Raw genomic sequence first — 72,089 nt, 5'->3', positions numbered from 1 at the left:
TACCCCAGAACTTAAAGTACAATAATAACAATAAAGAAGTGGAGTGTTTAAAAAAGAAAAGAAAAGAAACCTCCCTCATCTCAGCCCAAAAACTTCTTAAGCTAATAAGCAGCTTCAGCAAAGTCTTGGTATACAAAACTGATGTGCAAAAATTGCTATCCTTCCTATACACCAACAACAGGCAAACAGAGAGCTAAACCTCGAATGAACTTTCATTCACAACTCACAGAAAGAATGAATACCTAGGAATTCTAACAAGGGAATGAAGGACCTCTTCAAGGAAAACTACAAACCACTGCTCAAAGAAATCCAAGAAAGACACAAACAAATAGAAACACATTCCATGCTCATGGATAGGAGGAATCAATAGCATGCATATGACCATATGGTCATATGGTCATATGGTCATATGGTCATATGCCCAAAAGCAATTTATAGATTCAGTGCTATTCCCACTAAACTACCATTGACATTCTTCACAGAATTAGAGAACACTATTTTAAAATGCATATGGAATCAAAAAGAGCCCAGAAAGCCAAGACAATCCTAAGCAAAAAGAACGAAGCTGGAGGCATCACACTACCCGACTTCAAACTATACTACAAGGATACAGAAACCAAAACAGCATGGTATTGGTACAAGAACAGACACATACACCAACGGTACAGAAGAAAGAGCCCAAAAATAGGACCACACACCTACAACCATCTGATCTTCAACAAACTTGACAAAAACAAGCAAGGGGAAAAGGATTCCTTATTTAATAAATAGTGCTGGGAGAACTGGCTAGCCATATGCAGAAAATTGAAACTGAACCCCTTCCTTACACCATATATAAAATCAACTCAAGATGAATTAAAGACTTAAATGTAAATCCCCAAACTATAAAAACCCTGTAAGAAAACCTAGGCATTACCATTTATGACATAAACATGGTCAAAGATCTGATGACGAAAATGCCAATAGCAATTGCAACAGAAACAAAATTTGACAAATGGAATCTAATTAAAGAGCTTCTGCCTAGCAAAATAAACTAACCACAGAGTAACCAGACAACCTATGGAATGGGAGAAGATTTTTGGCAATTGGTGGATCTGACAAAGGTCTAATATCCAGCATCTATAAGGAACTTAAATTTAGAAAAAAATAAACAACCACATTAAAAAGTAGGCAAAGGACATGAACAGACACTTCTTGAAAGAAGACATAAATGTGGCCAGCACACATATAAAAAAAACTCAACATCACTGATCATTAGAGAAATGCATATCAAAACCACAATGAGATACCATCTCACACCAGTTAGAATGGTTACTATTATAAAGTCAAAAAACAACAGATGCTGGCAAGGTTGTGGAGAAAAAGGAATACTTTTATACTGTTGATGGGAGTTTAAATTAGTTCAACCAATGTGGCAATTTCTCAAAGACCTAGAGGCAGAAATACCATTTGACCCAGCAGTCCCATTACTGGGCATATACCCAAAGGAATGTAAATGGCTCTATTATAAAGACATATGCATACATATATTAAATATATATTTAGCCAACTTGTCATCCCCACAGGACCTCCAAGTACAATTGACAGTGGGGAAAGGGCATAATAATTAAGACTAAATGCTGTGTATACATCCCAGATAATTTGGGAAATGTCTTGATGGCCCTGCAAGACATGTACCAACAAATCAAAGCTATGTCTGACCCCACATTGTTGCTAGATCAATGGTTAATATCCTGGCTTGGTTTATTCTTGAAGAATGACAGCAGATTGTTATACTTGAACCAAGTAGTGACTCTAATTTCAGCTACTGTACCAGATGTGGTTTTATTGCTTGAGCAAATTAACACATCTCTTGGGAGTTGTATGCAGCTATTAATCTGGCAAATGCCTTTTTCTTCACACCTGTCCATAAAACCAACCATAAACAGTTTGCTTTCTGCTGGTAAGGCCAGCAATACACCTTCACTGTCCTACTTCAGGGTATATCAACCCTCCAGCACTGTGTCACAAATTGTTTCACAAGGGTCTTGATTGCCTTTCCCTTTCACAAGGTATCACACTGTTCCATTTCATTTATAACGTTATGCTGATTGGATCCAATGAGGAAGAAGTAGCAGCTACTCTAGACTTATTAAGAGATGTACATGTGAGAGGGTAGGAAATAAAATCAAGTAAAATTCTGGGTCCTTCTACCTCACTGAAATTTCCAGGGGTCCAGTGGTGTGGGGAATAGTAAGATATTACTTCTAAGGTAAAATATATATTCTTGCTTCTGGCCCCTCCTATAACCAAGAAGGAGGCACAATGCCTAGTGGACCTAGTTGGATTTTGGAGGCAACATATTACTCATTTGGGTGTGTTACTCTGTCTCATGTACAAAGTGACCCAAAAAGCTACTAGTTTTGAGTAGGGTGCAGAATAGGAGAAGGCTCTCCAACAGGTCTAGGTTGTTGTACAGGCTGCTCTGCCATTTGGGCTATATGATCCAGCAGATCCAATGGTGTTTGAGGTCTCAGTGGAAAACAAGGATGCGGTTTGGAGTCTTTGGAAGTACCCTATATGTGAATTGAAGCTCAAGCCTTTATGATTTTACTGCAAGGCCCTACATTATGCATAGATGGCTCTCCTTTTGAGAAACAGCTCTTCATGTTCTACTGGGCCTTAGTAGAAACTGAACCCTTGACCATGAGCCACAAAGTTACCATGAAAACTAAGCTGTCTGTCATGAACTGCATGTTATCTGACCCACTGAACTGTAAAAATTGGGCATGAACAGCAGCACTCCTTCATCAAATGGAAGTGGTATATAAGTGATCAGCCCTGAGCAGGTTCTGAAGGCATAAGTATGTTACATGAAGAGGTGGCCCAAATGCCCATGGTTCCTACTCCTGTTACATTGTCTTCTTTCTCCCAGCCTGCATCTATGGCCTCACAGGGGAGTACTCTACAATCAGTTGACAAAGGAAGAGAAACTCAGGCATGGTTTACAGATAATTCTGTAATATGCAGTCAGAGATCGAGGATATGCATAGGCTCAACAACATGGACCTCCATTCACCAAAGCCTTCCTGGCTATGACCACTGCTAAGTGCCCAATATGCCAGCAGCAGAGACCAGCACTGAGTCCTCAATATGGCACCATCCTCAGGGGTTATCAATCAGCTACCTGGTGGCAGGTTAATTACATTGGATCATTTCCATCATGGAAGAGGCAGCATTTTGTCCTTGGTGGAATAGACACTTAGTTTGGAAATGGATTTGTCTTTCCTACATATAATGCTTCTGCCAAAACCACCAACTACTGACTTGTAGAATGCCTTATCCACAGTCATGGTATTCCACAAAGCACTGCTACTGACCAAGAAAATCATTTCACAAGCCAAAGAAGTATGTCAGTGGGCTAATGTTCATAGAATTCACTGGTCTTACTATGTTCTTCAACATCCTGAAGCAACTGGCTTGATAGAATGGTGAGATGGTCATTTGAAGATACAGTTACAGTGATAGCTAAGTGACAGTATCTTGCAGGGCTGGGGAAGGTTCTCAAGAAGGGTATAGATGTTCTGAATCAGTGATAGTTTCTCTTATTGGCAAAATGTATAGGTCTAGGAATCAAAGGGTAGAAATGGGAATGGCACCAATCCACATTACCCTTAGTGACCCACTAGCAAAATTTTTACTTTCTGTTCCTGTGACTTTATGCTCTGTTGACTTAGAGGTCTTAGTTCCAGAGGGAAGGATACTTCCACCAGGAGATACAACAATGATTTCGTTGACCTGAAAGTTAAGATTGCAATCCAGCTACTTTGGGCTCCTCATGCCTCTGAGTCAACAGACCAAGAAGGAAGTTATGGTATTGCCTAGGTTGACTGATCCAGACTGCCAAGGAGAAATTGGACTACTACTCCAAAATGGAGGTAGGAAACAGTACCTCTGGAATACAGAAGATCCTTTAGGGTGTCTCTTAGTACTACAATGCTGATATGGTTTTGTTGTGTGCCCACCCAAATCTCATCTTGAATTCCCACATGTTATGGGAGGGACCCAGTGGGAGGTAAGTGAATCATGGGGGCAAGTCTTTTCCATGCTTTTCTCATGATAGTGAATAAGTTTCATGAGATCTGATGATTTTGAAAAGAATTCCACTGCATAAGCTCTCTCTCTTTGCCTGCTGCCATCCATGTAAGATGTGACTTGCTCCTCCTTGCCTTCTGCCATGATTGTGAGGCTTCCCCAGCCACATGGAACTGTAAGTCCAATTAAACCTCTTTCTTTTGTAAATTGCCCGGTCTCAGGCATGTCTTTATCAGCAGCATGAAAACAGAGTAATACAGTAAATTAGTACCCATAGAGTGGGGCATTGCCGAAAAGATACCAAAAATGTGGAAGCTACTTTAGAACTGGGTAACAAGCAGAGGTTGGAACAGTTTGGAGGACTCAGAAGAAGACAGGAAAATGTGGGAAAGCTTGGGACTCCCTAGAGACTTGTTGAATAGCTTTGACCAAAATTCTGATAATGATATGGACAATGAAATCCAGGCTGAGGTGGTCTCACATGGAGATGAACTTGTTGAGAACTGGAGCAAAGGTGACTCTTGTTATGTTTTAGCAAAAAGACTGGTGGCATTTTGCCCCTGTCCTAGAGACTGGTGGAACTTTGAACTTGAGAGAGATGATTTAGGGTATCTGATGGAAGAAATTTCTAAGCAGCAAAGCATTCAAGAGGTGACTTGGGTACTATTAAACGCATTCAATTTTAAAAGGGAAACAGAGCATAAAAGTTCTAAAAATGTGCAGCCTAACAATGCGATAGAAAAGAAAATCTCATTTTCTGAGCAGAAATTCAAGCCAGCTGCAGAGATTTGCATAATTAATGAGGAGCCAAATGTTTATCCCCAAGATAATCGGGAAAATGTCTCCAGAGAGTGTTAGAGGTCTTCATGACAGCCCCTTCCATCCCAGGCCCAGAGGCCTAGGAGGAAAAACCAGGGTTCCCATGCTGTGTGCAGCCTAGGGACTTGGTGCCCTGCATTCCAGCCACTCCAGCCATGGCAGAAAGTGGCCGATGTAGAGCTCAGGATGTGACTTCAGAGGTTGTAAGCCCCAAACCTTGGCACAGCTACCCAAATAATGCAAATTGGGGGAAACCCTTTTCTTTCCCACCTATTCCTACTTTATAAGATTGTTTGAAGAATTACGTTTGTTGAAGTACAGTATTAATTGGAGGGGAAATCTATAGAAGAGGCATCAGGTTTCCTTAGTAGAATAAAATGAGTTGTAAATTCAAGTCAAACAAAAATGGAATAGACTATAGGGGAGCAGACCAAACTAATGGAGAGGATAATTATACAAGTTATGCATTCTTGGAGCACAAAAATGAAGTCAAGAACACATCAGGAGCCTGACCAAGTGTATTTAGTCTCAGTAAAGCATGCCCTGCACTTTAAACCCCTTCTGGTCATGCTACCAATGGTTCCTATCTAACGGTATTGCTATTACAATAACAAAACCCTTATGCAGATACAGAGGACAAATAATAGAAATAGAGCTACACAAGGTTTATGAAACTTCTTGGAGAAAATTCTGGAATGGTTTTCTGAAAAGGATTTGTGAGGTACACACAAATGAATTCATGAAGGAAAGAATTTAAGTTATTTATAAATGGTGAAATTGAGCCTGCTTACTGGAGCAAACTGGGTGCAATAAAGCATCTTGGTCTTTCACTGGTAAGCTCTGGGCTGTCAGGGTAAGGAATCATACCTTTGCAACCTCATGACTTCTTACCTATTTTGCTCATTATCAGGAATGAGTGAATGAAGCCATAGCAAAAAAGGACAGGTGCCCACTCCCCTTGTTTGGGATCAGAGCCTTCACAGCAGCCCCGCCTCACACACAAAGTAGGGGCTCAGGAAATCAATCACCTTTGTCATCCCTTGATCTCCTTCCACAAATAAAGCACTCATTCCCCTCAAATCCCCAGAGATTTTTGTACCATAATGGCACAAATACCACCACTAGTGGGATAACAAGATAACATTGGATCTACATTTCTACCCTTCCTCTCCCCTTGCTCCTGAATGCCAACATGTGTTTCCAATCTCTTCCAGAATCGGTCCCCATTAAACTCAGCTGCCTACTCGCTATGTTTCATCATCTCTATTCAGCCAGTTTTAAACTTTGAAGCATCCTTTACTTATCTTCTCCAACATGGAGTCATCAAACTTGTAGCCACTTTCTTCAAAATAATGCACATATTTGTCTGTCTACATTTTCATAGCTACCACCATTACTGAAGCCCTGTCAGCATTTTACTTCTTGATTTTCTATTAGGAGCTTAACTGATTCCTCTACTCCAATGCTGCCATCACTCCAAATAGTCTACAACAGCATTGACAGGTAGTTCTTCCTAAAAAATTGCTTGACACATTCCACCTGCCCACCTCATACTATTTTTTTTTTTTTTTTTTTTAAGTTGTAAACATCAGAATCCTTGCCCTAATCACCGAGGTCCTCCTCGCTCTGATCCCAGTCTTCCTATCCACACTCCATAACAGACCTCTAATGTCTTGCATAAATCCTCTCTATATTAGTTTTCTATTGCTGTTGTAACAAGTTATAGCAAACCCAATGACTTAAAACAACACAAGTTTATCATCTTACAGTTCTGTAGGTCAAATGTCCAACACAGTTCTTGTTGGGCTAAAATCAAGGTATCAGCAAGACTCTGCTCTTTTCTGAATTCTCTAGAAAAGAATCCGTTTTCTTGCCTTTTCCAGCTTGTGGAAACCACTCACATTCCTTGGCTTGTGCCTCCCTTCCTCCATCTTCATAGCCAGCAACTTTACATCTCTCTGAGCATTCTTCCGTGGTCACATCTCCCTCCAGCTCTAACTCAGCTTCTCTGATTTTATGCCCCACTCATGTGATTAGATTAGGCCCACCTGGATAATGCAAGCTCATTTTCCAGACTCATCTCAAGGTCCTTAATCTGCAAAGGCCCTTTTGCCAAACACATAACATATTCACAGGCAGACATAGGAGGGTGAGTGGTGGGTAGCATTATTTTGTCTACAACACTCCCCTTCCTTCAAACCGCTCTATGAATTTTCTAACCATGCCATTCTACTACCACCTTTGCTATGACTTCTTTCCATTTGACCACCTCCTACCACTTTATTTTTTCACCACACCAGGTTTTTCTGATCACATCCTTCTCTCAGTGGAATATATATCCAAGATCTAATGTCTTATTATTATTCTCATTGTATACATGCACACACACTGACATGCACACATCCCCTGTGTGTTCAGTTCTTTATTTCCCTGGGATATTCCAGAGCAATTAATTCTGCGATGATGAAGATGATGATAATGACACAGGCCTTTGATGGACTTTAAGGGAGAATCATTGCAAAGCTTCCATAGAAATAGGCTTAAAGGCAAATGACTGCTATAGTATTTAATGGAATCAACTAATAATCATTTTTTGTTTTAATATCTTTGTATTTAAATTTTTAACATAAATTTTCTTTAACCACTAATCAAGATTCTACTTTAGGACAAAATCTGAGAGCATTTCTGTTTTCTAACAAATTGTCTACTAGCTTTTAAACACATGATGCTTTAATAAAGATTAGTGCTGTGCTGCAAATAAACAGGATTCGTATAATCTCACCAGGTGTAATAAATGTGGAAAGACTAAGGAAGAAAAACACAAAGTCAAATTCATAACTGTCCTGGAGCCTTAAATTGCTCACAGGGGAAACCATTACCCAGGGTGAGTGTCACAGTGGCATAATGCCTGAGTGGGATGGGAAAGTTGATTTCCCTACTCATGTAGTTATGCTGCTAACTTGTTAGATGCTAAAACAATTTCTGTATTGTATTTGTCCCTAATAAATATGAAACAATTTAGGTCCTACAGAAAGCAGACTACACATATTCCCATGCTGCCAGATCACTAAGCTGAATTTCTTCCCTAAGAAGGACATAATTAAACTCCATGAAAATAATCTTCCTGAGAATAATAAGATAGAGGGCCTGTGTATATTCAGTAGGTCCGAGCTGATGTACTACTGCACTGCTGGCCAAAGATATCAATATCTTTAATGATGTGACATTCCTCCAAGAGTTCAAGGATGAAGAAGGATGTGAACAATGAATAGATTAAGATGCAGCTGCATTTATTACCATCACAAGTCAATTAGAGTATGTTTGGATATTTGGAAAATAATAATCCCATTATTCTTTGAAAGTACATTAGTGTCAATAGAAATAACAAAGACTGAGAGATCTTGGAGACATCAAACAATAGAATAAACAATTGTAAATCTCTTGGATGCCTTGACAATATGCAGGAAATGAGCTACATGTCTTCCGCAGGTGTCTCAATACAGGGCTAACTCCTGCAAAGTATAAAACTAGTTTTTCAAGCAGACAGAGGGAACACACCAAGATTGCTGATCTTGAAAAGTTTACTGTGTGGCAGAAAAGATCAGACATGTACATATAACCAAATGTGAATATATGAAATAAAAATGTTATGAAGTGTGAAGAGAGCACAGAGAAGGTACAAATCTCTTTCACCAGGGATCTGGAGCACATTTTTTGAAAAATATAGCTTTCAAGTTGTATCTTAAGAAATGAGTGGAATTTAGGGAGAATAAGATGTAAGAAAGGGAATTTAAAAACTGATTCTGGCCTGGTATGGTGGCTCACACCTGTAATTTCAGCACTTTAGGAGGCTGAAGCAGGTGGACTGCTTGAGTTCAATACCAGCCTGGACAAGATGGCGAAATGCTATCTCTACAAAATACAAGAAAAAAATTAGGTAGGTATGGTGGCATGTGCCTGCAGTCTCAGCAACCCAGGAGGCCGAGGTGGGAGGATGGCTTGAGCCCAGGAGGTTGAGGCTGCAGTGAGCCATGATTGTGTCACTGCACTCCAGCCTGGGTGACAGAGTGAGACCCTGTCTCAGAAAACAAATAAACAAATAAAAATAAAAATAAAAAATTGATTCTAAAATTCATATGGAAATGCAAAGGATGCCAAATAGTCAAAACAACAATAAACAGGAAGAACAACATTAGAAGACTTGGCCAGGTGTGGTGGCTTGTGCCTGTAATCCCAGCACTTTGGGAGGCCAAGGCAAGTGAATCACTTGGGACCAGGAGTTTGAGATCAGCCTGGCCAGCATGGCAAAACCCCATCCCTACTAAAAATATAAAAATTTGGTAGGCATGGGGGCATGCGCCTGTAATCTCAGCTACTCAGAAGGCTGAAGCATGAGAATCACTTGAACACGGGAGGTGGAAGTTGCAAGGAGCCAAGATCCCACCACTGTACTCCAGCCTAGGCAACAGAGCAAGAACCTGTCTCAAAAAAACAAAAAAACAAAAAAACAAAAAAAAAAAAAAAGAGAAGAAGAAGACATACACTGTCTGTATTAATCCATCTGCATTAGTACAAAGGAATACCTGAGAGTAGGTAATTTATAAAGAAAAGAGGTTTATTTGGCTCACAGTTATTCAAGCTGCACAAGTGTGGCACCAGCATCTGCTCAGCTTCTGGTGAGGCTTCAGGGAGCTTTCACTCGTGGGGAAAGCACAGGGGGAGCAGGTGCATCACATGGTGAGAGAGGGAGCAAGAAGGAGAGGAAGTGCCAGGCTCCTTTAAATAACCAACTCTTGTGTGGACTCTTAGAGAACTTACTCATTACCGTGAAGACAGCCATTCATGAGGAATCTGCCCTGATGACCCAAACACCTTCCACTAGGCCCACCTCCAACATTGGAGGTTACATTTCAACATGAGATTTGGAGGGGGCAAATATCCAAACTATATTACTACCTGATTTCAAGACTTCTAAAGCTATAATAATCAAGAAGTGTGGAATGAGTGTCAAATAGGTAAATAGAATGTCCAGAATTGTAAAAAGAAAAACAAAAAAACCAACACATATATAGACAACTGATTTTCAGTAAAGTTGCAGAGGCAATACACTGGAGAAAGGATCCTTTCACCAAACTGTGCTGGAACGTTTAGATATCCATAAGCAAAAGAAAAAAAAGAAAAAAATGAATCATAAACCTTAATGAAAATCTGAAACTATGAAACTTCTAGAAAAAAAAGCATAGGATTATACCTTTATGACCTTGGATTTGGCAAAGATTTCTTTCATATGACACCAAAAGCATGGTATCTTTAAAAAAAATTATGGATTAGGTTCACCAAAATGAAGAATTTCTGTCCTTTGAAGACACTGTTAAGGATATGAAAAGACAACCCACAAACTGAGAGAAACTATTTGCAGATCCTATATCTGATAAACAACTTACATTTCCAGAATATAAAGAACTCTCAAAACAATAATAAAACAAATTCCCTAATAAAACAATGGGACAAAGACTTGAAAAGGCACTTCACTAAAGATATACTGATGAAAAATAAGCATATGAAAAAATGCTGAATACCATTAGAGAAATGCAATTGAAAAATGAGATACTACTACAAGTGCATATTAACATGGATAAAATTTAAAAGACTGATATTACAATATTTTGGATAGGAAGCAGAGCAACCAGAATTCACATACACTGTGAGAAAGTTAAAATTGTACAACCATTTTGGAAAACTGTTTAGCAGTTTCTTAAAAAGACAAACGCCTATCTACTATATGACCCAGACATTCCTCTTCTAGGAACTTAAACAAACAGAAGCACATGTTCATACAAAGACTTATAAGTGAATATTTACAGCAAATATTCATAGAAAATATTTATTTGCAATAGCCAAAATTATAAGTAACCCAAACGTCCATCAACAAATATATAGATAAACAAATTATGGTATGAATAACCACACAATGAAACACTACTCAGCAATAAAAATGAATGAACTATTGACACACACAACAACATGGATGAATCTCAAAATAATTGTGCCGAATGAAAGAAGCCAGGCAAAACAGAGTATATACTGCATGATTTCACTTATATAAATACCATGAAAATATGGACTGATATATCGTAATGGATAGCAGATCTGTAGTTTCAGAGAAAGGGATAGGAGGGAGGGATTATAAAAAGGCATCATAATTTTTATGGATGATGGACATGTTTATTATCTTGATTGTGGTGATGATTTCTTGAATGTATACTGTGTCAAAATGTATTAAATTGTGCACTTCAAATATGTAAAAGTTATTTTGTCAGTTATACCTCAAAGATATTTTAAAAATGCAATCCAGTCCTGACCCACTTCAATGCCTGATTCAAGTGAGATAATCAGCCTCTTGCCCTATCTGCTTAACAGAGGAAAGAGGAATACATCTCTCATGTAAGATAACTTCCCATGTTGTATCAATGGATTTTTCATATACAATGTCTGCCAAATAATAAAAAATATCTAGACATGCAAAATGTCAAGACCATATGATTAACAGCACGAGAATAAGAAACACTAAACAATAGATGCAAATCCACAGATTACTTAGGCATTAGAGTTAGTAGAGTCTTTTTATAAAAACTATAATTAATTGCAATATTTTAAGAGCATAGAGGAAATGATGGACAAAATAGATGAAAAGACAAAGATTTTCACCTGAGAAATAGACTAAATATATTTTTAAGGAGAATCAAACAGGTATTCTAAAACTGAATAAATAACATGTTTCCAGTTCTGGAAACACAGTGAACTGAGCTAATTTGAATCCCTCTTAAATAAAACTTTTAGTAATGTTGTATAAAATACAACAAAAGTAATATAGAGCTAAGCATGAAAGAAGGTGAAGTTCCCAGGTGACAAAAATAAAGAGTAAACTTAAAGTCACGATCGTAAGCTTGTGAGCTGACAACGCAGTGCCCTGAAGGGAGTAGGCTCAGATCTATGCAGGAAAAGGGCTCATCCCAGATGTAACGACTCTTGGCTTACTAAGACCACCTGCCCTACCCCGCCACACACACACACATAAAAGTTATTGGAAGGGCTGCTTCTGTGATGGGCAGGGGAGGGGAACATAGATCACGTAGAGCTTTCAGGTTATCATAAGGACTGTGGCTTCCTCACTGCATAAAATAGGAAGCCATTGAAGGATTTTGAACAGAGAAGTAACTTGACATGATATTTAAAGGATCACTTAGACCTCTCTGTTGAGAGTCCTCATAGTAGGCTTACAAAAATTAACTCAGGACAGGGGCAGCTTAGTGCCTAATAAATGTCACCTGTTATTGTTTGTAATGCATGCTGCTAGTGCCCACACAGGGTCCTTTACTAGCCAGTGCCTGTTCTCAGCTGCTAGAGATGTTAACCAGCACCCTCTTCTCTCAAAAATTACCCTTGATCAAAGCAGAAGCCATCTTACCCTGACTAGCTTGGGGCAACAAAAGATCATGCCTCTGCTTCAGGGTGGGACTGATTCTGTAGTACAATTTGTGCCCCAGAACTTCCTGTGAGATCAGAATGTGGCCAGTCTGCAGCTGAGATGACATTCTTGGTGGCTTTTCCCCTGCTCTAACTGCTTCAATCATTCCCCTTCTTATAGCTCACCTACAATAAATCTTTTCGGGCTTTTATGGAACACAGCCTATGACACTGTTGTTATCATAATTACCTCTGAATTTATTATTTCTTTAATGCAAATTGTTCGCATACATTTCACTTGAAGCCAAAGGCTGGTGCTTTCAAACTCACACTGGCAGCTCATAGGGTCCGTGGGTACTATACGGAGCTACTCGTGTGTACAAACTCTCCTACACTTACACTTGACACTATTCTGCTCTCTAATGAGGCGTTTTTGGAATGAAGTCTAACACCATTTGTGTTAAATTTTTAACATTTGTTTTTATTAATTTTATCATAAATGTATACCCCAGGTTATCCAGGTCAGTTCGAATTCTCATTATTCATTTTAAAAGCCATCCATAAGCACATGGTCCCTCACATCCCAATTCTACCCCTGAAGTAACACTGCAAACTAGGTTAAAATTTCCTATACATACAACATCTGTATCCTAGATGAGGGATGGAGAAAAAAAGAATTCCTCTGTTTATATACAGGAGAAAGAGGCAAAACATGAGGAAGAAAAAACTTTGCTCCACAGAGAACAGATGGAAAGGATCCTAGAAATGTATATACATCTCTCTCCAGTATCTCTGGATTTTATGAAGTATTTTTCCTTAAAATGTACACACATTCTTCCCAAGGCAAGCGTATTTCTCTGGAGACCTCTCACTAGCTATACAGTAAACGAACTTCCCAAGGGTTGTTCTTAGCTGAGGATCCCAAGTTTTCTGCAAAATTTATTCAAAAACTCCAACTCCATAGAAAAACAAGAATATTTTCTCTGTGCCACTCATACACATCTGTCTCAAGAATCAGCACAAGCTACCAACTCACCACCTCTGATCATAGGCTGCCTGAAGTCACCTCTTTCAATATGTCTAAAAGCCTGGCCTAGACATACAGACTTTCTATTTCTACTATACATCATTTCTGGGTGACAGGATGGATTATTGTTCTACCAATAATAGACAATTTTTCAGTTGGTAATAAATAGCTCACATATACTATATATATTTTGGCAAAGTCTTGGCAGTTTTCAGAAGGGAAAAAAATTCATTGAATTTAACCTGAGGTGGTTGTATATCTCTAAAAGAGAAATTCAGGCATTTAAAAGTCACCTTCATTCTTTTCACAATTTCTTCAAAGTTGTTTCTTTCTTAAAATCCCCAGTGACTTATACAATATACTCTTTGATCATTTTTGGTTTGGGAGGCAGTTTCCAAAGGCCTGTCAAGTTTCTGCATGTATAGTGAGCAGGGGCACTGACAGCTTTTGTTTCAGCTGTCTATTCAACAATGTTTGCAAAGTGAACAGCCTTCAAAGATGGAGATAGAGTCTCCCTCTGGAGCACAGAGCAGGTTTATTGACTATCCAGCATAATGAAGATAGTATCTCCTTCTAAGGTAAAGGGCAGGCAGGTTTGCTTGCAACCCATTGTCAAAACACAGAGTTCCCCTAAGCTCAGGGTTCCACAGCCGTGACGCCAACCCACTGTGTGCACAGCATCTCCCTGAGTCCTTGCATCTCCACACTGTGAGACCTAAAGACAAGAGGAACTATATTAATTTCTGTTGCTGTTGTAAAAAAACAAAACACAACTAAAAATGTGGAGTTGGCAATAGGCAGTGGCTGGTAGAATATTGAAGAACATGATATAAACTGACTAGATTGCCTTGAGTAGACTGTTAGTAGAAATATGGATGTGAACAACTGTAAGTGAGGACTCAGAGGGAAGTGCTGAGCATGACAGAAAAAAAAATTATCTGGCTGGGCACAGTGGCTCACACCTGTAATCCCAGCTCTTTGGGAGGCCGAGGTGGGCGGATCACAAGGTCAAGAGATTGAGACCATCCTGGCCAACAGATGAAATCCCATCTCTACTAAAAATACAAAAATTATCCGGGCATGGTGGCGCACACCTGTAGTCCCAGCTACTCAGGAGGCTGGGGCAGGAGAATCGTTTGAACCCGGGAGGCGGAGGTTGCAGTGAGCCGAGATCGTGCCACTGCACTCTAGCCTGGCAACAGAGAGAGACTCCATCTCAAACAAACAAACAAAAATCTTATGAACTACCTAAATCATCATGAACAGACTATTGGTGGAAATATGGACATTAAAGGTACTGCAGATGGAAGTTAAAATGGAAATGAGGAACATGTTATTGGAAAGTGGAGAAAAGGAGATCCTTGTTACACAGCAGCAGAAAGCTTAGGTGAATTGTGCCCTGCAATTATGTAGAAAGCAAAATCTGTAAATAATAAAGTTGAATATTTAGCTGAGAGGATTTCCAAGCAAAATGTTAAAGATGAGGCCTGGTTTCTTCTTGCTGCTGATAGTAAAATGCAAGAGGAAAGATAAATTGAGGGAAGAACTTTAAGTGAAGAGGAATCAGGATTGATGATTTGGAAAATTCTCAGCCAATTACATTGCAAAAACACTAAAGTTAGGAGATTCACCATCAGGAAAGCATGCTCTGGAGAGAAAGCCAAGGACATGACTAGGCAACCTTTGCTATTGTCTCAAAAGAAACAAAAAGAGTATTAAATCACACAGGGGGGCTCTCTTTGAAAAAATTAGGAGTGTGACTCATGGATCATGTTATCCATTTAAGTACAAGCTAGGAATAGAGATAGGGTTATTCAGGAGTGATCCACACAAGAACCTCTTGCCTAATGTAGTAAGTTTCTGTGGTATATCCAGGAGACACCCTAGTTCTTGAAAATGTTATACCAGCAGAAACACTGCCAACTTTCAGACAGGCAGGCTGGTTGGTTTCCTGTTTTGGAGTGGTTTAGAGAAAAAGAACAAAAGCTCCTTACTCAAGTTGTAGCTTACCTAACTTCCAGCCAATCAGCAATAAAAGATCCAAAAAGCTGTTAACCACAAGTTCTTGCTTTAGGGGATTAGGGGCTTCCCTGAGGCTCCATATGCATACTTAGATTTAAACTTCAACTCATAGTTACCCTTCCTCTGGACTGATGATTCATTTTTCCTTCCATTCTCTCCTTTTATAGGGTTGAACTGCACGTGTCCACTTGTATGCAGATGTTTTTCACCAAATGGGGATTGAAAATCCAGTATTCTTGGGATGTAAAACCCACATATATGGAGGGCTAACTTTTCATATACACAGGTTCTGCAGGACCTACTGCGGGACTTAAGTATGCTAGGATTTTGGTGTACACAGGGGGCCTGGAACCAGTCCCTTGCATATACTGAAAGACAACTATATTTGTAACTAGTATCTTAACGTTGGTCACATCATTGTATTTTGGGAGAAAATAACTTATTTTCTAGTTTTATAGGTCCACAGATGGAGAATCTTTCCCCAGTGACATACCCAGGATGTCACTAACACTGAACTCAGATGGTTAAGATAAGATTTGGGACTTTTAAGCTGCTAAGATTTAGGTAATATATCTGACTTTGAATTGATTCTATAGTGAATTGAGACTGTGGAGCATATTGGGATAGGGTGTATGTATTGTGCATATAGAATGGATATAATAAACCTTTGGGGCCAAAGGGAAGACTAGTAGGCTAATGGCTCCCGAAACATGTCCACATCCTAATCCCTGAAACCTGTCAATATGTTGCCTTATGTGGCAAAAGGGACTTTACAGATGTGATTAAGTGAAGGATCTCAAGATGAGAATGTATCTTAGGTAACCCAGTGTCATCACAAAGGTCCTTATAAGAGAGAAGAGGACGGTTAAAGACAGAGATGTAAAGTGGAAGAAGAGGAGCCAGAGAGTGGGAGCAACCCCGGAAGACCGAAAAGGCAAGAAAACTAATTAATCCTGAGAGCCTCCAGATGGAATGCTGCTGTGCTGACAACTTGATTTTAGCCCACTGAAACTGATTTTAGACTTCTCTACTCTACAACTGTAAGAGAATAAATTTGTGTTGCTCTAAGTCACTAAATTTGTGGTAATTCGTTACAACAGCAATAGGAAACAAACTCAGGAATCAACATGAGTATGAAGCATATGTGGTCTGCTGTGCTGTAATGAAGTTTTTGTCTCTGACCTAAGACTCTTGTGTCTTCTGGCAGCATCCACGAGACTATAGCAAGCTAACTTGCAGGAGGGGCAAAATCTTAGATTATTCACAGTTCTTAATATTTTGTTCATAAAAATGATAATATAGTCATGGGTATTTGTCTAACTTTTAAATATCTTTCAATCTTCTGATCAATAAATCCACTTCTAAATAAGATACCACTAAGTAGCTGTGAACTTTAATAATAGCCCATGATTTATATCTCATTAAATAAATTACAAATATTCATACTCATATTAGAAGTTAAACTCTGGCCAGGCGTGGTGGCTCACACCTGTAATCCCAGCACTTTGGGAGGCAAGGCAGGTAGACCACTTGAGATCAGGAGTTCGAGACCAGCCTGGCCAACATATAGTGACACCTCGTCGTTACTAAAAAATACAAAAATTAGCTAGGTGTGGTGGCACGTGCCTGTAGTCCCAGCTACTTGGGAAGCTGAGGCAGGAGAATCACTTGAACCCAGGAGGTGGAGGTTGCAGTGAGCCATCCAGCCTGAGTGACAGAGCAAGACTCCATCTCTCAAAAAAAAAAAAAGTTAACAAACTCAGCATTCTTTAATACTCTTGCTCTCTTGCATAAAAAATTCATGAAAAAGCATCTATTTGTAAAATATGTTAGTCACTTTAATTACAAAAAAAAAAATTCCATGCTTTGTTTTACTGTTTAGTGTTATAGTCTTAAAGAATGATATTTTCTTTAAAATACATCACAGAAAAAGGATTTGTTTTAGCGAAATAATCCCTAAATGAAATCTCATGCATGACTCAGATCACCAGAATCCCAGAGATTAAGGAAGAGTCAGCACTGCCTACTCCAAGAGACATTATAAACATGGTACAACTTTTTGGGAAATAAAAAATTGGATGTGTGAAAATAAAGAACCAGAGAAAATTTCTGTAGTCAAATGCATTTATTTTATAGCTTAAGCAAGACAGGTGGTGAACAAATTCATAATGAAAATGCCACCCAGAGATTAACAGCTTGCCATGCATGCAACTGTGTGCACAAAACCAAGTTGTTTTAACACCAGTCTGCAGCTTTGATTCCTCCATAAATTAACTCTGTGTTGCTCACAAGTTTACATACTCAGGCCACCCTGAATATCTGCTAGTGGGGAATTTACAACCCACTGACCATCTCAACTCAAATACAGATGACTATCACCCACACATCTGCCAAAGTAATAGCATGGCAAATAGTATTTTTCTTGTTCTGTAGCCAATGGCACAGATACACCAACACAGAGATACCCAGAAGGCACCTCCCCTCACTCAGCTGACAACCTTCCTAACTTTTCTTGGGGACAAGAGTACCATGCATGACCTATGAATTGGTACTTATTCTGAGGCACGGGATGGCTGTCCCCAGGTTAGAGCATAGGTGGTTGGAAGTTCTCAGAAGGGAGCTGTTTCAGCACAACCCACCAGAAACACTGGCCACCGTGACTGTGCAAGATGAGTCTCCTGACATTCTGGCAGACACTCAGACCCCCTGACTAAAGCTTGGTTCAATTAAGGGTTGAGTGGAAGGTACAGAGATTTGGGAGAGCCTACAAGAGGTATGAGGCAGTACCCTAGTTTATACTGTTTTGTGTATAGCTTAGCCTCATCTGAAGGCAAAGTCATAAATTCACAAAATATTAGAGGTGGGATGGATCACTTCAGACACGTCAACCTACAGTTAAAAATGGGGCAGCCCAGAGAGGTAAAGCAACTTGCTAAAGGTAGAGCATGGTAGTGGCAGGGCCAGATTAGAACGTGGTAGGCTAATCCTCACCCAAGAATGCTGACAATAAGTATGTGGCCAAATTTTTCAACAAGGAAGATGAGCTAGTGTAAATCAGAGGTGTCCAACCTTTTGGCTTCCCTGGGCCACATTGGAAGAAGAGTTGTCTTGGACCACACAGAAAATACACTAATACTAATGATAGCTGATGAGCTTTAAAAAAATAGAAAAAAAAAAAAAAATGTTAATCTCATAGTGTTTTAAGAAAGTTTAAAATTTGTGTTGGGCCACATTCAAAGCTGCCCTGGGACACATGCCATGGGTTGGACAAGCTTGTTGTAAATACTTTAATACCGCCAAAGCTCCGAATGTATTAAAAAGCAAAAACAAAGCAAAACAAAAAACCACTCAGCTTAATCATCTCAGCTCTCTTCTAAAGGGGTCTCTTCTCTGTCTCTCTGTCTCTATCTCTGTGTCTCTCTCTCCCCCAAACACACACAATTTTGGTGGGTGTAGATTTCTTGCCACATAAAGATAGAATCCACATCTTCAGGAAGACCCTTTACAGAGCATGTTTCTCAATCCAGGTCTTTATGTGAGGTCTGGGAAAGTGGCTTAGTTTCCAGAACAATAGGTGGTTCAGAAATCAGAAGATCATCCTCCCCAAAGGAGTTCTGGTCTGTGTTCACAAAGTTGGGGATGTCAAACTTCATGAGCCTGTTCAGCTCCTCCTCTGGCTGCCCACTGCTTCTGATGGCTTCCTGGAGTTGAACATCACTGTCAAGGGCTGTGGTCTGGTGACAAGTTTTGGCTCTGTCCAAGCGTTCCACCTCATTGATGTAGCAGTGAAAGAGAGACCTGGACTCCTCGTTGCCTTGGCGAGAAAATACCTTATCTGGCTCCAGAGGTCTTCCAAAGTCTGACACAAAACTGTTCATTCTGAATCTCTTCTCCGAGGACTCTGCATTGCTATTTCAAAAAAAGAAAACAAAAGATTGCTTACACTCCAGCCCATTCACCTGCAGAATCATGGTTTTCTGCATGTAGGGCAGGCTAGCACATTTCCACTAAGCACCTATTGATTGTAAGCCCCTTGCATGGCATGCAGACAAACATGAGAAATAAGAGAAATCCCTTCTGAGCATGTACAAATAAACCCAAGGAAAAGGGTTCAAGATGAGGGCCCCCAGATCATCCTGAAAACAGACACCTTGCTGAGGAATTCCCCAATATTCTGCAGACACACTAGTATTTTTCAGTGGAATTATTGGACCATTCGCATCATACTTACTTGAAGTGCTTTTTAAAATGCAGTTTCCTTGGTCACAGACCCTCAGAAACTGTGAATGTAGGTTCAGTAATATGCATTTTCATATATTCTCTAAGGATCATTACTCATACCAAAGTTTAGAACTACTGGCCTAAAAATAATAATATTATCTCATAGGGGTACATTAAATATTTGTCAAAATGCTATAATATCAATTTTTCTCACTTGATTCTCTAAAGTAACCAAAACAGTCACTTAGGGCAAGAATTATGATATGCATTTTACAAACGTATGAACTAAGGTAAGGAACAGTCAAATTGCCCACTTAGTCACACAATCAGTTTGTGATATGAGTGGGAATAAATCCAAGATTCCTAATTCCTTGTTTCCTTTAATGTGGAACAAATAAGCAGTTCAAGGAGAATAAATGAGTCAATGAGTGAATAAAACAACTCTCAGTTAGTCCCACAAGTGCATGAAAGAACCCAGGTAAGCTGAGAACCTGATACTTCATCTACTTTCATCACCATCCTTTCCAGGCAATTCTTAAATAAGAATTGCCCGTGCACAGGTAGTGACTCCTTAAGGGCACAAATCATTACTGAACGTGCTTTCAAGTCCAGAACAGAACCTGACAAAAATCAGGCTCTGGAGTTTGTGCTCAACAGATGTGTAATCCTCTCAGTGTTTCCAGTTCTTAAATCTCTTCCTTCCCATCCTATCACTCAGGGAAAAAGCACTTATGACTAAATTCTATAAGAATTTGGGCAGAGGAGGAAAAAAAAACAAAACCACAAGTCTGGAAAACCTGATCATATATCACTAAACTCCAAATTATCAAAATCACCTGGATTTCAGAGGTCAGCAACCCTAGAAGGTTTGTAATCCAGCTAGCTGAAGGAATTTTAATATCAGATCTATCTCCTAGCATGGTTACCTGGGTGACATCAGGCAAGAACTCCTCTCAGAAACCTGCATTTTTCCTTTTAGTAATAAGCCTGGTTAACAATTTTCATTGCCCACTACACAAACATGTTGTGAAGATCAAGGGTTTATGCAAGAATCCAATATTCTACTATGTCAGGTATTCAGAATTCAGAGAAAATCATTTTAGAGAGACTGAAGATTTATGCTTTAGTACAAATGTACATGGTCTTCTTTGTCTTTCTGTAAATGAGTTTCCCTCAATTGTCATTTCACTCAGGTTTAAAAGATATTTGAGAAAAGGGATGAGTGTGCCAGCAACCTGTAACCTGATAAACTAAAATGTCACCTAGGAAAAAGAGTGGCTTAAAGCTGTGAAAGGAAAGTATCTTAGACCCCCTGAAATCACTAAGCTAAAGAGAAAAGGCAAGCTGGGAGCTGCTTAGGGAAAACCTGCCTCCTATTCTATTCAGTCACCCCTCTGCTTACTGAGATAAATGAATATCTGACTGCCTCCTTTGGAGAGGCCAATGAGAAGCTCAAAAGAATGCAACCATTTGTCTCTTATCTCTACTTATGACCTGGACGCCCCCTCCCTGCTTCAAGTTGTCCCGCCTTTCCAGACTGAACCTGTTGCAGGAAGTCAGGGACCCCAAATGGAGGGACTGGCTGAAGCCATGGCAGAAGAACATAAATTGTGAAGATTTCATGGACATTTATTAGTTCCTCAAATTAATACTTTTATACTTTTATAATTTCTTACACCTGTCTTTACTGTAATCTCTGAACATAAATTGTGAAGATTTCATGGACATTTATCACTGCCCCAATCAATACTCTTATAATTTCCTGTGCCAGTCTTTAATCTTGTTATGTTACATTAATCCTGTCATCTTCATAAGCTGAGGATGTATGTCGTCTCAGGACCCTGTGATGATTGCATTATCTGCACAAATTGTCTGTAAAGCATGTGTGTTTGAACAATATGAAATCTGGCCACCCTGAAAAAGAACAGGGTAACAGCGATGTTCAGGGAACAAGGGAGATAACCATAAGGTCTGACTGCCTGAGGGACTGGGCAGAATAGAGTCATATTTCTCTTCTTGCAGAGAGCGAATAGGAGAAATATCGCTGAATTCTTTTCTCAGCAAGGAATAGCCCTGGGAAAAGGATGCATTCCCTGGGGGGGTCTCTAAAATGGCCACTCTGGGAGTGTTTGTCTTATGTGGTTGAAGATAAGGGATGAAATACACCCTAGTCTCCTGTAGAGCTCTCAGGCTTGCTAGGATTAGGAAATTCCAGCCTAGCAAATTCTAGTCAGACTGGTTTTTTGCTGTTGAACCCTGTTTCCTGTTAAGATACTTATCAATGACAATGTGTGCCCAGTGGGATGGAACCTCATCAGTAATTCTAATTTCACCCTGGCCTTGTGATCTTGCTCTGTCATTTGCCTTATGATATTTTATTGCTCCTTGAAGCTTGTGATCTTTGTGATTTACTCCCTGTTTGTACCCCCCTCCCCTTTTGAAATCCCTAATAAAAACTTGCTGGTTCTAAGGTTCAGTGGGCATCACAGAACCTGCTGACATGTGATGACACTCCCGGAGGCCCAGCTGTAAAATTTCTCTCTTTTGTACTCTTTCTCTTTATTTCTCAGACTGGCCAACACTTAGGGAAAATAGAAAAGAACCTACGTTGAAATAGTGGGGGCTGGTTCCCCCGACATGAACCAATGTTCATCTTACATATGTTGATTGATGTCTCATGTCTCCCTAAAATGGATAAAACCAAACTGCTCTAACCAACTTGGGTGCATGTCTTCAGGACCTCCTGAGGCTGAGTCATGGGTGCGTGTCCTCAACCTTGGCAAAATAAACTTTCTAAATTAACTGAGACCTGTCTCAGATTTTGGGAGTTCACAAAGCATTTGGAGAAAGCATAATTAAGATTGCTGGGGCCCACACCATTCCTAAATTCCAAGGCTAAGAAGCTCTGAGAAATAGCTTTTCTGCCTACCTGTGGCACTAGCTGAGTGTGACAGCAGACCCAGAAGCCCAACTGTGTGTGGCTGCTCTTCCATAACACAGCTATGTTTCCTGGAATTAAAGTCCATTAATTACCTTTGTTGGAGAACTAAGGCACAAGAGACCAAGAGAATTTTGTCCCTCCCCAGGACAGTGCCAAGGTAGTGTACATTAAAGCCCCTCTGAGGTGCCTTTCCTGCCCCCTGAGGCTACCCTGTGCTCCATGGCTACCCCCTCCCCTCTAGCTTCCTCCTGATGATCCCTTGGTATGGCAACAGTACAATGTGTCTGATTTTCCCTTCCTGAGAAGAGCAAAAAGTTCATCTTTGTACTCTTAGAGTCCAGTAAATATTAAACACTCAACACACTGGACTTTTATTTGTCTCTTCTTTCCTTGACTGATAAACAAAAGGACCTGTAAGTTGTGAAAGTTGTCAGAATAAATCTGGAGTCACTTAATGTTATAAAAAAAAATCCTGATGAATAGAGCTGGGGAAGGCCATGAAGTAGGAATTCTCACTCACAAATGTCTGATAACAAAACCATCACGAAAGACTGGAAAACCATAACCTTGCACAAAAAAATACTATAAGGACATCTGCCCAGCAACTGCCTGTCCAATCTGGAACTGGCACCACCCGTATTGTTCCTTGTAGCTAAGGATCACTCTCTCCAAACAACCATGTAATCCTCCTCGCTTTTCCTCTAAAAACCTTTGTCTTCTTTTACTTCCCAGAATATGCACATAGGTCATATGGCATGAGTATTCCCACTGCAATGACCCATTACCATGTAAACATCATTTTCTTTTAGAGAACCTCTCAGTGTTTGTTATTTAGATTGACATAAATGGTTTCCAGAAGTGGAACCTGAAGCAAGATCACTTTTGGAAGGAATCAGTGATTCTTGGAACCTGTGGGCTGTGCTCACCTTGAGCCCTTTGAGCTCTCTGCTTCCATGGCTCACCTGTTCTGCCCTGGCAAGTCTTCACTCAGGCTAAGCTCCTTCTTCCTGATAGAAGCTTTTTGACTTGATCTGAGATTTGGTTTGGTTATAAGCCTACCTTCAATGAAGAATGCTGCACCTCTCTTGGAACTATAAAATTCTTTTTTTGGCAAGCCTTTCCTGAGAAGCGTCCTTGTGGAGAGTACTCCAGTTTCTACAGAATTTACAATCTGTCTTGGAGGCATGTCTTTTCTGGTGAGTTCATTTTTGGTTCTTTCTGCATGCCTAGTTTAATATTTTGTTTGATCTGCATGCCTGGGTTAAAATTTCTGTGAACACTCTGATTTGGGTTTGGTTATGCATGTGTGTAAATGATTTGGCCCTTCCCCCTTGCTTGTTTCTGAAAATCTTCCAAGAGCAAAAATAAACATCCTAAATGGTGGATGCAGGATGGCTAATTAAAAAACACTATGTCGGTTGCCACTGCATAAGACACCAGTCTAAACTCCTGACATTTTCCTGACAAGATTTAATGAATTTTCTTTGCACACCAGTACAAACTCCTGATGTTCCCCTGACACGATTTATGGGATCTTCTTTGCTTTTAAGAAATTAATAAGAAATGAAATGAAATTCTCAAACACCAAGGCATGCCAGGTCTTCTGGGACTCCAGCTGGCTACATGGCTTTTCCTGGTGCACACAAACTCAATGGGCATCATGGAGCTCATTCAAACTCCCCAAGCCTGTTTTTCTTAGAGCTGAAATAGAAACTGCAACTACAGAGTTAATACACAAAGGCTTTTAGGCTCTCTATCTCTCTATTTTTTTTTTCTGCCTATTTTGAATCTGCTGACTTTTCTGCTGGTGTTAAGACAAACTCACTGCTTATGGCATTCCAGTCAAAATGCAAAAAACTTAACAGCTTTAGAGATTACAACAGGTTCATGAAAACCAACAATTTAGACACCTTTGGAAATGTAAATCTAGGTTTGTCTGACTAAAAAGTGCTTTGTGTAATGGAACACTTAATTAAAGGATTGGTATTCTAAAAGCAAATAACTACATAAATGTTTATAATAGTCTCTCAGATCAAACAAGTCAAAATCTTGAGCTCAGAGGAATATTATATCTTTGTCTGGCATAAAAATTGCTTTATGTACTACGGAGGGACTAGAAAAGCCGGAAAAAAAAACCCCGTTAAAATGCTTCCTCACCCACATTGACTAGTAAAGCAAACCAGACTAGCAAACAAAAGATAGATTTGTTACTAAAAATTCAAGACCACTTGAAGATTTTATTTTTCTTATACAATTTAGCCAGTCCTGGCTAAAATGTAAATATTAAAATTATACCCTAAACTCATTTGAAACTGAAATAAAGGATAATAATAAAGGTTTATTATGATTATCAAACTGCTATGAAAATTTCCTTATCCAAAATTTTAGTTCACAGCCTTAATAAGATTATCTATTGGGGCAAATAAACATTAGCCATGTGAACAGGTCCCATTTTGTCAGAAATATAATTTGAGTTCAACTGTCCTTTTATAAACTGAGTTTGTATTACTATGTTACATTGTCTCATGACTAAAATATCCAAATGAAAGCTAGAGAATCTGTTTCTATGTATTTGTGTTGTCTGTATGTTTTAATGTTGTGTGTATATAATATTTTTCTACTAAAATATATTAAAGAGATCTGATTAATAAATTTAAAAGGAACAAAAGCACTTAAATTGAGTACTGTAACAAAATATAGTAACTAACCCAAGTGTTTTAGTTCACATTACTTAAGTAAATTTTGATAAGTAAGTTGGTTTTAAGTTTGTTGATAAAATAAAAATAGAGAGGTCTTCAAAATTGTCAGCATACATTGTGCCTGGGGTAACTGTTCATCAAGATTGTACTAGATATTTTAAGGTGATGAAATTACAAACTCACTCTAAAAGCAGAATAAATTTGTTTCTGAAACTCTTTGGTATGTAAGACTAATTTCATATTGTTGGCTTAATAAAAGCAGCTGTATCTTCTGAGTTATTGACAAAATACCCACATATTTAACTTTAAGGTTCTTACTCAGGTGAACACCTGATATTCACAGGCTATAAAAATGATTAACGGGAAATAATTTAAAATGATGACTAGCTTTGTCTAATATCTCAGTTTCTATGAGAATCCAGGTGTAATTGTTAAAAGTAAAGAGGCCAGGTATGGTGGCTGTTGGGAATAACCCTCAAAATCTTAAAGAGCTTGAACACTCAAACAAAGGATTTTTAGCAAAGCAATTTTACTTTTGTGTTGAGGGGTGTTTTTTTTTTGTTTGTTTGTTTGTTTTTTGGCCAGTTGCCACGAGAGCACACTTGAACAAAGGGGCATGAAAGCCTGTATTTCTGATGCAAGTCCTGTCCCTGTACTCTGTTTCTATTGGCTGGGGTCGGGTTGCACAATCTGAACTAATCTCGGTGGGTTAGACATTTGAACTTTTTTTAGATAAGGTGGGCGTGTAAGGGAGAGAGGGGAAAAGGGGAAGAGGTGTCTGTAATGAGCTAGAGGGCTAGTCTTTTTTTAAAATAAGGAAAGGAATGTGAGCTCGTACTGATAAGCCTGGTACTGTGGCGTGTTTGGGCATGTAACAAAGGCAGAAAGGAAAAAAAGAGAAAAGGAAAACGGGTGAGGGGTGGGTACTATGAATTAAAGAATAAAGGATTGATCAGGCTATTTGAAGAGAAATCTCGTCATATCTCACAGTGGCTCACATCTGTGATCTCAGCACTGTGGAAGGCCAAGGCAGGAGGATTGTTTGAGCTTCGAAGTTCGAGATCAGCCTGGGCAACATGGCAAAAGCCCATCTCTACTGGTAAGCAGGAGAGAGACACATGGAGAAAGTTATAAGAAAGAAGATGAACTTTCGGTAAGGAAGGTTAAAAAGAAAACAGAACAATTTTATATAAGAAAGAATCTGTCTAGTAAATTTTTGTGCTAAAGTAAAATGGTTATTTAAGAAAGAGGAAGAATGGGACAAAACTAAAGGCTTAAGCATATTACTGAAGATTTGAGCAGGTCATGAAAGGTTCAAGAAGGCTATAATTAGAAGGAAATTATCTATAAGCCTTGCTAAAGAGTGAGCTTTAATATTAAAAGTACACTAATACAAGAGAGAAAAAGTTATATTTCTAGAGAAAAACTACAACACTCTTGTTATTAGGTTTTTAGCCTTGTGCATTATTTTCAAGTTCTTGGTATCTGCCTACAGAATAGACTGGATCCTGAATTATTCTAGATTCTTTCAATCCAACTCTCTACCACGGAATTACTAAAAATACAAACTGTTCTCTTTCTGAAGCCCTATAACCTTAAACTTGGTGAATTTTAAGGGACAAGTCTAATGTTCACCAAAGCACCTGTATTAATCTGTTTTCACACTGCTATAAAGAACTGGCTGAGTCTGGGTAATTTATAAAGAAAAGAGGTTTAATTGACACATAGTTCTGCATGGCTAGGGAGGTCTCAGGAAAATTACAATTATAGTGGAAGGCAGAGTGAAAGCAAGGCACATCTTACATGGCGGCAAGAGAGGGGGATCCACCACATGCTTTTATTTATTTATTCATTCATTTATTTATTTTTGAGATGGAGTCTTGTTATGTCAACCAAGCTGCAGTGCAGTGGCTTGATCTTGGCTCACTGCAAACTCTGCCTCCCAGGTTTAAGTGATCCTCCTGCCTCAGTCTCCCAAGTAACTAGGACTACAAGCATGCACCACCACCCTCGGCTAATTTTTGTATTTTTAGTAGAGACAGGATTTCACCATGTTGGCCATGCTGGCCTTGAACTCCTGACCTCAAGTGATCCACCCACCTCAGCCTCCCAAAGTGCTGGGATTACAGGCATGAGCCACTGTGCCCAGCCAAGGAATCACCACATACTTTTAAGCCATCGGATCTTGTGAAAACTCACTATCACAAGAATAGCATAGGGGAAACTGCCCCCATGATCCAATCACGTCCTGCCAGGTTCCTCCCATGACACATGGAGATTATAATTTGAGATGAGTGAGACTCTGTCTCAAAAAAAAAAAAAAAAAAAAAAAAAAAATTAGCTGGGTGTGGTGGCACACACCTGCAGTCCCAGTTACTCAGGAGGTTGAAGTGGGAGGATCACCTGAGCCTGGGGAGTCGAGGCTTGCTGTGAGCTGAGATCGCGCCACTGCACTCCCACCTGGGTGACAGAGTGACACCCCATCTCAAAAGAAAAAAAATAATAACTCCTGAACAAAAGTTACAGACAGAACCAGACACATAAAATAGATTTTCTACCCATTCATAGCGGTAGATACCTCAGAATGACAGGGCTTCCTCAGGAATCACTCACTACATCTGCACTTTGCCATCTAGTTCCTATGGCCATGGTCAATATCAAAAATTTAGAACAATGACATTTCCCTGCTGTTAGTTTTTAGTTTCATGTACCCAGTCTTATTAATGAGTGCTATATTCAGGTAAATTGCTATTCAAGGTAGAATATAATTCCCATTTTTACAAGGTCCTGAGCAATCTTGCACTGGCCCCTAAGTGAAGAACAGGCCTACCCAGATGAGGTGTACTTAACAAAGGCTACAGAAGGAGGGTATGCGAGGTACGTAATGTCTGGGGTTTGACAATTTTTTAAGAAGTCCAAAGTATTCGACATAAAAATGTGACCCAAGCTTTTCCCATTGCTCTCTATCTGGCAGATTTATGATAATGGGGCCACAATGCTTTAAACAAGACAGCATGCAGAGTAAATGACTCTGTAGCTCAGAAGGCAGGAGGAAATGCTTCTTTTATCTTCACTGTCCTTAAAAAATCCAGATAAGAGATCCCCTGCCTGCCCCACCGTAAAAAAAGCAAGTATTCCATGGAAAAAATAATCCCCATCAAAGCCACTTCTTAGGCCTAAAAGCTTTTAAGAAGGGTGATGTCAGCTTTATAACAGTCTTTCTTCCTCTGCAGTCTACCTTCTCAGTGCTCACCAATACCTGCCTCTTTCCTTCTGGATACACAGAAGACTACCCTTCCCAGCCCCGGGCATGGCTAGTTCTGACTAATAAGCTGTGGGAGGAAGGGATGTGCGCTGCTTCTGGCTGAAGAATGGAGGGGCAGCCTTGAGATCTCCAAGTGTTTTCTTATCCTGTCACAGCAACCTAGGAGGCCGAGTGGTGGGGAAAGGGCAGCTGCAAGTAGAGATGTTTCTGTCTGCTCCTTGCCAACCTTAGCAGACATGGAGTTTAAGCAAGAAATTAACCTTTGTTGTGTTATACCAAGATTTGAGGATTAACTTCTTACTGTCTGACAGCCTAGCCTAGCACATATTTCCCCCCTTAACAGAAGCCACTAAGTAGTTAGTGATTCCAGAAGTTCTCATTCTAGCATGATCCCAGGTCAAAAAATTCAGGGGAAAAAAATACCCATTTTATTGCAGTGTGATTGGCCCTGTGCAGTTAAATGGATCTCAGCTCCTGCCATCTAGTACGTTAAAGGAAAGTCCAGCCAGGGATGGCAGATAAACATTCTTTCTCAGGTAAACTGTGATTGGTTCCTGGTGGCTGCCTGGAGATCTGTTTTGAAAATGATTCTCAGGCAAAAGTCTTGGCTATGCGGGGAAGATGATGCAGTCCATTGCTGATGTCTGTTGTGGGCACGGGCACAGGGAGTCAGGGCACAGGTGGTATTATCTGTCATCCTGTGTCTTACTACTATCAAAGGGAAGCTCACACACTTCCATGTGTCAGCAATGATGAGATCCTAGGGAGCCATTTGGCCCTGGCCTAAGATGCCTCCATGGAGAAAAATATTAAATTCAATGGTAGATCCAGCACCAGTCCATTCTGAGCTTCCAGACTTACTCAGATATCTTAACCATGCTGTTGGAATCACGTTCCAAAAGGATGCTGTTGATGTCCTACTTTAGGAAGTAACTGTCTTAGTGACAAACCACCCAGAGAACCAGATATGTAAAGCAATCAGAATTCAAAGGTGTTGATCCTTCTGAGTCATCACCAGGATTCTCTACCTAGCTGCTATTCTAGATTCATCTTACTGTTTCACTTGGAGACTCAGCCAAGGTTAAGCTGGGATAGATGAGGCAACATTTCGAACAGTGCAGATATAATGCTTAGGGTCTGGCTATCCCATGGGAGAATGGGTTCCTTTTTCTTCTCCCTCCTACTCTTTACCTAGACCCTTCAGCTCACACAGTGACTCATCCTTACTAAGGGATGCACCGAGCCCAGCTTTTGCAAGAAGCTCCACAGTCTGCTCACTGTTTACAACAGGGATGTCCGATATTTTGGCTTCCCTGGACCTCAGTGGAAGAAGAATAATTGTCTTGGGCCACACATAAAATACAATAACACTAATGATAGCTGATGAGCAAAAAAAAAAAAAAAAAAAATAACAAAAAAAATCTCATAATGTTTTAAGCGAATTTACGAATTTGTGTCGGGCTGCATTCAAAGTTATCCTGGGCCACAGGCTGGATAAGCTTGGTTTACAATAAACTCAGGAGGCAGACACTTCCTTATTTATATACAAGGAGTCTCAAGCACAGAGAAGTTAAGAATCCGGGCCAAAGTCTCAATAAGTAAACCTGGAAATGCTTGATTTCAGAGCCCCGTGCTTGGCACGGTATGTGACAAAAACAAAAAAACAAAAGTAATCATCATAGCGGATGGGAGGCGGACTAGACTGCAACCCCAACTTGGATGGACAGAGCAGTGTGCAGAGGCTCGCATTGTGAATTTTAGCTCCAGATCGACTGCAAGAACAAACCAGCAATTCCAAGAGGACCCACAGACCCTCTGAGGGAAGCAGACTGCTCCTGCAGGACCCAGGAAATACCCCAAATACTGTGGGTGCCCCAACTGCAGAAGTGGGAAAGGGAGAGCCTCCTCTCCTGAACACACGTCCCCACTAGAGAAACTGAAGGTCTATTTTGGGAGAAGTTTCTGACCATACCTGGAGCTGAGTCAATTTAGAGGGCTGAGTGAAATACAGGGGCAGAGGAAGCAGCAGAAAGGTCCTAGGAGCTTGCTGGGTCCACAAGCAGGCCATTCCTGCCTGGCACCATAGGAATCTATCAGCAGGGCGGCCAGAGAAGCCAGGGGCTGGTGGGGAGAAACACCACAGGGAGAAGGAAATCTCCAGCTGAACTTTGTAACAATTTAAATGGGACAAGAAGCCTCCTGGCCAGAACTTGGGGAAGGACACAATCCAGTGTGCAGACTCCACAGGTGGGGGACGAAACAAGCCCTTTTATTTTGCAGCTGGGAGGAGGGTAACCTGGGGCAAGTTCTCAAGTCTGGCTGCCCATTACCAGGAAACAGATTAGGGGCTGTTAGTGGGGACATGGTGGGAATGAGACTGGCCCCTCGATTTGTATGGGAGCTGGGTGAGGCCTGTGACTGCTGGCTTTTCTCCACTTCCCTGACAACCTGCATGACTCAGCAGGCAGCCATAATCCTCCTAGGTACATAACTCCATTGATCTGGGAGCCTCACCCCCATCTCCCACAGCAGCTGCAGCAAGACCCACCCAAGGAGAGTCTGAGCTCAGACACGCCTAGCCTTGCCCCAATCCAGCGGTGCTTCCCTATCCACCCTGGTAGCTAAAGACAAAGGACATATATTCCTGGGAGTTCTAGGGCCCTGTCCACCACCTGTTCCTCCCCAAACAACCACAGCTGATGCTCTCTGGACAGCACCATGTCCTGGCAGGAGGCCAACCAGCACAAAAATAGAACATTAGGCCACCAAAGCTAAAAACTTTCACGGAATTCATTTGCACCCCTGCTACCACCTCCACTGGAACAGGCAGTGGTATCCATAGCCGAGAGACCCAAACACGATTCACATCACAGGACTCTGTGCAGACAACCCTCAGTACCAGCCCAGAGCCAGGTAGACTTGCTGGGTGGCTAGACCGAGGAGAGAGACAACAATCACTGCAGTTCAGCTCACAGGAAGCCACATCCATAGGGAAAGGGGGAGAGTACTACATCAAGGGAACACTCCATGGGACAAAAGTATATGAACAACAGCCTTCAGCCCTAGACCTTCCCTCTGACAGAGCCTACCCAAATGAGAAGAAACCAGAAAACTAACTCTGGTAATATGACGAAAGAAGGCTCTTTAACACCTCCTAAGAATCATACTAGTTCAACAGCAATGGATGCAAACCAAGAAGAAATTCCTGATTTACCTGAAAAATAATTCAGGAGGTTAGTTATTAAGCTCATCAGGGAGGCATCAAAGAAAGGCAAAGCCCAATACTAGAAATCTAAAAATCGATACAGGAAGTAAAGAAAGAAATATTCAAGGAAATAGATAGCTTAAAGAAAGAACAATCAAAACTTCAGGAAACACTGAACACACTTATAGAAATGCAAAATGCTCTGGAAAGTCTCAGCAATAGAATTGAACAAGTAGAAGAAAGAAATTCAGAGCTCGAAAACAAGGTCTTCAAATTAACCCAATCCAACAAAGACATAGAAAAAGAATAAGAAAATATGAAAGAAGCCTCCAAGAAGTCTGGGATTATGTTAAACAACCAAACCTAAGGATAATTGGTGTTCCTGAGGAAGAAGAGAATTCTAAAAGCTTGGAAAACATATTTGGGGAAATAATCAAGGAAAACTTCCCTGGCCTTGCCAGAGACCTAGACATCCAAATACAAGAAGCACAAAGAACATCTAGGAAATTTATCGCAAAAAGATCATTGTCTAGACACACTGTCATCAGGTTATCCAAAGTTAAGACAAAGGAAAGAATCTTAAGAGCTGTGAGACAGAAGCATTAGGTAACCTATAAGGGAAAACCTATCAGATTAACAGCAGATTCCTCAGCAGAAAACCTACAAGCTAGAAGGGATTGGGGCCCTATCTTCAGCCGCCTCAAATCAAACAATTATCACCCAAAAATTATGTATCCAGTGAAACTAACCATCATATATGAAGGAAAGATACAGTCTTTTTCAGACAAACAAATGCTGAGAGAATTTACCACTACTAAGCCAGCACTACAAGAACGGCTAAAAGGAGCTCTAAGTCTTGAAACAAATCCTGGAAACACATCAAAACAGAACTTTAAAGCATAAATCACACATGACCTATGCAACAAAAATACAAGTTAAAAAGCAAAAACAAAAAAACCAAAGTATACAGGCAACAAAGAGCACAATGAATGCAATGGTACCTCTCATCTCAATACTAACATTGAATGTAAATGGCCTAAATGCTCCACTTGAAAGATACAGAACCAAAGAATGGATAAGAACCCACCAACCAACTACCTGCTGTCTTCAGGAGACTCACCTAACATGTAAGGACTCACATAAACTTAAAGTAAAGGGGTGGAAAAAGGCATTTCATGCAAATGGACACCAAAAGTAAGCAGGAGTAGCTATTCTTGTATCAGACAAAACAAACTTTAAAGCAACAGCAGTTAAAAGAGACAAAGAGGGATATTATGTAATGGTAAAGGCTTTGTCCAACAGGAAAATATCACAATCCTAAACATACATGCACCTAACACTGGAGATCCCAAATTTATAAAACAATTACTTATAGACCTAAGTGGGGGACTTCAATCCTCCATGAAGAGCACTAGGCAGGTCATCAGACAGAAAGCCAACAAAGAAACAATGGATTTAAACAATGAACTTTACAGATATATTCACAACATTTCATCCAACAACCACAGAATACACATTCTATTCAACAGCGGATGTAACCTTCTCCAAGATAGACCTTATGATAGACCATAAAACAGGCCTCAATAAATTTAAGAAAACTGAAATTATATCAGGCACTCTCTCAAATCACAGTAGAATAAAACTAGAAATCAACTCAAAAAGGAACCTTCAAAACCATGAAAATACACGGAAATTAAATAACCTGCTCTTGAATGAGCATTGGGTCAAAAGTGAAATCAAGATGGAAATTTAAAAATTCTTCAAACTGAAAACAATAATGACACAACCTATCAAAACTTCTGGGATACAACAAAGGCAGCACTAAGAGAAAAGTTCATAACCCTAAACACCTACATGGAAAAGACTGAAAGAGCACAAACTGACATTCTAAGGTCACATCTTAAGGAACTAAAGAAAAAAGAACAAACCAAACCCAAATCCAGCAGAAGAAAGGTAATAACCAAGATCATCAGAGCAGAACTAAATGAAATTGAAACAAAAAAAATACAAAAGATAAATGAAATATAAACCTGGCTCTTTGAAAAGATAAATAAAATTGATAAACCATTAGCAAGATTAACCAAGAAAAGAAGAGAGAAAATCCAAATAACTTCATTAAAAAATAAAACAGAAGTTATTACAACTGACACCACTGAAATACAAAAGATCATTCAAGGCTACTATGAAAGACAATTTTATGCACATAAACTAGAAAACCTAGAAGAGATGGATAAATTCCTGGAAAAATACAATCCTCCTAGCTTAAATCAGGAAGAATTAGATATCCTGAGCAGACCAATAATAAGCAGCGAGATTAAAATAGTAATTTAAAAATTACCAACAAAAAAGGTACAAGACCAGACAGATTCACAGCAGAATTCTACCAGACATTCAAAGAAGAATTGGTACCAATCCTTTTGACACTATTCCACAAGATAGAAAAAGAAGGAACCCTCCTTAATTTATTCTATGAAGCCAGCATTATCCCAATACTAAAACCAGGAAAGGACATAACCAAAAAAGAAAACTACAGACTGATATCCTTGATGAACAGAGATGCAAAAATCCTTAACAAAATACTAGCTAACTGAGTCCAACAACATATCAAAAAGATAATCCACCATGATCAAGTGGGTTTCATACCAGGGATGCAGGGAGGGTTTAACATATGCAAGTCAACAAATGTGATACACCACATTAACAGACTAAAAAACAAAAACACATGATCATCTCAATAGATGCAGAAAGCACATTTGATAAAATCCAGCATCTCTTTATGATTAAAACTCAGCAAGATCGGCATACAAGGGACATACAATGTAACAAAAGCCATCTATGACAAACCCACAGCCAACATAATACTGAGTGGGGGAAAGTTGAAAAGTTCCCTCCGAGAACTGGAACAAGACAAGGATGCCTACTGTCACCACTCCTCTTCAACATAGTATTGGAAGTCCTAGACAGAGCAATCAGACAAGAGAAAGAAATAAAGGGCATCCAAATCGGTAAAGAGAAAGTCACACTGTCACTGTTTGCTGACAATATGATCATCAGCAAACCCTAAAGACTCCTCCAGAAAGCTCCTAGAACTGATAAAAGAATTCAGCAGGCCAGGCGCAGTGGCTCGTGCCTGTAATCCTAGCAGTTTGGGAGGTTGAGGCGGGTGAATTGCCTGAGCTCAGGAGTTTGAGACCAGCCTGGGCAACACAGTGAAACCCCGTCTCTACTAAAATACAAAAAATTAGCCAAGCATGGTGGTGTGCACCTGTAGCCCCAGCTACTCAGGAAGCTGAGGCAGGAGAATTGCTAGAACCCAGGAGGCGGAGGTTGCAGTGAGCTGAGATCACGCCACTGCACTGCAGCCTGGGTGACAGAGTGAGACTCCATCTCAAAAAAAAAAAAAAAGAAAAAGAAAAAAAAAAATTCAGCATAGTTTCCAGATACAAGATTAATGTACACAAATCAGTAGCTCTTCTACACACCAACAGCGACCAAGTGGAGAATCAAATCAAGAATTTAACCCCTTTTACAATAGCTGCAAAAAACCCAAAAAACAAACAAACAAACAAAAGCTTAAGAAAAAAAACAAACTTAAGAAAACTCCTTCTAACAAAGGAGTCGAAAGACCTCTACAAGGAAAACTACAAAACACTGCTGAAAGAAATCATGGATAAAACAAACACATGAAAACACATCCCATGCTCATGAATGGATAGAATCAATATTGTGAAAATGACTATACTGTCAAATGCAATCTACAAATTCAATGCAATTTCCATCAAAATACCACCATCATTCTTCACAGAACTAGCAAAAAAAATTCTAAAATTTATATGGAACACAAAAAGAGCTTGCATAGCCAAAGCAGACTAAGCAAAAAGAATAAACCTGGAGGCATCATACCACCTGGTTTCAAACTATACTATAAGGCCATAGTCACCAAAACAGTATGGTACTGGTATATAAATAGGCACATAGGCCAATGGGACAGAACAGAGAACCCAGAAATAAACCCACTTACAGCCAACTGATCTTCAACAAATCAAACAAAAACATAAAGTGGGGAAAGGACACCCTTTTCAACAAATGGCGCTGGGATAATTGGCTAGCCACAGGTAGAAGAATGAAACTGGGTCCTTATCTCTCACCTTATACAAAAATCAACTCAAGATGGATTAAGGAGTTAAATCTAAGACCTGAAATGGTAAAAATTCTAGAAGATAACATTGGAAAATGCTTCTAGACATTGGCTTAGGCAAGGATTTCATGACCAAGAACCCAAAAGCAAATGCAATAAAAACAAAGATAAATAGTTGGAACTTAATTAAACTAAAAAGCTTTTGCATGGCAAAAGGAACAGTCAGCAGAATAAACAGACAACCCATAAAGTGGGAGAAAATCTTCACAATCTATACATCTGACAAAGGACTAATATCCAGAATCTACAACGAACTCAAACAAATCAGTAAGAAAAAAAAAAACAAACAATTCCATCCAAAAGTGGGCTAAAAACATGAATACACAATTCTCAAAAGAAGATACACAAATGGGCAACAGATATATGAAAAAACGCTTAACATCACTAGTGATCAGGGAAAATGCAAATCAAAGCCACAATGCATTATCACTTTACTCCTGCAAGAATGGCCATAATCAAAAAATCAAAAATCAGTAGATGTCGGCATGGATGCAGTGATCAGGGAACACTTCTACACTGCTGATGGGAATGTAAACTAGTACAGCCACTATGGGAAACAGTGTGGAGATTCCTGAAAGAACTAAAAGTAGATCTACCATTGATATAGCAATCCCACTACCAGGTATCAACCCAGAGGAAAAGAAGTCATTGTATGAAAAAGATACTTGCAGACACATGTTTATAGCAGCACAATTCACAATTGCAAAATCGTGAAACCAACCCAAATGCCCATCAATCGACAAGTGGATAAAGAAACTGTGATATATACATCAAAAGAAATCATAGATAAAACAAACACATGAAAACACATCCCATGCTCATGGATGGATAGAATCAATATCATGAAAATGACTATACTGCCAAATGCAATCTACAAATTCAATGCAATCTCCATCAAAATACCACCATCATTCTTCACAGAATTAGCAAAAATAATTCTAAAATTCATATGGAACAAAAAAAATACACATATTGTTGGTATATGTATATGTACATATGTATATACATACATATGTATATATTTTGTATACATATTTTGTATATATTTTGCATATTTATGTATATACATATATGTATATATGGTGGGACACTACTCAACCATAAAAAGGAATGAATTAACAGTATTTGCAGCAACCTGGATGAGATTGGAGACTGTTATTCTAAGTGAAGTAACTCAGGAATTGAAAATGTGGGAGCTATGAGGATACAAAGGCATAAGAATGAAACAATGGACTGTGGGGACTTGAGGGGAAGAGTGGGAGGGGGTGAGGGATAAAAGACTACCAATATGGTGTAGTATATACTGCTCGGGTGATGGGTGCACCAATATTTCACAAATCACCACTAAGGAACTTCCTTATGTAACCAAATACCACCTGTACCCCAGTAACTTACGGAAAAAATAACAAATCTGGTTGCTTGCTAACATCTTCGGTTCAATAGAAGGAAGAGATTAAAAATTGCCAATCTGAGATAGTGTAGTGGTTCATGACAGGAACTTCAGCACTGAAGAGACTTTAGTTTGAGGTTTGACTCCACATTTTTTCTTTAACCTGTGAAGCCTTAGACAAGTGTCTCAACCTCATGTTTCTTATCTGTAATGTGGTAACACATGGAATTTACTTCGTCTTCTTGTGAGGACTTGGTGAGATATAAAGTAATTAGCTGACCCTGGCATCAAAAAAATGGCTCTTATTATTTTCAATGTTGTATTGTCCTTCCCCCCACACCCTAATTATCACAGGCAAACTTAAAATTAGTTGTTTTCTATTAATATTGGCTATATGGAAAAAAAAATGTCCACTTAAGGAGAAAATTCCTGCCAAACAAATAACAAGTTTGTTAAGCCCTAAAAGCCTTTATAACAGATTTATTTCAATGTTTTTCCACATGTCTGATTCTTTCACTTTTCTATTATTAAATACTGCAACCAAATGCCATATCTTATGCTGTGTCAGACTGTGTACAGAAGCATTCAAAATGTGGTTCTGAGGGAAGATCCATTATTTTCTTAAATGTTAAAAAAAGTTATTTTTCCTTTACCTTGTTAGAAGCATTCAGGGTTACAATGACCTCTGTTCTGTGATTGAGCATTGTTCAGAACAACCATCAAAGAGAGACCGTCCAGCGGCAAAAGTGAACTGCCAACTGGAAGGCTAAAAGGCAAGTCTCAACTACCCAGGGTTGCCATGACACCACACGGAAGTGATGATTAGTCAGGGATCTCCAGAGAAAACAGAACCAACACAATGTGTGTGTGTGTGTGTGAAGACAGAGTTTTATTTTAAGGAATTGCCTCATGAAACTTGGGGGGCCAGCAAGTCCAAAATACACAGAGTGGGCTGGCAGGGTGGGGACAGTCCAAAGGCAGTGTCCTGGTAGATCCCTTTTGGCTTGAGGAGGTCAGTCTTTGTTCTCCTAAGTCTTTGTTCACCTGACTGGATAAGGCCCACTCACAGCATGGAGGGTAATCTGCTTAACCCAAAGAGTACTGATAAATGGTACCCTCAACTAAGAAATACCTTCACAGAAACATCTAGAATTGTTAACACATAAAATTAACCATCACAGAAAGTCACATTCTATTTTGTGCTAGTGTTCTGAGTCCTAAAATCTCCTGCCTTCTACATCACACACATCTATCTCAATAACCCACAAAAATCCATTGGTTCTTCTGAGGAAAAGGAAGATACCAGGGTATTATTAATCCCTGACCACTCTATGAGTTGTGCCTTAATCTGAGTTTATTCTAGGCTTTTCTTACCCCTCTTGTAACCCACACCGTATTTTCAAATTCCCCGGGCCAATATAATAGAAGTGAAGCATGTGCGAATATTTGCAATGACACGAAGAGAGAAAAGGAAAGCTCGTGTCTTTTTAGTGGCTGTAAAATAGATTCTCAGCCATATGTCTCCAAATGCTTCAATAAAAATGATGTTTTCCTTTCATTTAAAATGTTTGTGTTTACTTTTTTTTCTTTTTTTTTTGAGACAAGGTCTTACTCTGTCATCCAGGCTATAGTGCAGCAGCACAATCACAGCTCACTGCAGCCTTAACTTCCTGGGTTCAAGTGATCCTCCCATCTTAGCCTCCCGAGTAGCTGGGACTACAGGTGTACACCATCATGCCCGGCTGATTTTTGTATTTTTTGTAGAGACAGGGTTTTGCCATGTTGCCCAGGCTGGTCTCAAATTCCTGAGCTCAAGCAATCCTCTCAATTCCACCTCCCAAAGTGTTGGGATTGCAGGCATGAGCCACCGCACCTGGCTGTGTTTACATTTTTCTTTCTAGCCCCTGATATCTACAAATAGCTGAGTGATGGCAAGAACTGTTCCCTTTGCACAGGCATTTGTCATAGTTGAAGTGCAGGATGAAGAGTGAACATCAGATGCTGGAGGCTGTGATGAGACACAACCATGAAAGAGAGCTGCTCCCAGGCTGTGAAGCAAAAATAAGATACTGAATATAAAAATGCCAGGATTCCTGTGAAACTTCTTCTATTCACTCTCGCAGGTCTCTCCCACTCTCCCCTGTCCTGCTCTGTGCATGGGAAAATGGCGTTTGATCCAACCTCTGGCTGCTGGCTGTGTTCAGCCAGTGGGGAGCAATGGTAAGAAATGGGAAGGAGGGAGAAGACTGAGGTATTGGTCTTCACTTTGAGGCTCCTTCCCTGAGAGGTCACACTGGACTAGCTGTGTCCCTCAGCCCAAAGTCACAGCTACTCTCAGTAGACTCGCGGGTTCCAGTTGTGGCCCCACCCCTTGCTTCCTGGGATCTAGGATGGTTGCTCCTCAGTGTTGCCAGCCTTGCTGTCCTGCATGAGCATGTGTAGTTGCCCTCTTCCCTGTCCATAACTTCTGAACAGCCCCTTTATCAAAAACTTTTTTTTTTTTAGACAGAGTCTGGCTCTTTTGCCCAGGCTGTAGTGTGGTGGCACGACCTTGGCTCACTGCAACCTCCTGGGTTCAAGTGATTCCTGTGCCTCAGCCTCCCAGGTAGCTAGGATTACAGGTACCCTCCACCACACCCGGCTAATTTTTTGTATTTTTAATAGAAATGGGGTTTCACCGTAGCCAGGCTGGTCTTGAACTCCTGGACTCAACTGATCTGCCTGCCTCGGTCTCCCAAAGTGCTGGGATTATAGACTGGAGCCACCGTACCAGCCAAAAACTCTTTTAATTACTGTTGCCTGCTGGTGCTGACTAATAAGGTATTGAATGTTCTCTGTTTTCCCTTTTATTAAAAATTTGGTGTAAAATATATAAATCCTTTAAGGTATTTCTGAATTTTTTACAAGCCATTAGTGAACAAATGCTTTCTGATGTTTCTCAATGTTTTTTAAGCACTCATGTAATACTTCAATCCAAAGTGTAGCATCATCGTAAGTCCTACCATGTTATGAGAATTATGTAAACCACAGTGTTGGCCTTTGTATCCTAGTTTCAAGAAAACTCTGTTAAATTTATTAATCATTGTCAATAGTTAATTGAGTTGAGTATCCAGGAACAACTATTACTCTGCTTCTTGAAATAATTTTTAAAACTGGTTTTCATCCTATTTTGCCATTATCTTTTCCACTGTTTTTAATATGGTGAATCATCTAAATCCTTTTGGGAATATGGATAAAATACATTGTAATTAATAAACATTTCAATGTAAAAATCAGGCCCTGTATCATCATTAAGACTGTAGGAAAGGACCAAGAAACCCAATTTCATAAAAGTCCACTTGAAAATAAGCCCAAGACGCAAGAAACAAAAAGCAGGAGAATAGTTGGATCCAATCCACAGGCATCTGGGTTCAGACAGCAAATCCATAACCACCCCCTTCTCTTCATCCACTGGAAGCACCTCCAGCCCTGTGTAGTAGTTTCCATTTCCTCCGTCTCCTGTGAGGCTTAAGAGACATTTAGGAACAGCCCAAACTTACTCTTGGTGTGGGGCTCCTGTCTTGGTCAGCAAGGTCAGCACAAAAAACATAAAAATCACGAAGACTGCAAGACCAACCCAAAATCCAATCACAATGGAATCTGCAAGACAGTTAATACTGCGATTAGTATTTCACAGTAGTTTAAAACTTGAACATTCAAGAATCAGAGCTTCTTGGAGAAGTTTTGGTACATGAAACATGAAAGGAAATCAACAGTCTGATCCGCAGTTGGCTGCAGATTGATAAGACGGAAAGGATGACGGGGAAGGAAGAGTCTGCTCTGCCTCCAGGTTTCTGTCTCAGATAGCATGAAGGGATTTAGGCCTCATTGACTCATGGTTTCCATACCTCAAGGAAGGAACCTAGGCCAGAGCATAGGTCATCTAGGGCCTCAAGATTCCACTAATGTGTTTTGAGTTAGAAAATAAAATGTTTAGCACACTACCAACTCAAGTTTTAAGTGCATTTGGATTCCTACTGTTAAAAGAAAAACTTTAGACAAATTAAATTTAACAGATATTAACTGTGCAAGGGAAACAAAATTCTTGAACCGGGAAGCTCCCAGAATCAGAACAGATTCAGAGAGACTCTGGTCAGCCTCATGGTTGGTTAAGATTTAGGGACAGAAAAAGGAAAATGAGGTACAGAAAAAAGAAACAAGGTATGGAAACAGCTGGATTTGAACACCATTTGAATAGCTGTCTGCCTGTGAGTGCCTGAAGTGTAGCTGCATGATTAGCTGAGACTCAGCTATTGTTATGGAAGCATTCGCTAGGTTTTCAGTTTGCTTACCTAGTAAGCTAGGTCACAGCTCATACCTAAGAATGCAAGTATGCAAATATGGAGGCCTTCTTGGGCCAAATTTTAGTTCAGCAACTCTATTGGTTAGCAACTCAATTAGGTAGCAACTTTGCATTCTCACTTATGTTCACCATGGAATAATTGAGGCTGTCATTACTTCTTGCAGAGAACATACAGACAGCCTCTTGAGTGCTCTCTCTGCCTTCTGCCTTTCCCTGTGCTTTATTTCTGTACAAATCTGCTTTAATCACAGCCCTGATGATATTGCTCTTTCGTGAAAAGCTCTCCAACAAAAACAGGACTGACCCACTTTTCCAGATTAAAAGAGATTCCATATGTAAAGCACCTTATACAATGTCTGACAGCTGAGAAAACAGTACACCACAGGTGCTGGCTACTGTCATTAGAATTGTCATTTTCTCCCAATTTACCTCACTTTAAAAACCATGTGTTTCCAATCATACTAGGGGACACTGTGTCCCTGTATTTACCGTAACCTTAGCCACGGCTTCCTTACAGCCACACCTTACCAGGGCTCTGACCACTACCTGCCGGGAACAACTTTTCCCAACCTGGAGCTAATGAAAGTGTATCCATCCTTCCAAGTCCATCCACTACAGTATCTACTAAGCCTCAACTAATTTCCATAATTGATGTGCTCTCTCCCTCCTTTGAACCCAATAACATTTTTGTCTGTACTTCCCTAAACAGGGCTCTCCTTGGTCCTATCTTGGATAACAATCACAATTCTTTATCTCTAGGTTCAGGGTTAGATTGGATTGTCTACAGAACTTGGTATATGCACAGTAGGGCCTCAAATCTAGGACACAACAGAGTTGAATCATTCTACATTTTTTGGCCTATACTAAGAAGCTTATCTATGTGGAAATACATTAAGGATGCTTAGCAATTTTCTAAAAATAAGTGATTGGAGTTTAAATATCAAATGTGTTTAAATGCAAAGCTTTATTCTAATTAAATTATGTATGTGTAGCACTTTTTCCAAAGTGAAGAAATCAGATTAACAATTTACTCTGCATAATTCATACTTTCATCCTCCACATACTATTGCCTAGAGGATAACAATGTGTATTTGGCACTCTGAAAAACTAATGTATCTAACCTTAAATGCCAAAGAAATAGAAATTGTATACTTTGCCTTTTAATATAGTAGAAATGAGGCATAAAAAAAGGCAAGGACAAATACCAAACACCATATGTACTGAGGTACAACTAACATGAAACAATAAAATCTCAACTATCTAGGCGTGGACTATGAAGACACATTGTACAGTTAAATAACAGTTCCCTGCACTGTACTTTATCAACTGCCTGCATAGCAAAAGCAAATTCTAAAATTATACACCAATGCTATATTTAAATCTTCGGTTTAGAATTGAATCATGTTGATTGACATTTTTCAAATCTGTGTACTAGGAAGGTGTTTCCCTAAGGACAGCTTTCACACTGCAAATGGTGGACTGACTCCTGGAGGCGGAGGAAAGTGTACCCTCAACCCAGCCCAGTCCCCCTTCCCTCTGCCCCTCTAAGTGCCCCAGGGAGCTAATCAAAAAGCAGCAATAATGTGAAGCATGGGAGGGCTACAGCCTTCAGAGAAGTCAGGCAGCGACAATGTTGGGGAGAGGCAGGCTGGGGGTAGAATCTGAGAATCCTCATGATCCAACAGCATTTTCAAACATTTCTTTAATAATGCGGCATCTATGTTTTCCATGGCAATATGCTTTAAGTAGCTCTGCTTATTCACATTCCACTTTGAACAAAATTTAGCTTCCTCAAGTTATTTCCACTAATTTCCCCCAACCTCATCTTCTGCCCTATGACCCATCCCCAGGGGACTTTCTCACCCTGAGCCTCTTAGAAGAAACATCAGAGATCCCCATCTCATCCCAGAAATATCCAAACTCTCCTGAAGTTTTATTCACATGTTAAGCTTCATGGGCATAGGCACTACAGTAAGACGGGAAAAGTGGAGCCCCTTGTCTTCCCAAAAGCGTCCTTTTCTGGGAAGAAGTCAGAATACAGTTTTATACAGAGCAAAGCTCCAATGTAGCTAGATGGCTAAGAAAGTCAAAAGAAGCCTTCCAAAGGAGTTTCCACCACAGCCAAGCTACCACAGTCTGTCCTGTCTAGACACTGAGATACTTGGAGACTACTATTGTAAATGGGTAGAACAATTGCCCAGGGGAATTGCAAATGGAATGTGTCATAATAAAGTAACCCCCCTTAACCTAACCTTTAGTGAATGGAATGGAACAAGAGAGCTGAAAGCTGACATGATTTTTTTCCTTCCCATTCTAGGGTAGGACTAGGTTAACTACTCCATCCAACTCGCCCTCCTCTCCACCTCTTGAGAATAAATGGTGAACTTCCCATTTCGTGGTTATATGAAAAACAAGGGTTAATACTTCACTTGAAAGAGAGGGTTCGTGACACTGTCCTCACATCACTTTTGGTTCCTAAGGCAGTAGGGTCAATTCTGTGATACGAATTCCTGGCAAAGAGCCAACAGTGATGTTCTCACACTTGTCTCTACTGTCTTACTCCAAGTTTTTGCAAGCTCTAGCTCTGTTTCTCATCCTAATGACCTGGCTTCTTGCTGACTCATCCATGCATAGGTCTGATATCCGCAAGGCGGCACATAAAAAAGCATGGATTTGGCCACCACTGATGCCTCATATTAAGAGGATATTCCTTCAGTTTTTTCTCAACACAGCGGTCAGAGTGGTCCTGCTAAAATGTGATTGTCCACTCATTGACTCATCAGCTTTTGCTTCTGCTGCTTTAAGAACACCTTGTCTCACCCAGCCACGCCCTTCATAGATAACCCATTCCTCTCCTTCCCTTTATAGCAAGACACTTGAGAGATTTGTCTGTACATGCTGTCCCCAATTCCTCTCCTCTCATTTTTTCTTGAACCAATTCCATCAACCTTTTACCCCCAGCACCCCACTAAAACTGCTTTTCAAATCATTGCCAGTAACTTCTACATTATAAATCCAATGGTCAAATCTCAGTCTTCAATTAACTTGACCTAATAGCAGCATTTGACACAGACTGTCTTTGCAACCCTTTTTTCAGTTGGCATCGAGAAAACCAGAATTGCCCAGTTTTCTTCCTACTTTCTGTACATTCCTCTCAGGCACCTATACTGCTATGCAAAACCCTCCAACTTCGAAATACAAGCGTGCCCAGGGCTCAGCTTTGGACTCTTCAGTTTTCTGTCTACACTCACTTATCCAGCCTCTTGGCTTTGAACGCATACTATTTACATGCTGATGACTCTCAAGTCTACAGCTTCCCCCTACCCTCTCCTCCCTTGTCCTCCTGGATATGTGATAGGCGTCTCAATTTAACAAGTCCAAAATGGAGCTCCTGGCGTTCCTCTCTGAAACCTCCTTCTCCCATACTCTTCCCAATTTGTTAAAGGCAATTCCATCCTGCCAGTTACTCAGGTCACAAATCTTCAAATCATTCTTGACTCTTCTTTCTCTTATACACACCGCCAATCCATTGGCAAATCTTGCCAGATCCATCTTTTAAAAATATCCAGAATGTATGCACTTCTCACCACTTCACTCTCCCTACCTGGCTCCAAGCCACCATTATCAGCTGCCTGGACTATGGCAAAAGCCTCGTGAATGGTCTCTGCTTCTAATTTCTTGCCTTTCACTTCCCAGTTGCAAAGTGATGTGTTGAAACCTAAGCCAGATGGCACTCCTCTGCTCCAGACCCTCAAGTAACTGCTCAGAGTAAAAGGCCAAGCAAAGTCCTTAGCATGACCTCTAAGCCCCCTGACCATGTCCATGTCCCCATAGCCTCTCTGACTTCATTTCCTGCTGTTCTGCCTCTTATCACTCCCTTGGTATCACGCTGGCCACCTTGTTCCTTGCATGATCCAGTTCACTCCCACCAAGGATTCTTTGCTGGAATGTTTTTCCCCGAGATATATTATAGCTCAATCTCTCACTTCCTTCAGGTCTTTTATCAAATCTCTCCTTCTCAGTAAGGCTTTCCATGGCCACTCTATCTATACTGTCACCTCCACACTCCACATTCCTTTCCCCCTACTCTATTTATCCTTTTATATTGCCATCTGACATTATATATTTAACTATTTATTGTCTGTCTCTCCCACTAGAATGCAAGCTCTATAGGAGGAAATATTTTTGTCTTTTCAGTTCACTGTTGTCTCTCCAGTGCTTAAAATAGTACTGCACATAACAGGTGCTCAATAAATAGATATTGAATGAATGAATAAATAAATTTCCACTCTGTTGGTGCCAAATTTGTATAAGATACATGTCCACTTCTGATATATGATGAGGTTTAATATGGGATTCAAAACCAATGGCACAAGAATTATCAATGACCATCTGAGGGTGTTTCTCAGATGAAACACGCTTTGAAGGTAGGAATCTTAATTTCAGCAGAGGAACTTAGTCTAAAGATGGAGCTATTGTTGCCAAGTATGATCCATTACAGGTAGGGCAAATAAAGATAACTGTTATGGTCACTCCTGTCCTCAATGAGTGCTTCCCCTTGAGATGTCGGGCTTCTGTTCTTTTGAATCTGCATCTAATTGGCTTTGTATTTTGCCCAGCAAAACAAAGAGTCATACTTGAAGGTCAGAATCACAGCATTTTTAAATGAAAGAGACTGTACCAAAGCACACATTTCAACAGTTGACGTGATCTTTTCACTTTCCTGTATATCTGGGGTTTTGTGTTTGTTTGTTTTTTGTTATCAATGTGTCTCACATACTGTCAGGTTTCCGAAGCTAAGGGCTTCTACTTATCAGCTCTCTTATATCAGAACAGTAAGTATTCAGGTATTTTTGTTTTATCTTGATGTGAATATTAAAATTAACAAAAGCAGTTGTTATTAATGGTATAGTAGGTAGTGTAAGTAAGGAAAGAATGAGTCACACCTCTGCCTATGTTTCTCAGGAAGTTTTCCAGCTATAATTATTTCTAGAATGAAATATCCTCAAAAAAGATTTTATTCAATTGTCTCTGGAAATGTACCAACCAAAATTATAGCAGTAGGCCTGTCTTCTGTGCCTCTTAAACTAAGGAAAAGAGACAGGAGCAAGCTGACACAAAAATAAAGTTGATGTCACCAAGCTGTAAAAGCCCACATTTCAAGAAAATATGTGGCAATTTTCCCAGTCATTTTGATTTCCACTATAATTCAGAACAAGCAATTGTCTTTACATAAAAGTTATCCTAGGGAAATAACATATTAAAAAATTTAAGTAAATTAAGGAGGGTGATTTCACACCCAACAGCCTTCTATCAGATAATCAATGACAGCATACCTTAATTAATGCCATGTGCTTTTTTTCCACAAAGAAATACTGAGTAGACGTCAATAAAGGAATGAGTGAAAGTATTTAATTATTACTACTCACTTAAGGGGTAAAGGACATGTGGTTTAGTTAATGATTTTTGCTAAAGGAACAAAAATAGAAAGCCTTTCTTGCAAAAGAGCACCAAGCTGGTGCAAGAGATCATGAATGCCAAGACAGGTCAGGATAGCAGCAACCAGGAAATAATTAAAGGAATGAAAACACTTTCTTTGCTACATTTGTGTCTCCAAGTCCTCTTATATTTCCTAACGTGTCCCACTAACCTGGACCAGTTAAGAACGTAAAAATTTTACAGTGCTGTGGATAATTCACTCTGACAAAAGTGAACATTTCAGGGATATTTACGGGGTTACCAAGACAGGACCTGAGACTGGGCAGCAGTTCGTGCCTACCATGTTAACTGTTAACTCTACTTAGTGAAGCAAGGATGTCTCATGCTGGCCAGTCAGCATTCAGTTATGACTGGAGTTGAATAGCAACGTCTCACAGAATTACATTTCCTTGCTCTGTGCTGGACCCTTAATTACTCCAATAGCATGAAACACAATTCATGCCTAGAACACAGGGTTAGAAATGATCGCAGGCTATTCTGGCCGGTCATTATGAACACACATAGATACACTGCTCTCCACAGCTCTAGAAAACCAACTAGGATGAAAAGATGCTGCTGTGTTACAAAAGAAGGTTCTTCAAATAACAGCTCCAGATCCTATTTTTATACATATTTTTGATAGTTCAAACATTCACAGTTTGGAGGAGCTAAAATAGCAAATGCTTTTTTAAAATTCTCAATCTCAGCTTGACATCGATTCATGTTCTCCTACTATAGAAATTTCTTAGTCTTTCATCAATTAGATTCACCAAGGCCCTCCTGTACCATTTCCAAGCAATCAGCCCATGTATGGAGGCGAGATGTTTTGTGGGATTTGGGAGGTAGAGGACAGAGAGTTCTGTAAGAAGACAGAATGTTCAGGAGAAATAATCCTTGGGTATTTCACAGGTTAAGAGAAATACAATTTATGCTTACAATGAGGAATTGTATAAAACTTACATTTATGAGCCTTTAGTCCTTCAAAGGAAACTGGTCCAATCTCATAATATTCATATTCCCAGGTGTAATCAGAATTAGATGCCGATTGCTGGGAAGTTCTGTTAGAAATTAACCTCTGGGCAGACATCTTCAACCTGTACAAATGGAGAAAGTCAAGTGCAGAACCTGTTAATTCATCCAGAGCTGCACAGTTACCTTAATTACTCTTGATCACATTCAGGAGTTTAGCAGCAAACCCCTGGAGGAGGTCTTACCCCCTAGGCCAGGAGAGGTTCTTACCAGCTGCCCACACCTCATGTCATATGGCACTACTTCCTTTCATCTCACCACTAGACTGGAATAAATGTATTTGAAACCAGACACCGTATTTTTTTGTGAACTTAACCCAATGCCTGGCACATAACCAATGTTCAGTAATTGATGAAGCAAAGAAGGAAAGGAGGGAAAGAGTATGCCAAAATCTCTGAGCTTACAGCTTCAGCCTCAGCACCTATACCTGCAAGAGTATGTAACGAGTCTGCTGAAGCTAGTTCATTTCTGATACTAATTTGATGTATTACTCAATCTCAGATTGACATTGATTTCAGTTCTCCTATAAGGGAATTTTTTAGTCTTTCATCAATTAGAATCACCAAGGGCCTCCTGTACCATTCCCAAGTAATCAGCCTATGTGTGGAGGTGAGATGTTTTGTGGGATTTGGGAGGTAGAGGACAGAGAGTTCTGTAAGAAGAAAGAATGTTTAGGAGAAGTAATCAAATTAGTATCAGAAATGAACTAGCTCAGTATGTATCCATTGAACACCTACTATGTAACAACGGAGATAAGCAACCTAAGGTTTTGTTTGTCTGTTTGCTTTTCTTGCTTCCAGTGGGGTTAGAGGAAACTAAGTTTAATAAAAAGGAGTGAATAAAGAAAAACAGGAACAAAAGTTGCATAGTGGATCTTGCAGAAGATCCTCAACAGAAGTCCACAACTTGTCCAACTGCTTACTCCTGAAATTTATCGTATTTTCAGGATTTCCCAAGTATCTTTGTTAACTGTGACTATTTTAGACCAAAAAATCCTGACTTCTTTGGGAGAAGATGATTGCACTGCGCAGCATGGATACCGAAGGTGATGTCAATGCAGCCTGTGTTCAATAACTGCGTTTGAGCACCTACGGTGTGCAAGACACTGCACACTGTGGGGTGGGCAGAGATGCATGAGACAGATCAGTACACCACAGGCCTTCCCTTATAATGGAGAAAGGGAGACAAAGCAACAAATAGCAGTAACATAAGGGAAAATCTGAATGAAATATTAGCAGAAACGAAGATTCATGAGCAGTCACTACCACTGCGCCCGCTTCAAGAGCTTTCTGAGGTTTCTTTCGCCCGCACCCCTCCCCACTGCCTCCAGGGCACAATCCTCAGGGAAGCTGGGGCAAAATCACCACCACCACCCTTCCGCCACACTTCTGCATCACTCTCCCCTTTCCCTCACCCCTTCTTTCCCATCCCAGACATGACTCCACAGAAAAAGACTCCAACCCCATGTCATCATACTCTTCAAAGGATGGGCCCAAAAAGCCTAAAATATTTACTTTCTGGTCTTATATTATAGAAAAAGTTTGCCAATCCCTGCTATAGAGCCATGAAAAAAAAATCTGAGCTTCAGTTTTCCCACTAATAACATGAAGATGATTATGGTACCCACTTCATGGAGTTGCTATAAAAATTAAATGTGATGTTGCATGAAAAATTAATAAAAATATTAGCAGGCCGCACAACTATTAATTAGAAATGCTGATCTTGAATAGAAAAGCCTCGCTTTGTTCTTCAGACACACCCAACTCCCTGGCCAGCCAATTCTTACCAAATGCACCAAGTGTGAATTGATTGATTCAAGCAATCTACCTGCCTCACCCTCCAGAGTGTTGGGATTACAGCTGTGAGCCACGGTGCCTAGACAAATAAATAAAACTATGACCAAAAATTACTTAAAGGTGTTTAGATCATTTGAAAGTTAAAATGATCAACATTTACATCCTGGGATTCATGCTGTTCTACCAACTCAAAAACAAAATAATATTTCTCTCCTTTTTTTCTTTATTAAGGAAAATAAGATGAAGTCTGGTTTGATCATGTCATTTTTAGTAGAAATCAACATTACAGCTACTGTAACAGCAGAGCGGAGGGAGGCACTAAACTTCATCTGGAACAGAAAAATAGTGAAAAGTACTTAAAGGAATGAAGAAAATAAAGATGGAGGGTGTGTATTCAGGACACCACAGAACCGACAGCTGTTCTCCCACGGCCACACAGTTCTCAAAGTCAGCACACAGTGGGGACCCTCATCTGTGGCTGCCAGGGTCCACAGGACCAGTCAGAAAGCAGCAGTAACATCACCCTCATAGGGCCGGTCGGGAACTAGTCAATAAAATATGTCCGTGTAAGAGTTAACTGTAAGGAATATCAACCACCCACCCTGTAACAGAGACATGCCTTCTTTTTCTCCCCCTTACACTATCCCCTTTCATCTAAATGAACTATTTAGGGATTGATTACTAAAGGGCATTACCAAAGGGTAATGTAAGTTACATGTGCAAAAGTCCTGAAGGTGGGAAGAGAGGAGCGAAGTTCTGACCAACACTGACAGACAAGAATGACTGAATAACAGAGCCAGCCTACAGAAGGTTCTCATTCTGCAGAATGAAATGTGACACCAGCTCTCCCCAAGCAGCCACCAGTTGCCTGAGTAGCCTTCAAACAAAAGGAGGGGCATTTGTCTCCACTGGCTCTTTCCTCTCACTTCTTGAATCCCAAAGATAGCTTTGGAGGACAGAACCTCTGACCTCTTCTACAAAGCAGTCACCTAGTGCCCTTGAAAAAGTCCACGAGGCATTATTTTTTCATGCAAGTCTCAAATTAACCAGCTTAGGCCAACAGATGCACAAGGACCAACAACAAACATAAGGCAGTGCTAGGGAAGTGTTCTGTGTCATCCCCCTTACCAAGCCCGCAGTGACTCTCCAAGCTTTGCTGAAACATAAGCTGGGAACTGCCAGCATGTCCAAGCAGCAGCCCCCAGAGTCTGCTATTCCACCACAGTGTGCATGATCTGGGCCATCCACGCAGTAAGGGAGGCAGCCTGGCACTGAGCCTCACTCCCTGGGGTGTTGACAGGCCGGCAGCTGCTCTCTCTTGAACACAACAGCAGGAAGCGGCAGCTCCACGGGCAGCTGCTGTCTGTGTGGCTACCACTCCTGAGAACCACCCTCCCCGAACTGAGATTTTCTTAATGTCAGATTTCTTTATAATATTAGAGTCATGAAAAATAACTTCTTTGACAGGAAACATATCCTAAACAAGCTTCCACATCACAGAGACTAAATTGCTCTTTTGAACAGCTGAAAGCATCACTGCCAACAAAAGCAAAAATGAAGATTAGGACTGCATCCCAAAGCTAGCCCTGAAAAGAAGCTCACCTTTTCCAGGTGTGCACAGGGTAGTGTGGCCCAGGCCAGCCCATTGTTGGGGAAGAGGGGAGATCACAAACCCAAACAGAGAAAGCGTGGTGAGCAGGCCCAGACACCTCTCACTAAACCATCACCTCTTCTCCAACCCACATTCCCATCACTTTCATCCCTTCTTCGGACTATCCAATCTTTCCCACTCCAACCCAGGTTCCTATACCACTCCTGGGCACTCTCTTTTCCTCCTCGTCCCTCTTTTTTTGAGACAAGGTCTTACTCTATTGCCCAGGGGGGAGTGCAATAGTACAATCACAGTTCACTGCAGCATTGACCTCCCTGGCTGAAACAATCCTCCTGCTTTGGCCTCCCAAAGTGCTGGGATTACACGCATGAGCCACCACACCTGGCCTCTTTTCCTTCTTTTGAGGGGAGTCTCCCTCTGTCACCCAGGCTGGAGTGCAGTGGTGGGATCTCTGCTCACTGCAAACTCTGCCTCCTGAGTTCAAGTGATTCTCCTGCCTCAGCCTCCCAAGAAATTGAGACTACAGGCACATACCACCAGATCCAGCTAATTTTTGTGTTTTTGGTAGAGATAGGGTTTCGCCATGTTGGCCAGGCTGGTCTACAAACTCCTGACCTCAGGTGATCTGCCTGCCTAGGCCTCCCAAAGTGCTGGAATTATAGGCGTGAGTCACCATGCCCAGCCCTCTCTACCTTCTTAAAAATGGATCAAGCAATTCTCTCCACCTCCCTGAATTTGAGGAGATGTACTCAGACATAGAACTTCCCAAAGAAGTTCTATGAATAAATTCTATTCTAATAATAAAGCCATTATTCTATGAATAAATGGCTTTGTGTCAATATCCTTGGTGTATTACGATGGTATGCACGGTAAGAGGGCTGCTTCTTTGGAGTTAGACACTTTTTTTCCATGTTAAGGGGTAAACATCAGCAGATGAATTTTTCAAGTAACTACTAACCTGGGCACAGGACTAGCACATTAAGAAGAAATCCAAAAGGTGCCAGAAACCCTGAAAAATGAGCATGCCCCCACACAAACATGCACAAAACTGACAGCGCAGCTACTAAGGCATTCCAAGAAACTGCCAGCCAATGCCACAAATCCAAAGACCTATGCTGACCAGTTTGTACAGGGGAAGACTTAATGGCCAGTCAGATGATCAAAATTCCCAACTGCAATGACTCTCTCACGTTCCTCTTCAATCCTCAAACTCCAAAAATAGGCATGCCACCCAGGACCACCAACCTCTGTTCTGGCCCAGGCCAGGAAGGTCTTGTTAGTTACCTCTTCTTATCCTTCTTCCTCTTACTTCCAGGAATGACTGTCCCCCACACAACATAGAGAAGTCACCCTTGTGACTCATAACCCTCTCTCTCTTCCAGCAAAGAGACTTGAGAAACCAAAGATAAAGCTCAGCCACGCTGCACTTTGGCGGCTGATGAGCCCAAGGTGGGAACTTCAGAACTACAACTTTAGAAGCTTAATTTCCTCCTTGCACGGAACAATGGTACACCCAGCTTACCCATGTCTAAGTGGGTAGGGTCACATAGAAAATGAGAGACTTCAGCATTATGAATCACACTCCGAGCCAGCTGGATCTTCTTAAAGCATCTCTACAAGGTAGCACCTCCCAGCAAGGGATCATGCTTGACCCTCTCAATCAAAGCTGCCACATTGTCCTCCCAGGGCAGTGCTTTAAAAACAGTAACATGGTGTTATTCTCCAGTTTACTTCTCCTTTTTATAGAGTCTGCGTAAACCACCACCTTCTACTGGCACTTCCCACTTAATTCCCAGGTCTGCTGGTTCTTTTTCTGTGAATCCATTTTAAGTCAGTGGTGTCTTGCGTGGGGCGTGGATTTTTCTTTCCTCCAATTAAATAAAAAAGATCGTGCTTCCAGGACTTTGTAGTCTTCTCCTCCTTACTACTATTTTGACTCGAGTATGACTCTTTTGAAGTCTGATGCTCTGGCCACTCAATTAAGTCTAGAGATGTTACATGCACGTACACACACACACACACACACACACACACACAAACGTACGCATGCTGGGCTCTTCCTTTTCAAATGGACATACTTCCCAAATTTCTCTACACTGCCAAGTTTTATGCCATTCTCTAGTGTTTCCAAGAAAGTACTCAATTACCCAGCAGTCCTCAAAAAATGGTGACTGACAGCTGACAGAGAATTCAGGATGTATCTATTTCCTGCCTATCCCTGCTTCTCCTGTGCACGTCAGCAACTTGTTTCCAGCAGCAAAGCAGCAAACAAAAAGCGTTCCCAAGCCTGAAGACTTCTTCCATCTTAACATAAAATCAATGCCAACAGAAGAACAACTTCCAAAAACAGAAATGGGACTTAATATTTTACACTGATAGATATGTAGTCACCACCTGAAATAAAGATTGCTTAATTAAGAAGTAGGCACCCTTCTTTCACCAGCTGGTATCTCAAAGGGGACAAGCAGTTTGTATTCATAAATCTACCTCTTCCTGTTATGCCTGGGCACCTATATGGTAGTAAACAGGCTAGGAAGGTTTTTTTTTGTTTGCTTTTTTGTTTTTTTGTTTTGAGATGGAGTCTCCCTCTGTCACCCAGGCTTAAGTGCAGTGGTGTAATCTCAGCTCACTGCAACCTCCGCCTCCTGGGTTCAAGCGATTCTCCTGCCTCAGCCTCCCTAGTAGCTGGGATTACAGGTATGCACCACCATGCCTGGCTAGATTTTGTGCTTTTAGTAAAGAAAGGGTTCACCATGTTGGCAAGGCTGATCTCAAACGCCTGACCTGAGGTGATCCACCTGCCTCTGCCTCCCAAAGTGCTGGGATTACAGGCATGAGCCACTGTACCCAGCCAGAAGTAATTTTTAAAGTGAGTGTTTCCTGGCTCTGTAGTACTCCACAGGTTAGTCCCATTCTAATAGACTTCAGCTGGACATCAAGAAGAATTTCATGTTACACACCCAGGAAAGAAGCTGTAAAGTCTCCATCTGGAGAAAATTTCCAGAGAAGAGAAGAGGCATGGCCCTGAGATACGACTGCACCTCTGCCCCTGGCTCTACAGATTCAGGGAACTGAATTTTCAGTCTTCCAGAGATGAGAAAGCCCTTATGGACTCAGTCATGCTAACCAAGCATAGCAGAATGATTTATAATGAGCATATTCATTTGTTGAATAAGGAAAACAATTTTCACGCTGACCACAGCACATGTTTTACATGGTCTGGGAAACAAAATTTAAGATCAGAAGATTAGCTGGTGAAAGTAGAATCAGGACAAGGGAGTTGTAATAATGTGACAAAACAGAACCGTAACGCTCCATCCCACTACATGTGTGTCTATGTGTTAGACTGCCGTCCTGTATTCCAATGTCAATGTCCTGTTGCCACCACAACATGCTATCATGGTGGAGCTGGCTTCCCCAATCACAGGAAAGGCATAGGCTTAACTCTAGCCTTTTCTAGACCTTGCTTTTCTTGGTCTGTCTTTCAAAAACTTCTAGGCTAGTTGAGGGCACCAGTAGAATACCAAGTCAGTCACTTTTATTACAGTTAGGTTTTCTGAGTTCCCATGACTACTTGATTATTGCTCTATCTCTAAACTGTTAGGGAAAGCGTGTTTAAATTACTAGTGTCAAGTCAAAGAACCAACTATCAAAAAGAAATCTTCATAATGAGATACCACTTCACACCCTATTAACATGGTAATTATCAAAAATCAGAAAATAAGTGTTGGTGAGGGTACAGAGAAACTGGAACCCTTGTGCACTGCTGGTAGGAAGGTAAAAAGGTACAGTCACTGTGGAAGACAGTATAGCAGTTTCTCAAAAATTTAAACATGGAATAACCATATGATACAGCAATTCTAGTTCTGGATATATACACAAAAGAACTGAAAGCAGAGACTTGAACAGATATTTATGCACACCTATGTTCATAATAGTATTATTTACAATAGCCAAAAGGTCAAAACAACCCAAGTGTCCAATCACAGATGAATCATAAACCAAATGTTGTATATACAATGCAATATTAATCCTTAAAAAGCAATGAAGTTCTCAAACATGCCACAACTTTGATGAACCTTGAAAACATTATGCTAAATGAACTAAGTCAGTTACAAAGGGACAAATATTGCACGATTCTACATATATGAGGTACATAGAATAGCCAGACTCTTAAAGACAGCAAGTATTGGGTTGATGCAAACGTAATCGTGGTTTTTGCAAATACTTTTAATGGCAAAATTCACAATTACTTTTGCACCAACCTAACAGGCATGAGCCACCGCACCTGGTCAAATTCTCCTTTTTATAAGCTTTACCTTCTGTTGTACCTGTCATTACCCCAATTCATTTCAGGAGAAGTCCACTACAAATTATCATTCCAAAGCTTTCAGGCCCTTCTCATGGATAACATTTAAAATTAGCAGCTTCCCAACAACAAAAAGGAAGCACCTTAATTTCATTAAACTGGTTCCATCCAGTCTCTGGGGAATGTTTTCTAGAGACCAGCCAGTTTTCATGGACCTGGAATACAGACTTGCCAGCATTTTTATTTTGCAAAGTAAGGAAAAATTTAAAACAACTATTATTAATAATTATAATTTTGTAGATAGTTATCTTAAACACCGTCCAAGTAGAGAAGACATAATTTCACAATAAAGGCAGTCCTCTGCAAGACAGGAGGGCTAGCAGTTTGACATCGATATTTTCACAGAAAGCAGACACTTCCATGGGGGTTCGCATGAACAAAACAAAATTATCAAGTTGCTTTTCACTTAACAAAATTATCAAGTTGCTTTTCACTTGTATCACAAACTCAGCGGTCTGTATCTATTTGTATTATGGGTATGCATGTGTGTTCACATGCATGTGAAAGCACACACACGTGAACATACACATTGTGTGTGTGTATCTATATATACTTTTTTTTTTTTGAGACAGAGTTTTGCTCCTCACACAGGCTGGACTACAGTAGCGCGATCTCGGCTCAATGCAACTTCTGCCTCCTGTGTTTAAGCCATTCTCATGCTTCAGCCTCCCGAGCAGCTGGGATTACAGACGTGCACTACCACACCTAATTTTTGTATTTTTAGGAGAGATGGGGTTTCACCATGTTGGCCAGGCTGGTCTCAAACTCTTGGCCTTAAGTCATCTGCCCACCCCCGGCCTCCTGAAGTGCTAGAATTACAGGTGTAAGCAACTGTGCCCAGCCTGTGTGTATACCTTTCTTTTTTTCCAGGCTTCTTCATCTTTAAGGAAGGGTGAGGGGTGGGGGCAGGTCATTTGTGGAGGTGGCTCCAGAGCACATAGGTCTTGGGGACAGGCTTGCCAATTCCAGGGCCTTCATCAGGGCCTTAATTGGCTTCAATGCAGATTTGGATCTCTGCCTTCGCAGCCTCATCAGCTGCACCTGACAGCTCCACCAACACCTTATTCAAGTTCATCTTGGCTGCCCATGTCCAGCATGTCCAGTGTCACTACCATCATTCACTGTGCATACATATATTCAGTCATTCCTTAGCATCTGTGCAGGCTTGGTTCCAGGACCTCTCAAATACCAAAATCCAGAGAATCTCAAGTCCCCAGTATAAAACGGTGTAGTATTTGCATAGAACTTATGCACAGCCTCCAGTACACTTTAATCTCTAGATTACTTATAATACCTAATACAATATAAATGCTATGTAAATATTTGCTATCCTGTATTATTTAGGGAATAAATTACAAGGAAAAAAAAGTCTGTGCATGTTCAGTATCCTTTTTTTTTTTTTGTTCAAATCTAGTTAACTATCCTTTTCTTGTTTAAATATTTTCCATCCACAATTGGCTAAATCCATGGATGTGGAATGTTCTCTTTGGTGCACTAATTAAACTGTCCTAGGAAGTCCATTAAAAATGACTTACTTTATACCAATCACTCTTACTATAACTAAAAAATAAATACATTTTTGAAAAGAAAACATTTACAAAATGTCATTAATCTATTCCACTTCATGCCATCTTCAGCAAACACATCCACTAAGTTCTCATAAATATGCCCTTCCTGGAGAAAGAGCACTAGTTTTGAACATGTTAAAATTATTATGAGTCCATTCAGATCAACAAGGATATTCTAAACACCGTGTCACACCCACCCTGACACACACACACACACACACACGGGTTAAGGGGCAACAAAAAAGCCTGAAGACATAGACAGTAAAAACAACAGGGTCATTAAAAAAGGGAGGGCTCATGATGGTACAGGAACCTGGGGTGGGGAAACCCTCAAAGATGGTCCTCTGAGCTTTTGCCCATTCAGTTCCACCTGCAAGCTGGACTTCCTCTTTCTCCTCTCCAGATTCCAGTCTACCCTTGTGGGTAGGGATCAGATATTACCTCCTCCAAAGAGATCTCTCCAACTATTTCACCACATGAGGATCTCTCTCTTCTCTCAATCCCATTACATGGATTATCTGAGTCTCTCATTTTAGCAGCAAGAAAGTATACATCAGACTCCCCAAAGACTAAACTTGGCCTCTCACTGAGTCATACTGTTTTATATAGCTGCTATTCTAAAACAGCCTGGCTAAGTGAATTAAAACTTTAAAGATTTTAAACTTTCAAATTAGACCATTTTAAGAATACCAGGGAATCAACCACTCTTTAAATTCTAATTAGAGGAGTTTTTGAAACACTTGGCACAATAAGAATAAGAGAAACTGGCTATGTCTTAAATCACTGTGAGGATGACTTGCCAAACAAGACTATTTTGTATTTTTGGCTCATAGTATCTGTCTCCAAGCAGCACACACCATATCACACACTATTTGTTACGGTCCTGAGCTGAACCATTCTTTTAGCAAATGAGTGAAAAGGAGAGGTACTGTGTCCGGAATTGGTGGGTTCTTGGTCTCACTGACTTCAAGAATGAAGCCATGGACCCTCATGGTGAGTGTTACAGTTCTTAAAGACTGTGTGTCTGGAGTTTGTCCCTTCCGATGTTCAGACGCGTTCAGAGTTTCTTCCTTCTGGTGGGTTCATGGTCTTGCTGGCTTCAGGAGTGAAGCTGCAGACCTTCGGGGTGAGTGTTACAGCTCACAAAGGCGGCATGGACCCAAAGAGTGAGCAGCAACAAGATTTATTGCAAAGAGCAAAAGAACAAAGCTTCCACAGTGTGGAAGGGGACCCAAGCGGGTTGCCACTGCTGGCTCCAGCAGCCTGCTTTCATTCCCTTAGCTGATCCCACCCACATCCTGCTGATTGGTCCATTTTATGGAGAGCTGATTGGTCCATTTTGACAGAGTGCTGATTGGTGCATTTACAATCCCTGAGCTAGACACAGAGTGCTGATTGGTGCATTTACAATCCTTTAGCTAGACATAGTGCTAGAAAAGTTCTCCAAGTCCCCACTAGGTTAGCTAGATACAGAGTACTGATTGGTGTATTTACAACCCCTTAGCTAGACATAAAGGTTCTCCAAGTCCCTACTAGACCTAGGAGCCCAGCTGGCTTTGCCTGGTGGATCTGGCACCTGGGCTGCAGGCGGAATTGCCTGCCAGTCCCGAGCTGTGCGCCCACACTCCTCAGCCCTTGGGCGGTCCATGGGACCTAGTGGGGAGGCGCAGGGGGCGGTGCTTGTCAGGGAGGCTCGGGAGGCCCAGGAGCCCACATCCGAGGGGAGGAAGCTCCGGCATTGCTGGCTGCAGGTCCCAAGCCCTGCCCCGCGGGGAGGCAGCTGAGGCCGGCGAGAATTCCAGTGCAGTGCCGGCATGCTGGCACTGCTGGGGAACCTGGCACACCCTCTGCAACTGCTGGCCCAGGTGCCAGGCCCCCCGGCTGGCCGCTCCGAGTGCTGGGCCTGCCAAGCCCATGCCCACCCGGAACTCAGGCTGGCAGGGGAGCGCTGTGGGCGCTGCAGGCGCAGCCCCGGTTCCTTCCCACGCCTCTCCTGCCACACCTCCCCAAAAGCAGAGGGAGCTGGCTCTGGCCTCAGCCCAGCCCAGAGAGGGGTTCCCACAGTGCCGTGGGAGAGCTGAAGGGCCCCTCAAGCGCCGCCAAAGTGGACTCCAAGGCCGAGGAGGCGCGGAGAGCGAGGGCTGCTAGCGTGTTGTCACCTCTCGGTACCAGGTATTTCCAGCTGTGTTCCGCAGAAATGGAAATGTAAGCTAGAGCGGTGGTTTATTTAAGAGCTTAAGACAGAGCAGTAGAAAAGCTGAACTTTCTAATGACATCTTACCTTCTGAGGCCTGGGGTCTTAAACTAGGATGTGTACCTCTTGTAGTTTCTCCACCTACTGCACCCACTGCCACCTCAGCACAATCAGTTACAAGCAAACCAGAGCTTGGGGTGCAAGGGCAGTGCAGGCTCAAGGCACACCATAGCCTCCTCATCTTTCAGGGAGGGGCCTGGCCAGAAAAGAGGGGCATTATAAAGTGAGGGCAAGAATGTAGTGTCCCTCAGCTTGCCTAGGTCTAAGGGTCCCAAATAGTCCCCAGAGTCTCAAGGCATACCCGGTTCATCTTCCTGGAGCATCAATAATACAGGACCTGGAGGATTATATTTTATATTAAATAAGTGCAGATATGTTACAGAGTAAACTGTAAGAACCAAATAAATGTTTGCTCCTGCCACCTTTGGCCTCTGCTTCAGAATCCTAGAAATAAGGATTAACTCTCCTCTCCTATTGGGCTAATTCAGTGGAAGATTTAGTCCATTCTCATACTACTAATAAAGACATACCTGAGACTGGGTAATTTATAAACAAAAGAAGTTAAATTGATTCACATTAGTTCAATATGGCTAAGGAGGCCTCAGGAAACTTACAGTCATGGTGGAAAGGGAAGCAAACACATCATTCTTCACATGGCGACAGCAAGGAGAAGTGTGAGCAAAAAGGGGAAACCCCCTTATAAAACCATCAGCTCTTATGAGAACTCACTATCAGGAGAACAGCATGGGGATAACTGCCCCCATGATTCAATTACCTCCCACCAGGTCCCTCCCACGACACATGGGGATTATAAGCACTACAGTTCAAGATGAGATGGGTGGAGACACAAAGCATAACCATATCATTACACTCTTGGCCCCTCCCATATCTCATGTCCTCGCATTTCAAAACATAATCATGCCTTCTCAACAGTTCCCCAAAGTCTTAACTCATTCCAGCATTAACTCAAAAGTTCAAGTCCAAAGTCTCACCTGAGACAAGGCAAGTCCCTCTACCTATCAGCCTATAAAATACAAAACAAGTTAGTTAATTCCTAGATACCATGGGGGTACAGGCATTGGGTAAATACACCTGTTCCAAATGGAAGAAATTGGCCAAAACAAAGAGGCTACAGGCCCCATGCAAGTCTGAAATCCAGTAAAGCAGTAATTAAATCTTAAAGCTCTGAAATAATCTCCTTTGACTCTATGTCTCACATCTACAGGCCCCATGCATGTCTGAAATCCAATAAAGTAGTAATTAAATCTTAAAGCGCTGAAATATTCTCCTTTGACTCCATATCTCACATTCAGGTCATGCTGATGCAAGAGGTGGGCTCCCACAGCCTTGGGCAGCTTCAACCCTGTGGCTTTGTAGGGTACAGCCCCCCTCCTGGCTGCCTTCACAGCTGGCATTGAGTGTCTGTGGCTTTTCCAGGTGCATGGTGCAAGCTGTCAGTGGATCCACCATTCTGGTGACTGGCGGACAGTGGCCCTCTTCTCAGACCTCCACTAGGCAGTGCCCCATTGGAGACTTGTGTGAGGGCTCTGACTCCACATTACCCTTCTATGTTGCCCTAACAGAGGTTCTCCATGAACACTCTGCCCCTGCAGCATACTTCTGGCTGGACATCCAGGCATTTCTATACATACTCTGAAATCTAGGTGGAGGTTCCCAGAACTCAATTCTTGACCTCTGTGTACCCATAGGCTCGACACCAAATGGAAGCTGCCAAGGCTTGGGACTTAAACGCTTTGAAGCTACAGCCTGAGCTATTCCTTGGCCCCTTTTAGCCATGGTTGGAATGGCTAGGATGCAAGGCACCAAGTCTCTAGGCTGCACACAGCAGGGGTCCCCTGAACCAGCCCACAAAGCCATTTTTTCTTCCTAGGCCTCCAGGTCTGTGATGGGAGGAGCTGCTTGGAAAGGTCTCTGACATGCCCTGGAGACATTTTGCCCATTGTTTTGGCAATTAACATTTGGCTCCTTGTTACTTACGCAAATTTCTGCAACCAGCTGGCTTGAATTTCTCCCCAGAAAATGGGTTTTTCTTTTCTACCACATTGTCAGGTTGCACATTTTCCAAAACTTCTATGCTCTGTCACCTCTTGAACACTTTGCTGCTTAGGAATTTCTTCTACCAGATACCCTAAATCATCTCTCTGATGATCACAGATCACTAGGGCAGGGGTAAAATGTCACCAGTCTCTCTGCTAAACCATAGCAAGAGTCACCTTTGCTCCACTTCCCAACAAATTCCTCATCTCTATCTGAGACCACCTCGGCCTGGACTTCATTGTCCATATCACTATCAGTATTTTGGTCAAAGCCATTCAGCAAGTCTCTAGGAAGTTCCAAACTTTCCCACATTTTCCTGTCTTCTTCCGAGCCCTCTACATCTCCAGGGAAGTCCAAACTTGCCAACATTTTCCTGTCTTCTGAGCCTTCCAAACTGTTCCAACCTCTGCCCATTACCCAGTTCCAAAGTCGCTTGCACATTTTCTGGTATCTTTAATAGTAGCTCCCCACTACCTCAGTACCAATTAACTGTGTTAGTCCATTCTCATGCTGCTAATAAAGATATACATGAGACTGAGTAATTTACAAAGAAAGAGGTTTAATTGATTCACAGTTCCGCAGGGCTAGGGAGGCCTCAGGAAACCTACAATCATGGCAAAAGGGGAAGCAAACACTTCCTTCTTTATATGGTGGCAGCAAGGAGAAGTCAGAGTGGAGACACGGAAAGCCTCTTCTGAAACCATCAGATCTCTTGAAAGCTCAGTACCATGAGAACAGCATGGAGGTAACCCACCCCTGATCCAATTACCTCCCAGTGGGTCCCTCCTACAACACTTGGGGATTGTGGGAATTCAGTTCAAGATGAGATTTAGGTGGGGACACAGCCAAACCATATCACACTGGTAGGAATATGACGTAGGTTTTATATGATATAGTTGATCTTAATTTTGTTTCTTTCTCTCTCTTCTTTCTTTTTTTCCCCACGCAAGATAGAATTATATTTCCTGAAATAATGTATACAAAGTTTTGTAGAAAGATAAAAAACATTTATAACCACATTCCCTCACTCAGCTCCTAATTTTTCTCTCTTGTTCAACCAGGCAACTTCAAAACTAATCCTTAAGAAGCCCCTCCCTCAGCCTGCTCTGCCTTCCAGTGATTGTTGTTTTTGCTATTACCAAGGACATGCAAGAAGAAAACAAAATGCAACTTGCAGGAGAATTATTTGAAGCTTACAAAGTATTTTCACTTGAAGGGTTATGAAATTTTACTAATGTTCTCTAGTGAGGCAAAAATTACACAGGTCTTAATAACAGGAACATGAGCAACAATTAAACTCAGATTTTAACATACATAATTTTAGCATCTCATAGAGATATTCTCAACTGCTTTTTTACCTCACATCTCAACAATACTATAAAGGACTGCAGAATCATGTTTGCAAGGAAAATGCATACTTTCCTCTTCTCCAATAGTACTAAGTATTTCTCACACTGCAGTCAAGAAAAAAATTACTTTGTATCCCGACATGAAGCAAAAATAACATGATCACCCTGCCTGAAAGTTGGTCTCCAAAATAAAATTTCAAACACATCTCACTCCCTTAAAGAAACCATTTTTTCCCTTGATTGTTTGCTATGCTGGTGTCTGAAAACAAGTCACAACTTTTAGGAATATGATAACTGTGTGAGAAAATTGTTTTCAGTCATGAACAACAGACTAATGTACATGGAGAACTTTGGTGATTTGGAGGAATATTTTCTTTCAAGTATTTACTGTGATTTTATTTGATGGGCCAGTCTTATAAAGTCTGACTCCCTTACACTCTGGGGAAGTAAACATTTTCTTTCCTTTTCTAACTGCTTCTGCCTCTAAGTCTTCCTTTGTCAAAAGTAAATATAACAATAAACACAGATTGCTATTCTACTTAATTTTAACCCAAGCATATATTACCTACTCTGAGCTAGCACAACTTGTGGGGCCTGCTCAAATGTCAATTGTATTTTGGTTTTCTATTGCTCCTTAAAATATATTCAAGGATTCATCTTCCCTACCCTCAAACAAATACGTGAGTAGATCCCATGATGTTTCTGCTCATGCAACAACTTCAAAGTCCCAAAAGAGGCCAGTCACAGAGGCTCACACTTGTAATCCCAGCACTTTGGGATGTGGAGGCAAGGATATGAGCCCAGGAATGCAAGACCAGCCTGGGCAACATAGCAAAACCACATCTCTACAAAAAAAAAAAAAAAAAAAAAAACTTTTAAAAGTAGTTGGGCATGGTGGTGTGTGTCTGTAGTCCCAGCTCTCTGAGAGACTGAGATGGGAGGATCACTTAAGCCCAGGAGGTTGAGGCTGCAGTGAGCTGTGATCATGCCACTGCACTCCAGCCTGGACAACAGACAGAATGAGACTTTGTCTCAAATGAATAAATAAATAAATAAGAAATATAAAAACCTAAAAGAATTAAAATATCTAATCTTTGGAAACAAAAGAAACTGACCCATTATAACATGAATCTGCCCTATTTCAGCAATGTCCTGCTGCATGCTGGTCTCCTGCTGGGGTTAGGGGAAGGTAAACTTCTTTTCTATTTCTCCACATCCACTCAAGTGCTGGCCAGTTTCAAATCACTCCAAGATCAAAGCAGGAGAACAGGACTGAATTACCTATCTTCATACCTCACATGGGTGCGTTAGTAATACTCACCTTCCTTCAGCTGGCTGCTCATTCCTACTTCTGCTGCCAGATGTCCTCGCCCTTCGGCCAGCCCTTCCTCCCATGTGGCCCCAACCTGGCTCCCAGATCATCGTCAGACATCCTTTGCCCAACAAATTCTGGGAAAGTGAGTGATCCAGCCGCCTAGGCAGCTGTGTGAGCCCCAAATGCAAGAGGCACATGGACAGCTCAACTCACCCTCAGATGGCCCCATCACTATCTTTGGGATGAAGGAAGTAAATCTGTTCAACAAAGCCTCCTTGCTCAACCCTTATATTATTTTTCGTTTTGTTTGTTTAAACATTTCTTCATATTCCTCTGCATGATGAACCCTCATACTCTTGAAGTAACCAGTGGGCTCAGGAGTTATGGAGAGGTTCTCATGTATCTACCTTGATATTTCATTTAGGAAAAAAAGCCAAAATAAGAAAATTAAAAAAAAAAAGACTAGACAGAAAATGACACATTGAGGCATTATCTGGTAATCTCCCAAATATCATAGCTTGGTATAATAACAGTTCCTTAAATATATTACACAAACATCATAAGAATATTGTTTTCCAGTATTTTTTGTACTCCAAATAACAAAACATTTCACTTGAAAGCTAAAAGGACAGATGTGATACTCTCTTTATACAATTTGGACTAATTTAATATGTTTGATAAAAGTTATCTATGACTGTGGCTATCAAAAAAAGTTCACAGATAAATAATTCAGAGATGAATTCTGACTGACAAAATACTTCAGCGTCTGGGGACCGACAGAAACAGGGAGGAGGAAGCGAACACCTTTCCAGAATATGTTGATGACGTATAATTTGCAAAGTAAAAGAAGACGACCCCTGCTGTGACCAGAGTGGGCCTAGCTCAGAAGGCTGAAAGGGGGCAGCCAGCGATGGATATGAACACTCACGCAGAGGCAGCAGGATCAGCAAGGCAGAACAGGACACATGCATCACCAGCGCGTGCTTCCAAAAACAGTACTTCCCCTTGCTCATGCAATACACTCTGATATCTTATCTTTCTTTCTTTTGGTTTTCATGTTTTAAAAACTGCTGTTTGCAACTCACTAAACTGATCCATTTGAAGACAATGGATACAGCATACCCTGATCTATAGCCCAGGAGATTGCTAGAAAAGGGAGGGGAGTTGGTTTGGCATAAGTCTTTGTAAATGCTTCCCTAGGTAGTTTTGAGCTATCTTAAAGAATTTGTTCTAGAACCTTGCCAGGATTCAATGTTTCCCTCTTTTGAGGATTCAATGTTTCCCTCTTGAAAAGCCTCCCGGGTCCGTTCTCATCTCTCATACCTGCACAAAGATGACTATAATGGCTTTCACTACTCCAGGACATCTGCCATTTGGGCTTTGAACATCCAGTCCAGTTTCGGGCTTTGAGACCCTCTTTAAAGGGTTTAGGCTGGCCTTCCCATTTTGAAAAGAAAGATACAGACTGGAAGCAACTCTTCCTTTTCCTATCACCTGTTAATATCATCTATTCGTCCATAAACACTGGATGGTCTTCTTCATAAGAACAAAACTCCTTGTGGGTACCCCAGCTCACAGTGGCCTCTGGCTTTCCTGACCTTATCCCTGCAGGCCCATGTCACTCTCCGGCACCTGTTCTTGGCTATGTATCCCACGCAATGTACCTAAAGGACACTAGACTCACAGTCCTAGCTTCCAGACCCCTACTCCTCTCTATTACTTAACTGGGGGAGTCACCTTGGAAAACGTATTTAATATCGCAATCTAATTTTCTCCACCTGCAAACTGAAAACACTACTTACTTTTGGGGTTTTCGTAAGATTTAATTTACGCATGAGAGTTCCCTTCTCTCGTCTCCCTGGACACATTCATTCAAGCTTCCTTTGCTTTCAAAACACCAGAGTGTTTCATTGTTGTCAAACTAAAAGCAGAGTAGTGGCTGAGATACGGTGCCATCTAACATGCTGTGGAAACCACAACGCCAAACAGTTCGCAGAGACTCTCTTTGCCTTCCTCCAATACACAAAGGATGGGAAGGTAGGGGCGCGGAGGGTGGGGGATTCGGGGGGGCGCGAGGAAAGCTGTGAAACCACTATTTCGCCTCTAATCAGTAATTGACTGCGAGCAAGCAGCTTCCCAGTTAAATAAAATGAATACAACTGTCAGCCAGGGATCATCTGAGAACCCTGCCCATGCTGGGTGCGCGCCCGCGGTCAGCACATGTCCCCCAGTGCAGCGGGGGCTCTCCTCAGCAGCCAGCCGCACCAACAGCGGCAGGACGCGCCGCAGCAAGGAAAGTTTTCTCCACCGGGGGAAAGGTGTGCCTCTGCCGCTGGGCCCAGCAGGACGGGAAGGAAGCCCACCCACGCCCGAGCGCCGCCGCTTCGGTTTTCGGACTGCCCAGCGGGCCTGTCCAACACGCAATTCAGCGGGTTGCGGGAAAGAGAGCGGGGTTCCAACGCGGGTCCACACTGCTTTCCTGGGCGGCCTCACATCCCAGTTCTCCTCCTCCACGCCACAGACCCATTCTCCGCCCCTCAAACTAAAGACTGCCCCCAAAACCAAGCAAGCCCTACTGCCTTGAACCAAAGCTGCCCACGCGCCCCGCACCCAGCCGCCGTGTTGCTCGGCCCTGGCGCCCTGTTCCCGCCCGTGGTTACCGGTGGCTCGCCCCGGCCCGCGGCTCGGCCTGGTTCCGGCTCCTGGCTCCGCTCCTGGTCTCCTCCGAGGTGCGCGAGCGCAGCCGCCGGCCGTCTCCCACGCCCAGGGCCGCCGAGTAGCCTGTCTCCGAGTGCGGCGGAGATGCGCGCTCCCGACCGCCGCGGAGCGGCGCGGCGCGGGGCGCTGGAACCGGGGCTGCAGCGCGGGGCCGCCTCCCCGGCCCGAGGCCGCCTTGGCCAAGAGGAGGTGAGCTTTTCAGATCCCTTTCCTGCTCGCTTTGCCCTTCCGAGTCCGGGTCAGAGCCTGAGTCAGAGAATTCTTTGCCATACCGGGCACTACAGTGGGTCTCTCGGGTGAACTTTGGGTAACAGGAGGAGCTCATTAGCTGAGCGAGAGGGAGTGGGGTAGCATGAATCGAGGTTTATGAAAAATCGGCAGCATTAAGTTCAAGTTCAATAAGGTCAGAGCCCCCCATAATGTGCTACTTAAATTACTACCTCGATTTTAGTTTTTCTTCCTGCCCACTGGTCCAGGTGTCAAAGGGCAGTCAAACGTTCAAACGGGGTCCCAAAGGGCTAGCACTGGGTCTGGAGTAGTTTCAGCATAGCAGGGCTGGCTCATCTCTTTCTCCCTTGAGTCCATATTGCATGCCAGGCATTGATCTGGGAATATGGATGCTTGGTGCTTGCGTTCTACTAAAGAGACAGGCATAAACATAACAAATAACTAAAATACATAGTATGTGAGATAGTGATGAAGTGCGGTGGACAAAAAAGAAGGGAGGAAATGGGATAATGTTTGGATGTAGGGGGTGCATTTTTAAATGGGATGGTCAAAGATGGCCTCACAGCGGAGTAAAGATCTAAAGGAGATGAGACAGAAAGAAGTCACGCTGGTATCTGGAGAGAAAGCACTTGCTGTGTGGCAGGCACTGAGATGTTCTTTACTGCACTCGTCATTTCTTTTACTACTCTCCATATGCCATATTAGGCAGGTATTACCACCATTTCCATTTTACTGATGAGAAACTGTAACTTAGGAAGGCTAAAAGAACTGCCCAAGGTCATATGCTAGTCAATAGAGGAGCTTGCCTTCAAGGTCAGGAAGCCTGGTGCCCCAAAACCATAGTTTAACCACCATTATACGGTAGCAGGGGAAATGCAGCACCCATGCAGGCTGGTGGCAGTGTGATGAACTCAACCTGATGGTGCCAGAAAAGGATTCCTGGAAATGACATATCATCATTGATTTGTTTTTCTTTTTTAAAGCTCAGTTTCATTACCACTTGTGAAACGAAATATTTTGAACACATCTTTTTTTTTTTTTCTTACTTTAAGCTCTGGGATACGTGTGCAGAACGTGCAGATTTGTTGCATAGGTATACACGTGCCAAGGTAGTTTGCTGCATTTATCAACTCGTCATCTAGGTTTTAAGCCCCACTTGCATTAGGTATTTGTCCTAATGCTCTTCCTCCCCTTGACCCCCACCTCCCAACAAGCCCAGGTGTGTGATGTTCCCCTCCCTGTGTCCACGTGTTCTCATTATTCAAGTCCCACTTGTGAGTGAGAACATGCTCATTTGGTTTTCTGTTCCTGTGTTAGTTTGCTGAGAATGATGGTTTCCAGTTGCATCCATGTCCCTGCAAAGGACATAAACTCATTCTTTTTTATGGCTGCATAGTATTCTATGCTGTATATGTGCCACATTTTCTTTATCCAGTCTATCATTGATGGGCATTTGGAGTGAACAAGCAACCTGCAGAATGGGAGAAAATGTTTGCAATCTATCCATCTGATGAAGATCTAATATCCAGAATCTACAAGGAACTTAAACAAATTTACAAGAAGGAAACAACCCCATCAAAAAGTGGGCAAAGGATATGAACAGATACTTCTCAAAAGAAGACATTTATGTAGCCAACAAACATATGGAAAAAAGCTCATCATCACTGCTCATTAGAGAAAACCATCTTTACAGCATGTGTGTATATCTTCTGCCTCATTCGCAAGCAGTTTGATTCTAAATAACATAATTTGACAATCTGTGATAAGATTTGTTAGTCATTCCCCAAGTGTCCACACCAGTTCCAGTTGCACATTCCTATTCACAGGGATGTGATTCCTCACCCCTGCTGTAGAACCTCTGCCAAGTGTCTTCAGGGCATCGCAAGACAGAGTGACAGAACTGCTGCTTCTGAGGGGCTACGGCGTGAACAGGCCAGTTTCTGCCTTAGCTGTTGGCATCAGGTGGCCTTGTTCTGGGCAGAGTGTCAATGGCTCCAGACAGAAAACCAGGGCACATTGTACTTTGTGAAAAAGGCAGGTCACTAACCCTTAGTTTCAGGAGATGAAACTGCAGCATCTGGTGAAACAACAATAACAATAGGATGGCGGAGCCCACATTTCTCTCCTAGGTATTTCCTCCTCATGGTTGCATTCATTCCCATCTTCCTTCTTCCACTGTCAGCAAAAATCTTTTGACCTTTCCTTCAGGGTTCATTTCAAACACCACTTCTCCCAGAAAGCTTTCCTCATTGTCTCAGCTACAAACAAACTCTTAATCTAAAATCTGATACCTCTCTTACGGCACCTGACACTTTCTACTTTATTTTAAAATGTAGCCTATACTGTATACCCTTAACTTCTCCATAGGCCAAATATTAATTTACATTTCATTTCTCCACAGGTCCTAGCATAATGTCTTCTACCCAGTAGACATTCAATGAGTATATTTTTACTGTTGTTGTTAATAAATTAATCTGCAAGAATACAGCTTCATTGTCTTTTTTGTCTTTCCATTCCAAGATAACTCACAGAAATTTAGTGACAGGACTGAGTTATATGTAGCTATAGCTGTTGTTCATCAATATAAGTTGACAATAAGTTGACATTAGAAAATTGAGGCTTTAGAGTAATTTCCCTTAGGTCACAATACTAGTCTTCAAGAGAGCCAGGATTTAAACCCAGCACTGTTTGGCTCCAAAATGAGCTCACCACAAGCTCATACTTCTCCTCTTTCAGTTGTTCATTCAGGAATATATTCATTTGATCTTTCCAGATATTTGCAAACATTGACTGTGCTCAGCTCTGTCCTAGATACCAGGAAAATAGCAATGATTAAAACACAGTCCTTGTCCTCAAAATGCTCACAATCATGTAGAAAGGACAAAGGTAAGGAAATAATAAAAACTTAGTATTATAAATCTTTTAGACTGATGGAGGTCCTAGGGGAGCACTTGGTTTAACTTACGTTGTGGGAAGGAGGAGATGACAATAAGGATTCTCGAAGAAGATAGAATGTAATTTTAATTTTGAAGTTTGTTACAATGATAATGAAGAAAAGCATATGGTAGACAGAGGAAAGAGCACTTGCAAAAACACAAGCATGGAAGGATACAATGCATTCTGAGAATGGGTATGCCAATTCAAGAGGGCTGCAGCATGGTGAGAGCAGAGTTGACTTGAGGCTGGAAAGGTAAGCAGGACCAAATCACAAGAGGTGCACAGAGTAGCTTTATGAAGTTCATCACTCCCTTAATATGTATAAAAATCATGGCTGTCTATGTATGTCAACTTTCCAGGCTAGAGGTTATCTAACTTTAGTCAGATTCTCAAAGAGGCTGAATGACCCAGGGCTAGGAAGTAGGGAATCACTTTCCTTTCCCACAGCCTTCCATAGGTCCATGGACTACAGGAAATCCCAAGGAATTGCAACATCAACCAGGATATGCTGGATACCTGGATTGGGGTGGGTGCAAGGCTTGCCCCTGCCAAATCACCTCCAAACATGCAGTGGCACTGATATCCCCGGGCAAGCATGGCTGGGCCCTGGTCCTCCCAGCACCTGCACCCATGTGCCTTCTAAGTGTGGAAGGAAGGGATTGCTGGGTGGCCAGAAGGCCAAGAGGCAGGGAGGCACCTAAGAGTGTGTCCTGGGAAGGTGGCAGAAAGCAGGACCACAGAGAGCCACGACTCTAAGCCCTAAGTGCATACTTCATTGCCTCATCTGACTTCAATTGCTGCAATGGGCTGAATGGTGTCCCCCAAAATTCCTATGTCCTAAGCCTTGGTACTTCAGAATGTGACTGTATTTGGCAATTGGGCCTTTAAAAAGGTGATTAGGTTCAATGAGATCATATGGGTGGGCCCTAATCTAATCTGATTGATGTTATAAGAAGGGACTAGAACACACAGAGAGACACCAAGGGGCATATGGCTACAGAAGGACACCAGTGTGAAGAGGCAGCATAGGGGTGGCTATCTGCAAGGCAGGGAGAGAGGCCTAGAACAGAGCCCTTCCTGATGGCCCTCAGAGGAAGCCTACCCTGCTGGCACCTTGCTTTTGGCCTTCATTTCCAGAATTGTGAGAAAATAAATTTCTATTGGTTAAGCCACCCAGTCTGTGGTACATGGTTATGACAGCCTGAGCAGACTGATCGACTTATAGGATACCAATTCGAATTTCAAAGATAACGTTTTTAAGACTTCCAAGATGGTGACCACAGAGCATTAAATCCCCAGGGAGGGGCCCTTCTGAGCATGGTGTCCTGTGCCACTGCACCAGTCACATACCCATGAAGCTAGGCCTTGGAAATTGGGAAATGGAGATCTGAAGACAACTTGGAGTTCATCAGTGAGGTGGTGTGATTACAGATGGGGATGGGTGAGATTGCTTCTTGGAAACATAAAGTGAGAAGAGAAGATGGCTGATGTCAGAAAGAGCAACTAGGGACATAGAGGTGAATAAGAGAAGGTGGAACCCAGTGGAGAAATGAGTAATAATGTCTAAGGCCCAAGGACATGTAATTAAGAACCAAACCCCATGGACCCTAGCATAGAGGTCACGTGGTAGGCATTGGGGCCAGGTTGCTGCTGGTAAAACAGAAGGTAGTGCAATTACAGGCTACTCTTCTAAGCAGGCTTGGGAGGA

The 72,089-nt window shown here is 41.4% G+C and overlaps 1 protein-coding gene across 1 annotated transcript; it reads right to left on the bottom strand.

Moving 5' to 3' along the window:
- Positions 1-17,516: 17,516 nt before the first annotated feature.
- MRAP2 (melanocortin 2 receptor accessory protein 2) lies at positions 17,517-48,237 on the bottom strand. Its single transcript, XM_017867632.1, has 3 exons — positions 48,109-48,237; positions 40,868-40,967; positions 17,517-19,318 (listed from the first exon to the last, which is right to left on the bottom strand). The coding sequence occupies exons 1-3, from the start codon at positions 48,233-48,235 to the stop codon at positions 18,928-18,930; spliced, it is 618 nt and encodes a 205-aa protein (XP_017723121.1). The 5' UTR covers positions 48,236-48,237; the 3' UTR covers positions 17,517-18,927.
- Between the last annotated feature and the right edge of the window lie 23,852 nt (positions 48,238-72,089).

Source organism: Rhinopithecus bieti, unplaced genomic scaffold (genome assembly GCF_001698545.2).
Source record: "Rhinopithecus bieti isolate Rb0 unplaced genomic scaffold, ASM169854v2 scaffold_4552, whole genome shotgun sequence".
Taxonomy (NCBI): domain Eukaryota; kingdom Metazoa; phylum Chordata; class Mammalia; order Primates; family Cercopithecidae; genus Rhinopithecus; species Rhinopithecus bieti.
Note: the sequence above shows the minus strand (reverse complement) of the source record. Positions and strands in the feature narration are given on the sequence as shown.

What these genes read in the sequence shown, in the direction of transcription:
- MRAP2 (XM_017867632.1), bottom strand. Translation starts at nt 48,235, where the DNA reads ATGTCTGCCCAGAGGTTAATTTCTAACAGAACTTCCCAGCAATCGGCA. An exon ending in AGGACTAAAGGCTCATAAAT is followed by an intron (nt 40,968 to 48,108) that starts GTAAGTTTTATA and finishes ACTGTCTTGCAG; the next exon opens with ATTCCATTGTGATTGGATTT. An exon ending in ACAGGAGCCCCACACCAAGA is followed by an intron (nt 19,319 to 40,867) that starts GTAAGTTTGGGC and finishes TTTTTGAAATAG; the next exon opens with CAATGCAGAGTCCTCGGAGA.